This window comes from Chanodichthys erythropterus, chromosome 21, assembly GCF_024489055.1.
Source record: "Chanodichthys erythropterus isolate Z2021 chromosome 21, ASM2448905v1, whole genome shotgun sequence".
In the NCBI taxonomy this organism is placed as follows: domain Eukaryota; kingdom Metazoa; phylum Chordata; class Actinopteri; order Cypriniformes; family Xenocyprididae; genus Chanodichthys; species Chanodichthys erythropterus.
The window spans coordinates 23,964,971-24,037,059 of record NC_090241.1 but is presented as its reverse complement, the minus strand read 5'-3'; the positions used below and the strand labels follow the sequence as shown (position 1 = coordinate 24,037,059).

General features: G+C 40.0%; 1 long non-coding RNA gene across 1 annotated transcript; it reads right to left on the bottom strand.

The window, feature by feature from the left end:
- Window positions 1–14,054: 14,054 nt before the first annotated feature.
- Window positions 14,055–29,707, bottom strand: LOC137011649 (uncharacterized). The gene is made up of 3 exons (XR_010893507.1): window positions 29,672–29,707; window positions 29,289–29,378; window positions 14,055–14,088 (listed from the first exon to the last, which is right to left on the bottom strand). It is a non-coding gene; the product is annotated as an uncharacterized lncRNA (long non-coding RNA).
- Window positions 29,708–72,089: the final 42,382 nt, after the last annotated feature.

Sequence of the window (72,089 nt, the reverse complement as noted above, 5' to 3'; positions counted from 1 at the left end):
TTGCCCAAAAGAGAACAAAAAGGCACGGGGGGAAGCAGCAGCGGGCAAGACGGCGAAGTCAGTCAGGAACTGCATTCAGAGCCCACGCAGGTAGTCTGACTAAAGGGCCCAATTTGTTATAAATGACACAGACTCATTGAGCAAGGACAGGATGTCGTCTGCTGGAGGCTCCGTCCCTTTCTCTCTCTGCTGTCAGCAGAGGCGAGGTCCCGTCTGCCTTTTGTTGACACAGTGATGGTTAGAGGAGGGGGAGCTTTGGATATGTCGAAAGCAATTTTCTGTGTGTCCAGGAAAGCCAGAAAACATTTACAACCAAATCCAGTTAGCGAGAATCCAGCAATAAAGCACATGCCAATGGGAACAAAAGACTTCTATTTTAACATGTAAATTACCCCTGATTAATTCCTTAATCTAGACATCTAGACGTATCCTGTCTTCAGTTCATCACATGTCATACCAAGCTTGCTTTCTCAGTCTGACTAAATCAGTAAAAACTCAGAACAAATTTTATTTATTTAAATTCAATTTAATTCAATTTAATTTTATATTTTATTTCAACAACAACACAAAAAAATCACACTTTTTACTTTTTACTATTATGTATTTATGTATTATTTACTGATAATATTTCTCTTCTTCACACCAAGAGCAAATTTCAAAATAAACATGGCGCCTATGCCACAGGTTTGACATCATAAGAGTTGATTATGAGACACACAGAACTAATGATATCAGATAATATGGCCTAATGGTTAGAGAGTCAGACTAGTAACCTGAAGGTTGTGGGTTCGATTTTCAATACCGACTGGAAATGACTGAGGTGCTCCTGGGCGCCAAGGCAAAAAAGGCTGCCTACTGCTCCGAGTGTGTGTGTGTGTGTGTTCACTACTCACTACTCCGGATAGGTTAAATGCATAGGACAAAATCCGAGTATGTGTTACCATACTTGGCCTTCGCATGTCACTTTCACTTTCACATAGAGATCATATTTTAGAAGACTGTGAATATTATATTTCAGTTCATGCATTCCCTGGATATCAAACCCATGACCTTGGCTTTGCTAACACTATGATCTACTGTTTGAGCTACATGAATGGAGTTATTAAGAAGATAAAAAAATGCAAACAATATTATGTGACAGCATCATTATTAATGATCAAAAGCACTGTGATGAATCTGTATCATATGACTGTAAGCGTGTATTACAGAATAGTATTATTTGACAATGTTATTGCTCTTGAGGAGTCTCTGTATTCAGTTCAATTGTATGTCTTGCCTTGTTCCGGCGAAACCTTTTATAATATAAAAAACACAATGGCATCATGTCCCATTCCCCATCTGTGCCTGTGTAACTCCTGCTGAGACGCTTGATGAACAGTTCTTATGCTTTATGATGTGACTACTGAGTTATACTTTAGACCTTCCCCTCTTCAGGCCATGAAACATAAAGCATTTCACCCCAGTCCAACCCCTCCCCATTAAAGAAACATACTGTTCCAAGTTCATATTTCAAAGCGCAGGTGGTGAAAGAAGCAACTTTAGTAGATATTCAGTCATGTCCGATATAAAGGCCAGAAGAATGAATTTATGTCATCTAAAATGTGTACGAAAAAAAAAAAAGCAAGAGCAGGAATCAGAATTACCATGACAACAAGGATGAAAACATGCACTTCCCTAAGCATAAGCACTATGTAAGGGTGCATTCAAGTATGGAGAAGTTCACAAAACCTTTAATGTCATACACTGGCGGCTTTCTTTTGTGTTAGCGACTGCGAACTGTGACTTCTACAAAAACTCAAAGAGCAAATGGATTAGAATACCATTAAAAAGATGACTGAATCAAACCCAGTGGATTGTGGAGATTATCAAGGCAAAGGAGATCAAAACGGAAGCCATGCGGTGATTCAAGGAGTCTGAAAGTGGACTTTAATCTATACAACTTTTCTAATTTAAGGCTTTCCCAGAGGGAAATATCTTTTTTTTCACCGCTCACGATTCACATGCATCAGTTCTCATCTACAATCATATTTAATGTTTTGTGTAATGAAAAGTTTTGAATTTTAATAACAAATATTAATTATTATACCACAATCTTTTTAGTATTATATACAGTATATTACAAGTTAAACTGCACATTTTAAGATATATGGGTAAGCAAAACATGCTGTAAAGTTTCCAAGTCTTATCTAGTTTGGAGCTTAGATATAATCAGTTGACAAACATCAGCTGTTCATTTCTAAGCCGTTCGTCCAAACATCTAATTAGTATTAAGCACAGGATGTCCACACAAGAATTTCTAAAATAACAAGGAAAAAAGGGGTTTTGTGAAGAATGCTCCTTCTAATATCCCCAGAGCAAAACTTTGAGGAGTTTTTTTGTCTGTCACATCTTGGATGGTCACTGTGGAGATCCCCGCTATTTCTCATCACATGCCTCTCTCCCCGCCCTCTCCCGCCCACCATTCATGCTTTCCCTTCTTCCCCGCATAAAACAAAAGCGGGCAGCTGAAAGCGCTCTGAGGTAGGTAAATGTATTCAGTGACATCGGCCGGATGATTCTATTCTGCGTCGGCCCTGTAACATTTGTTTCCAGCCTTGTCTGAGGGCTGGGACACCGTGTTGGGCCTTTTGTCCCACGTGCTCTCCACACAGGGCCGCAGTTAATGGTGGCCTTGTCCAAGGCCACTGGAGCAGAAACTTTAGCCAGCCAGAGCAGGGAGGTTGAGCTATGAGGGGGGTTTTACGTAAGACTGAAAAAAAAGTCTGCCGGGCCACCTCAGAGGTTGCCATGGGAAGACAGCAAGACAGCTCTCGGAAAACCCTCTCAAAGGAAGTGGTGCAGGGAAAGAAAGAACTCTGGGCAGCCCTCCCTTCTCTTTTCCTTTTTCTCCTCCATCCTCTGTTTTGCCTGTCGTCACATCTGGTCTATCTGGCATATGAGGCTTTTAGCAAGAGATCTAGATGAATTCTTTCTTTGGGATTCTAATGGAGATGGAGGCTATCTCTATCTGATTCACACTGTCTTTTCCTGTGAAACTCTTCTGCATTATTCGGGACAGGGGGCCCACAGGGTGCAGGGAGTTGGCAGGCTCAGAACCAGGTGCGGTTGGAGAGGAAGAACGTGAAGGAAAGGATGACTGTGTTGGGCCTGCACAGCACCATTCTCCGTAGTTGAGTGGGATCTTCAGAGGAGAGGCTCTCTTCTTTGTTGGCCTCTCATCTGGGCTTGGGTGGCTTGGCCATGCTGATCTTTCTCATGACCAGGGCTGAGCTCTTTTACTTGCTTTGAATAATCATAAAACTTTGGTATGGGGAACACATTTTCACTATTAACTACGACTTTTGCCTCAATAAAATCTTAATTTACAGCATATTAATAGTAAGGTATTGTCGTAGCATTTAAGTTTAGGTATGGGGAAGGGATGTAGAATCTGGTCATGCAGAATAAGGCATATAAGTAGGGATGTAACGATTCACTCAACTCACGATTCGATACGATTCACGATACTGGTTTCACGATTCGATTTTCTCACGATTTTTTTTAACAAAATGAGATTTAAATGAGAAAGTGTCTTTTTATTATTTCTCAGACAAAATGCTGTATATTTCTTTGTGAAATTGAAATATCTTTATAACAACTAAATTGAAATTTTAAAACAAATCCTAAATCAAATAAATAAATAAATAATACAAATGAAAGAAATCTCTTCAAATGAGTACATGAACAAGACGTTTATTTGCTCTATTACAGGCTGAACTATCTGTAGCCATTTAAAATTAGAGGCAACCACTGCATTTTAATCACAATCCCAACAAAGATGCTGTTTGAGCAGCATCTTTGTTGGGATTTAAATTAGAATTAAATTAATTTAAATTAGATTGTATAATTTTTAACATCTGAAGCAAAAACAGAATGTTCAGACTTTAGCTTTGTGAAATTATGCTACATAAAACTTCATAAGAGCAGAAGGGCTGCATGAGAATGCAAATTCACTGTCTGACAGCAGGTGGCGCTTATGGAACAGCGGCAATACAGCGCTTCCATGGTTACCGCTCTAAACAAACAGTGCTGTGCGCTAAAACTATTTTAAAAGCCATTGTATGGAAGTAAGATGAAAAGAAAATACCATCTAAACTTTTCTGAACACAGTCAGTTCTCCTCAGCTATACATTCATATAACCCCCCGCCCCCAAATGTATCGCGATTCATTTAGCATCTCAACCGACTTGAATCGTCACATATTTTAATCGATTTTTAACCGGTTCCAGATGCATCGTCACATCCCTACATATAAGTAATTAATAGGGCACTCGAGGCTGTGCTGTATCATGAATAAGTCACGGCTGAAGGGCATGTTAGGCACAATGCGAAACAGTTACCACACAATACAAATATTAAAGCCAAAAATATGTATCAATGTAACTTTCATGAAGTAAACTTTCACTAAAAACCTTCCTTCCGCCGGATAAAATAGTCCCTGACCGTGAACAGCAACAGAAGTTACATTATAACGCCACTAGATGGCGGCAAAGACTGTCTTTATGAGTGTGTTAGTCAGTAGCGAAGACTTTTAAACTGAAAAGACTGAATTGTTGTGAAAACAGAACAAGACGCAACAAGGACGCAACTGACAAATGTTTTGATTAGCGCTGTCAGTCACGGAAAACCCCTCAACTGTTAAAAGGACAATTTAAACAGATTTTTTTATTATGAACATAGGACTGACCAGAAGGAAAATGCTAAATCTGAATGCTGGTAATAAACTCGCTCACACGATCTTTTTCTCATGATACTCTTCAACATAATACAGTAAGCTTCAATGAACAATATCAATTGAGAACAAACAGTTTATGTTGCTAAGAGTGGTTGCTAAGGGTGTTGTGTAGTGATACACAGAACCGTTCCGTGAAGCAGTCATAGCCACGTTTTATCATGAATAAAACCAAAGTCCCTTTAAGACAAGTCATTTCACTCGGCGGCCATCTTTGAATGGCCTCTCGGGCATCCTGGGCATCATGCCCTATCTCTTTGAATGGGGAAACATCAAATTCTCCAAAACTGTTCGCCAACCTTACGATTAAATTTCATATTTGAAATCACCTATGAAATCTAACAACAACCGGCTCATAAATTTAGTTTCTAAACGCTCGAATCATGACAAAAAAACTACATTATACCACCAAACTAGCCCGACTTTCATAGGAATATGAAATATGAATGTGTATATGTTTACTCAAATATGTTCTGCATTCTCTGAATAGCCATTCTCTGAATACATTTTACTAATATGATGCTATTCACACATAAAGACAGCAGTTGGTAAAAGCAAAAAACAAAGCAAAAAACCACCCATTGTTATACCCATGCACAATACCTGCATTTATCAAGGTTGTAACTCTTGACGCTTATTAACATACTGTGAAAGCTAAATAAGCTCAATTTAAGCATGTGGGTTTTTATCTTTTGTTATGGATCATACATGTTTCTGCAGTAGTACTCTAGGCCAACATGTGACACTGAATCCATAATGAAGTTATAATGAAAGAGGCTGGCCTTTGGAAAATCCAAACCTATTTAACTCAAAGGGGTTTTGCTTACAATTATTCACTCGTGAAAATCTGCCAAAGAAATGCTCTTCATCTATCATGCTGTGTTTCCCGGGATCAAATTCTCACAAGACTTTAGTGAAGCTGGAATGGCAGTCTAGTGTGCCGTCAATGAAGAATAGAGGAGCCCCAGTTAACATCACGGCTTTCCCTTTTATTTTGCAGGATCGAAGACTGTGAGGGGGTTGCCGTGGAATCAAAAATGAACCCCTCTCTCTTTTTTTTTGTCTTTCTGTGTATTTGTCTCTCTCAAGCACACACACACACACGAACACAAAATGCCATGAGAAGCTTTGGTATGGGGCACCTTTATTGGATAGGTATTGAGGGATTAGAGATTCTCAGTGGCCTACAGAATAGCACACACAGCATGGCCACTATGATTATGACACTTAGATACTCCAGAAATACAGAGCGAAAGAAGGGAGAGGGATGTGGGGTCCACTGAGGAACCAACCACATGTTCTTCAAGGATGAAATGAGTCTGTAACCTAAAGCAAAGGGGTAGCCATTAGGGGGAATTTTGGAGCACATGCTGAGGGCAGCATTTTGGCCGACTATTTCAAAAACACAGCTTTAGATTCAGAGTGGCAATAATGATTAATAAAGAAGGAGACAATGCTGAATGGAAATAGATGTTGAAGCACAGCTTGAGTTAATCTCCTGGAGTACAGCGACGCGTTTGGGAAATGGCTTATATAGCAAAGGAGTCTGGGAGAACACTTCAGCTCCATGGTATACCTCTCTTTCCGTATTACAGTTTTCTTTTCTTCTTTTCAGTCTTTGGTACCCTCCCAGGCATGTCAGAAAAAAACAGAAATGTGTTCCATTTTACTCATATTATTTAGCATTTATTAGATTATTACATCAATTCTATTTTATACGTTTAATAATCAAAAAAAATGGGACAATTCTGGAAAATCACCCTTAATTCAACTTTACTGACTGAGAATTACAATAACAAAAATCACTGCCCTATTAGTTTGGTTTTAATCAGTTTAAGAATTGCAAGGATGAGAGGATAAGGAGTTGAAAATATCCAGTAAGTATGTTTTATGGTCAGAGCAGAGTAAAACATAGCATAAATCAATTTCATTACCAGCTCAGCGTCTGTCTGCAGGCTGGCACTGTGTCAAAATGTACACAGTCACTGGAAGTGACTTACAATGTAGTATTTCATCTGAGAAAGGGAGAAGGTCAGAGATGACCAGGTTTTTTTATGTATTCATGTCACTAAAAGAAGCCATTGTGACATGAATATATGTGTTGACATGTGAAGAGAATAAAAAGTATAAAAAAATACATTATGTATTGTGTTGTGTTCACCTTCTGCCACATTTGTATAAATAACAACAGTATGTATTATTGGGAGGCAGTGCTGGTTAGTAACTGATTAAATGTAACCTGGATTACATAATCAGATTCCGAAAATTAAGTACTTGTAACAAAGACTATAGAATAACACAAGACATGTCACTCGTATTGTTTTGAATGGGAGAAAGTGTAACGCGCAATATGGCGGAATAAGTCCCGCCTACTAAAAAATAAGATCCAATCACCGACTGGTAAAGTCATCGCGTCACTGCAGCGGCCGTTAGAAGCACCGGTTTCTATAGAAACAGTCAGACGCGCGCCTCTGAAATGAGGCATAGGAGACGCGCATTTACGTATGCGCATGCGCATCAGCTTAATCCAGCCTGAAAAATACCGGGGTTTTTTGTCATGATTCGAGCATTTGGAAAACAAATTATGAGACAGTTGTTTGATTTGATTGGTGATTTCAAATATGAAATTTAATCGTAAGGTTGTTGAACAGTTTTGGAGAATTTGATGTTTCCCCATTCAAAGAGATAGGAGCTGCATGATGCCCAGGATGCCCGAGAGGCGTTTCAAAGATGGCCGCCGAGTGAAATGACTTGTCTTAAAGGGACTTTGCTTGTAATTAGATTACATTGCATTTTAAAATACTGATATCAGACTACAGTTACTTTTTAATGATTACATGATTACATGTTATTCTCACAATGGCAGTAAAATATTCATAATTCATTGATTCTCCCTACTACTTTTAAATTTTCCTTTCTAAAAAAGCCTACTGCTTGCTTACTGTAGGCTATATGTTCAGAAGTTCTTCCAGGTTTTTGGAATTGCACATATAGATCAGCCACTAACTGTGCCTATCACTGAAACTGAGACCCACAGCATTTGATCACTGGATTTACAGAAATCAGTTCACTTTTAAGGAGTGTTTTCTAAACATTGCAACATATCGAATCAACTCCCGATGAACACATCAATTATTATTTGAATTATCATTCAGTTAGTAAGTATTACTGTCTTTGGAAGGCTTTTGTCTTTCAAAGTTTCCCCAACTTTTTGTCAGCTGAACCTCTTTGATCTAACATATTTGCTTGAAGTACCTCCTGAGATTTTAAGTTAATAAGTTAAGTCAAAAATAAAATTAAGTCAATAGTAATAATAATAATAAAAAAAAAACATAAAAATTAAGTTCATGGTTCTCTGATGTTGGTTAATGGTCACATGACATGCAGGTAAAAAAAAAATTAATCTATTTTTAGTAAATGTAAGATTGTCTGCATTTTAAAATGATTTATTTTACTTTAAAATGTTTATGATTTAATTAATTAATAGCTTTTCATTACACTCACAAAACCCCTGAGGGTCCATCACAAACCCCAGTTTGGTAAAGTCATATTTAATGCACTTCATGTTGTTGATAAAAAGAATGGATTTTTTTTTTTTTTTTTTTATATCAACATGGTACAAGATTATCCGGTTCAAATCAATGTGATAAATGAATTAGGTCAAATCTAAAAGTAGTCAGATTAAATTATGATTATGAAAATGATTATGTTACTAACTACAATTTATGTCATGTCATTTGGAATCAGTAACAATTCGTAAGTAATGTACTCAGCACTGTAGGGAGGTTTGGTTTTTGTTTATTGTTTCATTCACTTTGTGGTTAGGAATGTAAGATGATCTGTGAAGGTCCCACTTGATTTCACTGGTGAGAGTCACTTTGGGTGGTGAACTGCTTGTTGCTGTTGTTGTGTCAAGTCTTTAAGACACAGTGTAATTTAAATGCTTTTTGATATTTTTATGTCTATTTATGGTAATCATTATTATTATTAACATATTATTATTTTATCTCAACCTTTATTTCTCATAGAATTCTAAAACACTGTTTAATAGCTGCATCCAGTGTAAGGTTACGACTCTTCAGGCCAGTGCGTATGGCGGACCGTAAAGGGTGGGTTTTGAAATCGCAGCTGGAACCAGGTTATGAGGCACGTGAACATTAGCAGCCGTATAAGGTCTCTACCCCCAGGGCTATGTATTTTGGTGTGAGTACCTGTCTCTGTTTAAGGAGCCAAATAATTTATACAGTATTTCTGCCATTTTTTACAAGTATTTTTACATGCACTGAATAGGCCACACAGAAAAAAGGACCCATAGGGCATTTCAAATTAAATCTGACCTCCTGATGGTTTAGTTGCATGTTGATATTACATAAATGTTGCCTCAGAAAGTAATACAAATTAGAAAACATGCTAAAATCAATATGTAAAGTAAGGTCCAAATGTCTTAGGGAACGAGTGGATTTTTCTAACTGGATACCTTTGTATTGGATGCAATTACTATATTATTATTATTTATTTATTTTAGTATTTTGTGGTTCTTCTTTTAATTTAATGATAGCAGTACTCAAATTTCATGAACTCCACAAGTTTTTTGTAAACCCTCATGATCATTCAGCATAACTTGAGTGTATAAATATAAGCAAGAACATCTGAGCATTTATACAAACTTCACATAATCTAATTTCTCAAAATTCTAATAGTCATGGTATGATAATGCTAAAATTATCTGAAGTTATTCACACCCTAGTGAATTACACAGTTAAACGGTTTTACAGATTTTGACCACTAGAGGGTGGTATTGGCTCTTGAAGTTTGCATCTTCTCCACGTCCGTAGAAGTGAGTGTCACCAACTGCTGTTTGGGATTTAGTGAGAAGAGGGGGTGAGGGGTCATTTTAATTGGCCACTGGTTTTGATGATCCCAGCCTGCAACACTATCTTGGTGTAATCTAAAATAATGCTTTCAGCTTTCACGTTTCCATTGAAGGACTTGCAGGACTTGTTAGTCACTAATAAATGTGGACCTCTCTGTATTAAAGCATTGACAACTGAAGCAAAGACTGCAGTTTTCATTGCATCAATGTACACTACAACAAGCACCAGCGTGCTATAACTATTTATGCTTTCAGTCAGCACCTCTTATGCAACCACTCGCTTTGAATGACTCTAAAGTTATCAACCATCTCTACAAGTGTCTTTGAACTCTTTCAATAACTCATAGTTTCCCACCACAACAGTCATACAGTATTTGCCATGTGGATTACTATGTTGGAAGTCTGTGGGACAGCCGAGCAAACCTGTTAATGTCAAAGGCACACCCAGCCGAGATCTAATGAGATGAGAGCTACAGGTCCCGGTGCTGTTGTTGACTCAGATGTGCTGGGTAAACAGGACTCCGGGAGCTCCACTAGAATGGGCCACAGACCCAGTGGATTAGGCTAATGCTAACCCGTGAGGAGGCGGAGACTCAAGGTTGCCTTTGACAGAGCATGATGGATTAGAATGTTTGGGGGGTGGGTGGAGCAGGGATGGTAGATGCAGGGGTTCCCTTAGAAAAGGGCAGGAGCAGGGAGCTTGGCCAGGCCAGGATCAGAGTCTTGTTGACAGGGGATAATCCCGTTTGTCACGTCACTCCAGGGCACAGGTCTGGGCCACGCTGTAGGGATCAGGGCAGTGATGTAGTGATGCGCTCCAGGGCACATCTTCAACCTGAGACTTGAAGGGTGGGACAGGATGTTCAGTCCTGTGTTTTTCCTGTTTTTAAGCTTCACAAAGTACAATAACTTCTACTGCATCAACACGGAATTTGCAAACCTTTAAAACTGGATAGTTGATCATCACCATGCCCAGAGTATTTATGATACTTTTATGGTACATTTGCATCCAAAAAAGAAAAAAAAGAAAAAAGAAAGTAATACAGGTGCAGCACAATGAGAGTAGATAATGACAGGGGAACCCAAAAATCAAAATTTTCTCATGATTTACTCAACCTCAAGTCATCCTATAGGTGTGTATGACTGTGAAAGGGGGCCTTTTTTTGAAGCCCAAAATAAATAGATCTATCCATCATAAATAAAATCCATATGGCCTTACTAACGGCCTTCTGAAGCAAGGCGATGGGTTTTTGTAAGAAAATATCCATATTTAAAACTTTATAATCTAAAATAAAACTAGCTTCCGGCAGACGACCGTACGTATACTGTGCAAGTCGACTTGCACCAAATGAGTAACCCCTGACACGATGTATGAGGCAGGATGTAGGAGTATCGTAAACCATTAGTGGTTTAAACAAATAGGGCTGTGCAACAAACTTAAGTTCCTCTTGTCTTATATCGAAATCCTCCGCCATTTTTCTTTTCAAATTTCATTGCACGTGTGTCAGGTCAGAGTTCACTCTTCTGCCGCAAATCGATGCATACGGTCGTTTGCTGGAAGCTAGGTATTTTACTTTAGAATGTTTTAAATATGGATATTTTTCTAACAAAAACCCATCGCTTCATTTAAGAAGGTCTTTATTAACCCCCTGGAGCTGTATGGATTATTTTTATGATGGATGGATGCATTTATTTTGGGCTTCAAAACACGCCCCCCATTCACTACCATTATAAATCTTTGGAGAGCCAGGATATTTTTTAATATATCTTTGATAGTGTTCGTCTGAAAGAAGATAGTCATATACACCTAGGATGACTTGAGGGTGGGTAAATCATGGGATAATTTTCATTTTTGGGTGAACTAACCCTTTGACCTCATGTTATCTTACAAACTGTAACAGTTACTGGGTGGGAACATTAATAAATTAATGCAATGATCTCCCAAACTACTGCCAAATCAACTTTTCATACAAAACCAAAAAGTCTTCCCTAGCGCAGCCATTACGATCAATTACTGCTACAGGCAAATTCAAATAAAGTGGCAGTCGCTCCGGTCTCCAAGAGGAATCTTGAGGTTTGAGGTGGAAAATTCATCAGAGAGGAGGAGGTGACATCGTTAGGCCCTTTGCCCAGCATGCTCTACTCAATACTCTTGCGTGTGACATGTGGCACGGAGGTTTCGGAATTGGCGGTGGTGCCGGCCGTCACTTCACCTCCTCCCATTTTTCCACAAGACTCGTGTGTCACGCGTGGGCGCCCCCCGTCACATCTCTCACTCCGTCTGGCCTGACACTGGCTACCGAGCCTCGTTTTTTGGGAAGCGCCTACATAACACCACTGTCTGCCGCGCCAAGACGAACTGCCTTCGTGGCCAGACGGAGCCTCTGGCAAAAAATATAATACATTTCAAATTGTCCCTCGTCCTGCTTTTCCTATTGGAAAACTCTCAGAATCTTTTACTGTCGAAATCTGTATATCAGCACAATCATTACGTTTAATGTAATTATACAGGAGTGGGATTTGAGGATAGACCAATGCTTAGGAAAATGCAGTGGCAGAAATTACGCGAAGCCTCTTAGCAAGCTCTAAGCACTAGTCACATATACCACACACCATGGTGCACATCGCCTTGCTAGCAGCTCGGTAATTGATTGCTTGTGGGGCAGCTGTAATTTGGACCTGCATTCAAAAGCTCTGTAGTGTTGACAGGCCATTTGAAGCAAGATTTAAAGCCCGCTTATTTTTTTTCACCTAATCATACATGCTTATGAAACTCATTTCATGAGCACAAACAAAAGAGGACTTTTAAAGAGGATAGATAGCCCATAAATGACAATTCTGTCACCATTTATTCTTTCTTCTGTTGAACTAAAAAGAAGATATTTTGAAGAAAGTTGGTAACCAGATAGTTGACGGTAGCCATTGACTTCCATAGTAGGAAAAAAATACTCTAAAAGTCAAGTCAGTGGTTACCATCAACAATATTTTTTTTTTTTTTTTTTTTTTTTCAACAAAAGAAACCAATACAGATTTGGAACAACATAAGGGTGAGTAAATGATGACAGAATTTTCATTTTTGGGCGAACTATCCCTTTAAGGGTAGTCGTACCTTTGATTTTTTTATGGGCAAGAAGATTTTTTCAAGGGCAAGAAATTCAACTTTTCAAGTTGAAGTTTGATAAGTTGATGCTTAGTGAATGGAAATTCACTGGACAACTTGTGAGCCAACTATTTTAAACATTGGGTTCTGGTATCTCACAGAGATAGAGATATGAGTCGTGTGTTATCCATAAGTGTCAGATCTAGTTGCTGTTTTCTTTGGTGGCCTGGGTGCAAGTTTTATTTATGCTTTTGGCATTTACACATTGCCCAAAGCAACTTAAAGTGTTTTCAGCTAAAGAGCACACTATAAGTACATTTAGATTTCATTTTCAGGATTTTTTTCCCCCCAAAATTGGCATCATTTCAATCAAAGGGCATCATTTTGTAGCACTGTTTCACCCGGTTTGAATCCCATCTAACTGAGGCTTTTCTGTGTTTTCCCTGTGTTGACTTGGGTTTCCTTCTGGTGCTCCGGTTTCCCCCACAATCCAAAGGCATACATGTGAGTAGCATTATGTATGTGTGATGGACTGGCCATTCTTCTAGGTTGTTTCCCTGCCTACGGCTTAACATGCTGGGATAGGCTCCAGCATAGGACTCTACATACAGTAGGATAAGGGGTTTGGAAAACAGATTGATGAAGTTATGGCCAAAATTAGTCTCTTACTCAACTTCTTTTCTAGGTGGCAGCTTCCATTACCAGTTAAAACCATATGTAGGTATTATTCATGTTGCTTTTATGATACTGAATTTATGTAGCAATCACTTTGAGTTAGCAAACTAAAAGGATACAGTACATCATAACTCAGACAGATGGGTCCTAAGCTGCATGGTAAACAAACAGTTTAGTTAGTGAATGGACAAAATCATGAGATTGTGTTGTCAGTTATGATAATGTTTCAACATTTTTCTTTTTAACAGTCAGTGTCTTTGGCTGAAAAGGTCTTTGACGCTTATTTGCAATAGCAGATTGAACATCTGTCTTGGAGTTTTTGTTATGCTCAGGGTATTGTAGTACCTTTGGGGATTCAACCCCAAAAACAATGATGGGAATTTTTGCATTGAACATTTGTGTGTCCCACTCAATATGCAGGTGTGTGTAGGCGTTAGACCCCCAGGATTCGCCCACTCAGCAGAGTGGGTTGGGTCCTAGAAAAGAGGGGAGGGGACCCTGAAAGTGTGGGGACAATGACCCCATCCAGTCTTTCTCCGTGGGTGTGGGTGGGAGGCAGTTATGCGTCATTCAGCCCCCACTGAGAGCTCCCAAGCCGCCCCCGCATTCTGGAGATGCCTACCTGCCCAGGATCCCTCCTCTCTCCATCTGTCCAGATTGGGGAAGCAACTGCAAGGGGAGAAAGAGATAAAATGATAAAACAGGCAAATGGCAAAACACAAGCATTTTTAAAAAACACATTTAAGAATAGAAAACAACCGATAAGACAACTTTAAACTTTAACAAGAACTGCTTTATCATTGTGAATCATCTTAACTTACATTCCGGGTGTTAACACAAAATACCGCAGCAAAATTTGGCTATATTGCTTATCAGAAATGACCCAGTACTGCACATTGCCTAAGATAACATATACTCCTCTATAAAGCTGTTAAACTGCTCTACACCCAGAGTGGGAGAGATGGGAGGAGGTAACGGTTCATTTCAACACCCTAGACTGTGTCAGTTGATTCAGAGCTTAGACATGGGAAAGGCCCCAGTCTGACAATATGCAGCCGTGCTCCGGCAAGCTTTGCGGTACCCATCCCATAATCTCAAGGGTTTGAAAGGAGGGAGATGGCTGCGGTTTTGGGGGAGCTCTTGACAGCTGCCATACTACCATTTATTTTGTTAATGCAAACCCAAATAATTCCTGTCAGGATCTGCTCCAGAGTGTCTTGACTCAGCCCTTTTTAAATTCACACCGGGAAGTATGAATTGCAAAAGTGGGAGTAACTATTGAAACAGCTGCATTTCTAGTAAAAATTAGTGCAAAAATCAAGAGGGGATTGCTCATTGTTATTTATTTATTTAAAAAAAAAAAAAAAAATATATATATATATATATATATATATATTTATTTTTTTTTTATTTTGCCCCATTGCAGATCAAGACAAATCCTGGTCTTCTTGTTTTAACATACTGGTGTTGATAAATGGTTTATAAATGGTTTTATAAAGCAATGTTAATGTTCTCAGATTTTGCCAAACACCTTTCCCCAAATGTAATGTATCATGCTTTCATATACTTTTACTTATCTTCTGGGTTCCATGGGGATCAAACCCGTGACTTTGGCAGTGTTAGCCTCATGTGCTACTGTTTGAGCTACAGGATTGCTGTGCTGTATTGCTTTTGAAATATGGCAACTTGAATGAATGTCTTTATTTAAAGACTATAATCAGGAATGCTAATGGTGGACCGAATTAGCTGTCTTTGCAGGTGTTTAGGTAAGCTGTAAAGATGTAACCAGCCCAGCCACTGGTTGTTTAATCACAATCTCTTGATCTCGTATTATGGAGTAATTGCATGCATATTACACCCATGCAAATTCTGAGGCCTTTGAAGAGGCTATATTGACAGTAGTACGGTCATTCTTCTACTCCACCTGGCAATTACTCACTACTCTTAGTAAACTCCCATCCTTGGAGCTACACTCATCTGTTGAGGGTTATAAAGCAGGCTGGTAACTTTTAACTTTGCTGATGTTCCCCGCTGGGTTCCCTTGTTTCTTTTACCTCCGATCTTACACTGATTATACTTATGATTGTGTATGGTATGGTATGGATGTGCCTAAAACCGAATACTTGATTCATAAAGTCACCGGTAATAGCTTCAAAACGAATAGCGAATTCTACCGAATAATAGGAAAAATATTCAGCAGACACTTTGCTCCTTGTGTTTGCTGGATAAAAAGTAAGCCGGGGATAGCATGATATTATAGCTACATAAACCTCTATAATTACTACAATACTGAGTGTGAATGAGTGTAAACTGCACGTCTCTCAAAAATCAGATCCTGCCAAGATTACTGTAACGAAGGCGGGACTCAGTAAGATCCAAATGCAGCTTTATTAAAAGGTGAGCGTGGTCGTACAGGCAGGGGTCAGATAACAGCAAACAGGTACAGCAAGGAACAGGCAGAATCGTAGTCAGGAACAAGCAGAGGGTCAGGGCTGGCAGATATCAATCACAGGTCAGGACAGGCGGCACAGGATCGTAGACGGGAAACAGACAGGCAGACAAGATATAAACGCTTGGAAATGTATCACAGGGAAAACAAGACCTCGCGGTGAGGTGGTGTGTGTATGAGTCTTTTATAGTCCAGGTAATGTGTGGCAGCTGGGTGTGGTGATTAGTGTGGAGTGATTGTGAAGTGAGTGCAGGTGATAAGCAATGAAGGATCATGGGAAATGTAGTCCGGGATGTGACAGGAACAGACGTGATCGTGACATAACGCCCCCCTCCCGGAAGGCGCGTCCTCACGGCGTAAAAGGAACAGCTAGGGAGGGGGGGGGTGGGTGCATTGGAGACTGGCATGTCGACAGGAACGAGGTCCCCAATGCAGATCCAGGAACCCGGGCAGCCATGGAGGGTCAGGAGCCTCGGCGGCCACGGTGGGTCAGGTGGTTCAGGCGGCCACGGCGGGTCAGGTGCCACAGGCGGCCACGGCGGGTCAGGGGGTTTGGCCAGCCACGGCAGGTCAGGTGGCTTGGGCAACCACGGCAGGTTAGAGTCCATAGATGACCACGGCGGGTCAGAGTCCATTAATGGCCATAATAAGTTGCAGTCCATAGTTTGCCATAATAGTTCTGAGGCTGTTATAGGCAGTGACCGGAGAGGAACCCCACCCACAAACTCCCCACCCCTAGGTCTACTGCCCCCCCCAAAAAAAGTTCTTGGGGAAATCAACGGAGGACGTAACGGGTTGATGGGCAAGGAGCTCAGGTGGCGAGCGCAGGGTGGAGCGAAGGGACTTCGTGTCCATATCCGAGGAAGCGGACAGCTCGGTGACGGCCTCCGTGGCCGTATCAGGGAAAGCGAGCAGCCCTGGGATGGCCACAAGCTGTTCTGGAACGGCAGCGAGCCGCTCAGTGACGGCAGCAGGCTCGGGCTGGTAGACAGGTCCAGAGTCAATACAACTTGAGTGCATCCTCCAAGCACGCAAGAACGCCAAGTAGTAGAAGGCAAAGACCGTCCTCCAGGCCTTGACTGAACTGCCATGGAGCTCAGGCTGCTCTGGGACGACAGCGGCCTGCTCTGGGACGACAGCGGCCTGCTCTGGGACGACAGCGGCCTGCTCTGGGACGACAGCGGCCTGCTCTGGGACGACAGCGGCCTGCTCTGGGACGACAGCGGCCTGCTCTGGGACGACAGCGGCCTGCTCTGGGACGACAGCGGATGCGTGACTTGTGGTTGCGGCCATGTTGGGTCCATGCTGAGACTGGGAACACTCACCGAAGCTGCTGGATCTGAGTGTGGCGAGGTCTTCTGTAACGAAGGCGGGACTCAGAGTAAGATCCAAATGCAGCTTTATTAAAAGGTGAGCGTGGTCGTACAGGCAGGGGTCAGATAACAGCAAACAGGTACAGCAAGGAACAGGCAGAATCGTAGTCAGGAACAAGCAGAGGGTCAGGGCTGGCAGATATCAATCACAGGTCAGTATACAAAGCAAAGGTCAGGACAGGACAGGCGGCACAGGATCGTAGACGGGAAACAGACAGGCAGACAAGATATAAACGCTTGGAAATGTATCACAGGGAAAACAAGACCTCACGGTGAGGTGGTGTGTGTATGAGTCTTTTATAGTCCAAGTAATATGTGGCAGCTGGGTGTGGTGATTAGTGTGGAGTGATTGTGAAGTGAGTGCAGGTGATAAGCAATGGAGGATCATGGGAAATGTAGTCCGGGATGTGACAGGAACAGACGTGATCGTGACAATTACTAAGATGAATCATACACATTTTCTTCTATTTCATATGTCTTAAATGTTTTAAACCTTGTACGATATAATAATATTTTTTGTTCTTTTTATATAACATTTAATAATAGTTTTAATTAGAGGATATTTAAAAAACGTTAATTAATAAAAATAATTTCATGAGTTATTAGCCATATTTGTTAAATAAAAATTATGAAGGGAACCTTTATTGGTTAAATGTTCTTAATGAGAGAGAAAAAACAAAACAAACATTTTTTCTTGCATTTTCAGATTTTTTAAGTAAGCTGATTGTATGTCTCAAAGTCTTTTAAAGTCCCCCTGCAGTCAATAATTGCAGCTCTAGTTAAAACTCGTCTTTGATCACCAAAATTACATATTTAAAAGTTTTTTCCTGTGAAAAAAATTCTTAATAAATTAAAATCGCTTGAATGTAACTCTACACCTTTGCCTTATTTGATATACACGGATCTATGAATATGATAATTAACCCCGCCTCCACTCGCTCGTGCTAGCTCAGACGAGATCCACTCTGTGAATTTACTGAGGTAAAAGCTGCACAATGGTATCGCTCTTTACAACGTCGGCCACATAGGCCTAACGGTAATTAATATGATTAGTATTTTCCTTGACTATGTTATAGAACGGCTAATAATGTGTTGTTAATGTTACACAAACCATGTTCACATTCAGGAGTCAGACAGCTGCCTTCTAACAATCCTTAGAAACGCTTTGAACAGCTCACGCCAGTGGAGAAAGGAATATAGTTCATCATAACATCGTAATATATGCATCATACTGATAAATCTACACGATTTAACATATCGACAGAAAAATATACCGGGATAACCTTGTCAGTTAATGATATGCTAAAGCACGTTGACGTGATTGGTTACAAGGTAGTTTGTGATGTCAGAAACACCAGCGATTTCAAACGGCGGGTTTGAGACTGTCTTTGATTTACTGCAGTTTTAAAGAGAAAATACTCAGCAATGGTGTTTACTTATGAATTTGCACATGGTTTGTCTTAAAGCATGTTAAAAACACCAGATAGACATATGAACAACATTAAAAAACTTGATTTTCACCACAGGGGGACTTTAAAAAATCATTAAACAATGCATAAAATAATAGGTAACAAGTACTTTTAAAATTATACCTTAACACTAAATCATACAGATCATACGGTATTGTACATTTGTATAATTATGTAAATAAAAAAAGCTACTTTTTCGTAGTTTTTCATGACCCCAGTTTGTGTTAATGACAGCAGCACTAAGGGCTGCACTCCACAAGTTTAATTGTGTAAAACACCGCATTATCCAGCATGATTAGTGACATCTTAAAGTATTTCCTTATTTAATGTCTTTTCTTTACTTAGTTTTAAAATGCTCATACTTTTCATCTGACCAGACACATTTATCCATCCTCTGTCCCTCTTCACAGATCAGCAGCACTGAGCAGAAGCGTCACTCACTCCGCCTGCTGATCTCATCAGAAGAGCACACTCATGGATAAACTTTCCTGGGTAGGAGCACAAAAGGGTACACATGTCACGAACCTCTTGCCACAAAGCAGGTGCCGCTATCAGAGGTCTTCTGGGAGGGACAGCTGTCCATCACAGAGTGATAAACACTTAAACAATGGCCATGTCAGCGACATTTCATTCACGGGTATCTACAGATTCAGCACTGGGACAGTTGGTACACCACATCTATTTAAATAATAATCTATGGAGTAAGTCGTCAATGGATTTTGTGAATCAATGAATTACTTTAAGCCTATGCATCAGACGTTCACTTGAAAAAACATTGCAACTGGCGTGAAATTGACATTGACATCTTTTTATTTCATTCTGGAAGGGGGCAGGCAAGCCAGATGCCCACATTAGTATTTATCACGCCCTCTCTTTGGTTTTGTTTGGCGATCTGCCTTCAGCTACCTGTAGAGTGCCTCTGCACCTCATGCTGGGGAACTGTATACTCTCACCTCCACCCTAAATGCATATCCAGCCCCTCGGAAAGTCCCCTAATTTTACCCAGCCCTGTCTTGTTTGACCTCCCCGTCATTTGGGTTTCGACAGCATGAGGGCTATCCTGACTGTTTGTGTTTAGCTCAGCTGCTTAGAGGGGGTCTTCTTGGATATTAGAGGACATGTGTCCACATCCAGGCAAGTCCTTACATGTCTAAACTCTCATCTGGAGGTATCCTGCAAGGGAAATGTGGTGCGGAATAATTATAAAGCAAGAACTTATGCCCAGTGTTTATTCACTGAGATTTTCCATGACCATACTCATATTTCTTGCATGCATAGAACTTATTTGATCATGCAACCATTTGACTGAAGATTTGGGTGGCATTTCACATCATGCTGTTTCCCATTTTCACATCAACACATATTTTGCTTGGTGCTTGAAAGGATTTTCACAGGATTTTCATATCTATGTGCTTTTAAATTAGTAAATCCACCCTGACATTGCCTATCAAGATGTAGCAAACGTGGTGCTAGCAATAAATGTCTTATCAAAGTTCAATCTGTACTGAAAACTTTTAGTAGTTTTTAAAACGTTTTAAGCCCCCGTAGGGCTACTTGAACAAGAAATCTGTCAGTGGCTGTCTTTTATTTGCTTGCTTGGCAGCATTCTCATGACTTCCATGTGAACATTAGATTTCACCATACCCACTTCTAAAAACGCTTTGATAAATGATATGGACAGCTAAATATATTACAGATTTGCTATAAAATGTCTCAACATGGCTTTATTAATTTGCCCCATTGGGGGGAATACCATTCATTTGAAACTGGACCACTGTGTTCAAGTCAATTTACCCTTTGAGTCTGTGTAATTGTTTAAATATATCTAATTCAATAGACTTAATATGTGTTGCCTTTTCGTGACCATATAAGAAGTATTACAGGTCAGCACTCTCTCTTTTTCTTCTCCTAGAGCATATAGCTGTTATGGTATGCTGGTGTAGAGAAGAGGCAGATACGGATTTCCACAATTGCACGTAGTATTTAATACATAGAAGGCAAGGAGAACCAAACATACACGTTATACAACATTCAAGACGGACGAGGAGTGAAGGGAGTGAGTGCAATATAAAGGGAGTGCTAACAATAGAGTCCAGGTGCAGGTGATGAGTGATGATGAGGAACTGACGAGGGAAGTGAGTGCAGGTGTGGAGAACAGGAGGATTCTGGGAAATGGAGTCCAGGGAAACAAGGGATCTGTAACAGTACCTCCCCCTCCCGGTAGGCGCGTCCTCGCGCCGTAGATGTAACAACCGGGAGGGGGCGGGCGCCCCTGGAGACCTCAAGCCGGAGCAGGGGAAGGAGTAAACTGGAGTGGAGGTCTCCAGGGCAGGTCCAAAAACCATGGCGGGTCAGGAGCCGTGGGCAGCCATGGGGGGTCAGGAGCCGAGGGCAGCCATGGCGGGTCAGGAGCCGTGGGCAGCCATGGCGGGTCAGGGGAAGAAGGCAGCCATGGCGGGTCAGGAGCCGAGGGCAGCCATGGCGGGTCAGGAGCCGAAGGCAACCATGGCGGGTCAGGTGCAGCGGGCAGCCATGGCGGGTCAGGTGCAGCGGGCAGACATGCAGCGGGCATACATGGCGGGTCAGGTGCAGCGGGCAGCCATGGCGGGTCAGGTGCAGCGGGCAGCCATGGCGGGTCAGGTGCAGCGGGCAGCCATGGCGGGTCAGGTGCAGCGGGCAGCCATGGCGGGTCAGGTGCAGCGGGCAGCCATGGCGGGTCAGGAGCCGAAGCCTTCGAGGCGTTGAGCCCAGGCGTCGCTGAAGGACTGGCGGGTGATGGCGGAACCGAAGGCTCCGCCGACCGAAAACGCAGCCGGGGCTCCAGAAGGCCGCAGTGAAAGCAGAAGGACAGCCAACAAAACGAACACCGGGGGGGAGTGAGGAGTCCAACTGAATCCGAGGGACGGAGTGACGGAGCGGAGACGGAGGAGTGAAGTCCAGAGGGGAGGGCAGGCTGATGAATGACCAAGGTGTGAGTGGAGGCAGGATGGAGACTGGTGAAGCTGGAGGACTGATGGGCAACGGTGGAGCAGAGGGAGGTTGGAGCCGGGGTGAAGGTAATCGCCCAGAGGTCCGAGGTGGAGATCTGGGCGAGGGGGCTTGAGGTGGAGGTGCAGTATAGACATGACTTGGAGGAGGCGGGAGAGGGAGGCAGGGAGGAAAACAGTCTTTGGGCTGGAGAGTTCAATCACAGAGACCATACTAGGAGCGGCTGGCTCGGCGGCGGCGGCTGGAGCGGCAGGCTCGGCGGCGGCGGCTGGAGCGGCAGGCTCGGCGGCGGCGGCTGGGCGGCAGGCTCGGCGGCGGCGGCTGGAGCGGCAGGCGCGGCGGCGGCGGCTGGAGCGGCAGGCTCGGCGGCGGCGGCTGGAGCTGAGGGCTCGTAGGCGGCGGCTGGAGCTGAGGGCTTGTAGGCCTCGGAGACTGGAGAACTTTGCTCGGCGGCGGAGACTGGAGAACTTTGCTCGGCGGCGGAGACTGGAGAACTTGGCTCGGAGGCGGAGACTGGAGAACTTGGCTCGGAGGCGGAGACTGGAGAACTTGGCTCGGAGGCGGAGACTGGAGAACTTGGCTCGGAGGCGGAGACTGGAGAACTTGGCTCGGAGGCGGAGACTGGAGAACTTGGCTCGGAGGAGACTGGGGTTGAGGGCCATTTCATCCCCTCAAATACAATTAAAATCCCCACAGGCACTGGAGCTGGCTCTGTGGGGACTGGAGCTGGCTCTGGAGATACTGGAGCTGGCTCTGGAGATACTGGAGCGGGCTCTGGAGATACTGGAGCGGGCTCTGGAGATACTGGAGCGGGCTCTGGAGATACTGGAGCGGGCTCTGGAGATACTGGAGCGGGCTCTGGAGACACTGGAGCGGGCTCTGGAGACACTGGAGCGGGCTCTGGAGACACTGGAGCGGGCTCTGGAGATATTGGAGCGGGCTCTGGAGACACTGGAGCGGGCTGCTTCCTCCTCCGCTGCTTTCTGGACCCAATTGAGGAATGTGGGTCAAGCATGGGGCAGGCAGGGAGTTTGCTGGAGGGGTATGCGGAGGAAGACGGAGGTTGACTGACTGGCCCGGCCAACCGTGTTTCTGGATGGACTGGACGACAACACTCATCCTGAACCTCATCTACAAAGAATTTGGAGCCATTTAACCACAAAATTAAATTGATAGTTTCACTTAAGGAGAAACAAAAAACAGGTTCATCAAAACGGATAGTGTCATCATCCAATCCATCCAAAAACAGGGAGATCAAAACTGCTTCAGGCCAGTCAGACAAATAAGCGATCTCAACGAACTCCTCCACATACCTCTCCAGCGAACGACCTACCTGCAGGAGCCCGATAAGGCGATCGCTGGCTGTCAGGGTGAGAGGTGTTGGAGGAGCTGGATCCAGGGAGCTGGGGAAAGTCTCCATTTTTTTTTTTTTTTTTTTGTGAAAATCCAACTTCTTGGGTCCGTCTTTCTGTTATGGTATGCTGGTGTAGAGAAGAGGCAGATACGGATTTCCACAATTGCACGTAGTATTTAATACATAGAAGGCAAGGAGAACCAAACATACACGTTATACAACATTCAAGACGGACGAGGAGTGAAGGGAGTGAGTGCAATATAAAGGGAGTGCTAACAATAGAGTCCAGGTGCAGGTGATGAGTGATGATGAGGAACTGACGAGGGAAGTGAGTGCAGGTGTGGAGAACAGGAGGATTCTGGGAAATGGAGTCCAGGGAAACAAGGGATCTGTAACAATAGCCTTTTCAGTGTTTGCTTTAAATTAGTTTCTTTGATGATTAATGTGCAATGTTGCTGTGTGAGCATAAACAACATCTGCAAAGTTAGGACGCTCAAAGTTCAAAGCAAAGGGAGATATAAAGAAATCGCTTTTTAAGGACTACAACAAAAGGCTGGCAGGGACTACAACAAGCTTCTTCCCGGGTTAGTGACATCACTAACCCCAAAATTTACATAAACCCTGCCCCTGAGAACATGGTACAGTACGTAACAAAAATGCAATAGCATGTCATAAAAGCAAGATGACAACATAAGTTATAACCGTAATTAAACTAAACTACTTGTTCTATCTTCATGCAACATAATCTCTGGCTCTGTAGGCATCTTACAACAGTTCCCACATGAGCGATTTATAGATTATGATGACAGAATATGCTAATCAATGACTTTAAGATAGTTAAGCTACACATCAGCTACATAAATTCATCCACTAACCATTCAGAAACATCCTGTTGCATTCTACATGTAACTTCTTCTTGAGTCTCTCCATTATTGTCCGACTCCGTTTTGAACATAAAAGGCTAAACAGTTTCTGACATTTTAAGTGTGTCTGAGGAAACATTAATCAGAGCCGCTAACACGAGCTCTTGAATCTCCACCCTCTTCCTGAGAGAAGCAGCTCATTTGCATTTAAAGGGACACACACAAAAATGGAGCGTTTTTGCTCACCCTCAAAAAGTGACAAATTAAATAAACAATGCTATAAAAAATGATCTGTGGGGTATTTAGAGTTAAAACTTCACATACACACTCTGGGGACATTGGAGACTTATTTTACATCTTGTAAAACTGGCATTATATGACCCCTTTAAAATCATTTTTAAAGTCCTAAGTTAATAGTGCCACAAATATATTTTTTTTTTTGGAGGAGTGCTACTCTCAAAAAAAAAATAGTTTGTTCATTCAGCGTAATTGAATTAAGGTAAACCTTTCCACACAATTAAGTTAGGTTCAAACAACAGAACTACAACAAGTCAATTCAAACAAATAATAGTTTGTTGAACAAACTTAATCAGTTTAGGTTCTTGTGTCAGAAATATAATATTTTGAGTGAACTTAATAAACTAAGGAAAACTTTTTCCATGAAATTGAATTATATTTTTCCAACAAAAAATAATTAATTTGGACAGATTTATTGTAGTCTTGTTGTATGAACTTAAATTCATCAAGTTGTTGTGGTTACCATTGTGGTGAAGAGTGAAGCTTGTGCTTAGGTTGTGGGTAGCTGTTGTGCACATGAGAGTTCCATGATTGTCTGATGGGGTGCGGGGCCACAGACCATACACAGATGGCTTAATCTTTAATCTGGTATGAAGAAGAGCAGCACTGCAATCAACTAATCTTACTTCAAGTTACAATAACTAGTCTAAAACATGTTCATACATAACTTTTTATAGCTATAGCATGTGAAAATAATGAACAAGCCTTTCCCTTTACTAAAAAAACATATTAAACAGCACTTAATTTCGACATTTACTCTCCTGATCTATATGCAAAGCATGCTGGGAACTAGAAATCCACTGCCCAGTTTCATTCAGTGCAACAGAAATGATTCATGTTGTCCCAACACAAATGGTTTAAGTTAACATTTTACAAATTTAATTTCAATTAACGTAATTAAATTGAATGCAACTGACAATTAAGTAAAAAAACTGGAGATTTGTGTATGAAAAATCTTTGGGAAAGCCATAACATGGACACTCAGCTTGGCTAGCCCAGCAAAGGAGTGCATTGTACATTCAATTGCTACAGTAAAAGCAATCGAGATAATACATTTAAAATTGAAAGACCATTCTGCTGTTGTGCTGCATTAAATCAGTCACCTGAAAATCTAGCATCTCTAACAGAGCTGAAAAGGTTCCTGCTGTTAAACTGTGCTCCTTGCGTGATCTGACTTGCACATATCTTTAAGCCTTTAAACAGGATACCTCAACCAGCCCGCTGCTTTCCCCTGAACCAGGGAGACCGTACAACACTTGGCTCATTGAATACCTCCCCCTGTTCAACTCACTTTGGGAAAAACAACAGTGTCTTTTAGTCTCCTTCGGTTCAGGCATTCCCACCTGCAGCCCGCGTGGCACACAAGTGTAAAATATCAGTATGCAGAAGCTGGGTCTGTTGTACAGGGCAGCTGTTTATCTACTACCACCCATAGGTCATGGGAAAAGGTGGGTGTAATATGATGGACATGTGCTACATCCTGTCTGGAGCTGCTGAGTTTTGGCATATGTTCGAGTCAGGACAGTGAGAGGCCGTAGGGTCGGGTTAGCATGTGTGTGTGTTGTGACAGCTGGAACATGGCCTCATGCCCTGTGTGTGCTGGAAGATACATGACAGACATTACGGATAGTCTGGATGAAAGTGCAGGTCAGAGAAAAGTTCTGAAGGAATGACACTGCACTTTGGATCTTAAAGTGGAATACAAACCTGAGAATGAAATAACTATAGGTATGTAAATGCTGCTTCAAGTTATGGTGCAGTGGTTGATTTCTTCACCCACAGTGGCATGACAGTTTTCAAAGTTTCACTCTCCTCGTCTTCCATTGGTCATACGAATAAACTGGCTCAAACAAAGAGATTGCAATTTCGTTTCATAACACTAGTGATATGGAAGTCACACACTCAAAGATATTATTAAATTATTCAATGTAAAAAGTATTAATATTAACTTATTTTCATATTAGTAATCACTTCAAATGTATGTATGCATACATATTTTAATTTCTCAAGTTCATTCATTTATATAATATTTTATATCGTAACACTTTATTTTGATAGACATTCTACTAACCATAACTTTGCAACTACATGTCAACTAACAGTTATTAAAGTATTAGACTGTCTGCTTAATATCTGCTAAAACTTTATTTTGTTGATCCCACAGCAGACATTCTACTGATTATAAGTATATAACTCAGCTTATGTCAACTTCTTGTACTTACCCGAACTCTAACACCTAACCCTTACCTATGGTAACAGTCTACTACAGTCTACTAATACTCTAATGAGAGTTAGTTGACATGTAGTTGCAAAGTTACTTATAGTTAGTAGAATGTCTAAAGTGGACCATCGAAATAGCGTAACCTATTGTATTATATATAAGGTTTTTGATTAGAGTAGTTGTAATTTTTTTAACATTATTTGGTACAACATTGTTGCAATGAATAATGAAATTGAAGCAAGGCCCTTTATGATTCACAAATCACAAATACTGTATATTATTGACAAAACCTATACTTCGCCAGTTATTGCTAGAATTCTTCGGAAGGACCACATTTGATATCTTATTGTCATCCAAATTCTTTGATTCTTTCAACTATTTTGATGAAGACCCCTAAAACATTTTTTTTTCTTCCAAAAAAGAGTAATAGTTGTTTTCACAAACTGCAGTTCAGTCAATGTGAGATTGATGACTAGCTCATTTATGATGGTTTGATTGCATGGGAAAGTGAAAGACATGTTAAAAGCTTTCCTGCTCTGTAATTAATGCCCAAGTGAATTGCGATTGACCCTGCAATAACCGTCTAAATGCACTGGTGCATTTCAAGTAGGATCTAGTCTTTTGATATAAATCCATCCTGAGACTCTACTTTAATGAGTAGAATAAGAGTGGAGAATGCAACTCACTCCTACCACTAGAAAAAACGGATTACGATAGAGAACTGAACTCGCTAAACTATTCATGGTGAATTAGTAAATAATACCTCTTCCGCTACCTGGGATCAGGACTACTCTAAACTAATATGAAACTGCCTTTGAAGGATCCAAATTAATTAAGCCATTTTGCGCTACCTTTAATTAGGCCCTTAGACTCTAAAAGCAGGCCATCGGTATAAAGAGTTTCATTAAGCTCATTACCAAGTCTAGGTGTTGTGGAAGTTAATTGTCAAACTTTCCGTGAAACTTTTACAAACCCTCTCCGCTCATAATACTACATGCCTTTAAGCAACTTAAAATAAGGCTTTTAAGTTTACCCTTAACTTAGATATAAAATGGGTTCATGCAATGTCAAAAATCAATCATAAACCAGCCTCAACTTTGTTAATTTTGTTATAACAAATCTTATTTGAGCACTTTCAGGTTGATGACTACCAGTCATAAATCTAAATCCAAGGTATGGCGAGTCTAGGGGTCAAAGGTCACATTTAAATTCATGGTTCAGAAAGGGGGTTTAAATGATAGATGTAGAGTGGAAATGGAGAGTCACCACCATGTGCTCTCCAGCTACCGTACCCTAAAATAAGCCGGTCTAATCAAGTTATCAAATCAACAAATCTCTCATCAGGGGCCCACGCCTGACACCAGCAGAAAGAGAGGCCTGTTGACGACTAATTTCCAGCAGCGGGATATGGCCAAGGAGGATAACACCGTCCCACAGTGCGGGTCAGTCACCTCAGGACCCATGCTGCCTTTCTATGTCCTTTGACCAGAACAGGCTCCATATCTGGTGAGGGGGGCTATTATTTCCTGCAACACACAATAGGAAAAGGATACAATGCCGGCAGTTTATCACGCAAATGCCAATAAATTTCAGGGCCAGCCCACGGCCAATTAGTTGAAAGGGTGAGGAGCTTTCCAGACCCGTCTCCCTGGTCCGATGCAGACAAACAGTCCACCCACACACGCTGGCAGCTGCTGGGGCTTTTCAGCAAGCTAAGAAACATCGCTGCGCCTTTGATTCAGCCTTGAATAGGTTGCACAATTCAAAACTGTGACTCACTAAATTCCTATCTATTTAATGTATTAATATTCATGTGGAATAATATAAAACAACTGTCTTGGTTGCTAAGATTGCTCACAAAGACGCCATCGATCTTATTTTCAGCGACGCACGCAGCTAAAATGACTCATTAGAGTCTCATGAATGGTGTGAGCAATGGCGAAGAATTTTAAAATGAGTTTTTCATGTGAGATAATTTAAAAAAGGTGTAGTTTGCATGTAGTTTTGACATCTACATCCAACATAAAAAATGTAAGAAGAAGCCCATCTGTTCATAATCGCTTAACAAGAACAAAAGGGCAATGAAAGTATGCCTGTTGCCTTATTCCGTTGAGCAAAAATGAAATGGATTCACTTAACTGGTTTGGCATTTGATAAACTACTGTCAGAGGGATGAGTGACAATGCCATTTCTTGATTTCGCCTTTGGAGAGATGGTCACCGCAATTAATGAAAATGAAAATGTGATTTTCAAACATCGAACATCATATGAAAGCCTCAAGCTTTTAGCACGCAAATACGAGAACAATCCACAAAGGCCATCTGAAAATGTCTGCCGTATTTCATTCACCAAAGCAGCAACTTCAGGCATGCAAACTTCAAGAAGAACGTCACAATGCAGGTTGTGCAACAGGGAGAATGGCATCTGACAAAGGCCTTGCTGTTTGAGCTTGATGCCCAGCGGGTGTGTTGTAGTGTGGTACGGCCTGTAATCTGAACAGCCATTAATCACTTTGCTAGCCACCCCAAACCACATTTGTCATGAGCATCGCTTGTGTCCGGCCAGGCCAGTGACCCATGAACTGGTCAGAGAGCCTTGGCCAATGGGAGGAGATGGTAAGAGCAGTGGCTGTAGCATGTGGGCTACCTGCTGCTCTGGATGAATGCGATTGGACACAGCTTTCAGGATGATGGAGAGCTGTGGATTTGCTACGCTGACCGTTCCTCTGGTCGACCCACTGACCAAAGCATGGCAAAAAGAGATGGTTTTGTATCAGACTATTGATGCTCTTTTGTTTTTTGTCATGGTCCACATTGCTGTTTCATTTTTGGTGACTGTGTAGAGGGATTTCTAACCTTAAAGGCCACAAGGATCACATCTTTTGTGTCTGAGCACACATGTCCTTTTTTGATAGCTTCTGTTGCACCAAATCTGAAGCATCTAATCTGCAATGACAATGAAATAGTAAAGAAAGAAGAGATTACTCTGGATTTTACATCAACATTAAATATAGCTAGGTGTGAAAACAAGCTGGAGATGTTTTCCTAAAGATTCCAAATCCACAATCATCAGATTTTAACAAATTTTCTCACACAGTAGGATAGCTAACGACAATCCATCTGTGCTTTATTTGTCCATTCTACTTAATGGTCAATTCTGTTGTGCTCCTCGCTCATGAGTTGCAGTGTTGAGTGTTGTTAAAAGCTTTTAGAGGTTGGCAGCATAATTACTAACTTACTCTATTTGTGAATAGCCCAACAGGAACCTGGCACCATACAGTTCGCCCCCTACCTCTTAGCCCTGAGGTGTGTGTATGTCGTCATTGCAGGTGTTTCCCTCCAAACCAACCTGAAGAACCCCTGCCATGGCATCACAATCACCCACTATGTGGTCAACACAGGAAATGCAAATGAAAACACCTGAGTGAATACCTCGGGGAACAAATAATCCAAGGTTTAGCATTCATGCAGTAATGTTCTGCTTGCTTGATTAAGATCAACATATAACCAGCATCTTGATTGTGTATGTTTTATTTCTTATAGTTTGAATTACTCCTACTTTTCTACATCATTCAAGAATCGTATTGGTTATTTTAACATCTTAATGTTCTTTGTACTGAGCATTTGTACTTGTGGCTGTAAAAATCAGATGCTATGTTCAAAGATAATATGAAGATATGAATAGTGGCCTAAACTGAACTGCCTCAAGCAGAACGCTGATAACAGCATCTGTTGTCTTTGTTTGTTGAGGAGCGTTTGATAGAGGAATCAACCAGTGAGTGCCTTGTGAGAGAGTCAGTGGACAAAGATTGATGGAAGCAGGGTTATGTGCGTTGGCCGGCACAAACTATTACTACCTTATCTCTGGACCCCAGTGGCCAATTGATTTGCTGTGGAATATAACTCATAACCCACTGAAATGCCAGTCGCTACCTTAAAGACAAGAGGCCAAGCAATTGTTCAAGAATACATGTTTGTGTTTAGTTATTCCCTGATAACCTCAAATTTGAATTTTGGGAAATATGGGTTTGAAACATGAGGGTGAGGAAATAATGACAGAATTTTCATTACTTGGTGAACTGTCGCTTTATTATTTAAGAGTTAAGCTATATTTCACCAAACACTCAGTCCTAATGATCAACTTATGAGAAAGAATTTGGTTTTAAGTACCCATGAGAAATGCTGAAAAGTGAGGTATAATGGGGGAGGGACAGATCTTTTTAAGTTTTAAGCGAAGCTGTAGGGTTGTGGATATAGGACATGATATCCTGTGGGGTGGCTTTTAAAAGAAGGAAGCCTGGAGGATGTCTGCGCTGCAGGCGCCTAATCTAGACCCCTGAGTTGTCCACCGGAAGAGAGGAGTTCCTGAACTGGCAGGTGCTTTAATAGGCCCAAGAATATTGGCTGACTCTCTCAGAGGCTGGATACTTTTGTTACTCGCTAAGCCTGTTGAGGCATTAGCTTCTTGCTACATTGACTGTCATGTAAAAGTCAGCAGGGGCATCTTTTTCAGCATGGGTAACTATATTGTCCCTTTTTTGTGAGAAAGAATTTCCCCTACTCCCCAATACCTGGATTTAGACCCAGGAAATCCAAATCATGTCAACAAAACATTTTCAACAAAAGTGACATCATTACGCTACATGCATATATTGTATAGGTTGGTTAACAACTTTGGGAACACCACTGATAAATCTCTACTATCCAGCTCATTAGGGTGTGCTGATAGTAAGCTTAAACTGCTAACACAAATATTGCAATATTAACCACAAAAAGTACAAAAGAAACTAACATTTGCAATATGGAGCTCTGCTCATGACATGCAAGAAAAAAACATGAATTGTGCGCACGATTTACTAATTCGTTCCCTCAATTTATAAATCATATATATATATATATATATATATATATATATATATATATATATATATATATATATATATATATATAAAAGTTGAATATATATATATATATATATATATAAAAGTTGAATATATATACTGTAAGTTGAAGGTGCAAAATTAAATAACCATAATGTGGCACAAAATTAAGTTTAAAAGGAAAATGTATATATAATGTATACACTGTAAAAAATCAAAAGTTCAGAAAACTTAAAAGTTTAAAGCAACAAACTTCAGCAGATGTTTGAGTTTTCTCAACTTCAGTTTATTTAACAAAAAGTTGAGAAAACTCAAAAATCTCCTACAAACACAAGTTGAGAAAATTTAAAAAATCTGCTGAAGTTTGTTGCCTTAAACTTTTAAGTTTTCTCAACTTTGATTTTTTACAGTGTTATAATTATATAATTTTTTTGGTCTTCTGACATCTGTTCAGCACTTATTTTCACTGTTTGATCACTTAAGATGGAGTTGAAAGTCTCTGGACTCATTTGGACCGAGGCTACATTGGCAGAAAGAGAAATTAATTGTGTGCTAAGCAGAGTGGAATTAGTGGCTCGTGCTCAAATCTCAGAACAGGACCGCAGCTTATCTCCCACCGATCCCCCCTTACCCTCGCTTGTTCTTAGAAACTTGTCATTGTCGACAGGAGATGATCTGGGCGATCTTTCGGGCCTTGTGTCTGTCTCCTTTGTCTTTGTAACCAAGGGGATTCCATCTTTTGTTCTCTCCTCGTTCCTTTTCACGGATCACCACAGATGCCCTCTTCTTTCAATGGATGACCCCTCACCCAAGAGTCTACTGTAAAGGGAAGGGGGGTTAGAAAACAGAAACATTGACAGATAACAAGGCAATTTCATCAGACCATGAACAATGATGGTGTCCAAGCTTGTACGTGTTGATGTGACCCTGGGTACTGGTTGTGATATCCATTGGGAAATGCGGATGTTAGTGGGACTGTTGCAGATTTTTCTGTACAGCTTCATGCTTCATTCATACCTAAACCTGTTTTGTTTTGAAATCTGATCTGTTTGTTCAGACAGTGTAGCTGTTATTTGTGAAGAGGGGACAAGAAATTTGAAAGTTTGTTTCTCCTCATATCCATCATGACATTTTGCTGCTGTGGTGAACTAATGAGGTGCCATTGACAAAATGCATATTGGAAGCATTACTGTACTATTTACTCTGCATATTCATGCGTATGCTATATGTCCAAATCTGCTTAAAAAACAGATTTTAATTGGATTTCAAACCAGATTTGTTATAATTTTAGGTTTCATGTTGTTTTATGCTGTTCAATCAAATAAACTGATGAGTCAAATACACCAAAAATCAAATTTTGACCAAAGATTTATACACGTTTAAATCTGATGTACTATTTCCCAAGTGGTAAAACTTACCTTAGCATCTCAGATACATTTTTAATACTATATATTTTTGTAGAAATTATTTCAAAATTGAAGGATTTTTTAATTAGGATGTCAAATCACAAGCATGTGCCATCTAATCTTTAGGACATTTATGTGATATTTTAGATTTTACTTTGATTTCAGTTTCATCTTCAGCATATTAGTCAGTGTGGGGCTAAAGTCGGGTACTAAAGTTAGCTCGTGTTGTCTGGCCATCTGTCTCTGCAAATGTTACAGACTCATTGAAGTCTGCAGAAACAAAATTAAAATGGCTAAACAATTACCCCTCAACAGCTTGTTAATGATTTTATTGCTCAGGGAATGACACCCTAAGAAATAAAACTACAGGATCCCCACAAAAACCTTACATGGCTGTAAATATGTATTAACCACAAAATGGGCCTTGTTTAGGATCATTTAAAGGAAACAAAAGCTGACATTATCACAAAAGACAGAGATGCAATAAGAAAAGAGGAGTTTCTACTTAGCTAATGAGTTGCCCCATAGAGATGTAAAGAGGTGGGTCTTTAGGGAAAGCGACTGCTACTCTGGTTTGGCCTGATAGACTGTAAAGTGTGTGAAGCTTGAGCTGGACATGGACTGGCTATTGTCTGAATGCTAATTTAGCCAGGATAGTCATGTTTCTATGTGAGTTTATTGTAGTAGTAGGGGAAACTTTTCGATCTGGCAATTGAGAGAATAAGCCTTTGTTACTTTTTCCCTCCATTTTGGTTTCAAAGAGGTGCCCCTTTACTCAAGAAACCTTCAGAGGCAAGCAATGGGGAAAGTGGGGAAACTTTGCCCTCACAGACCCTCTATGGGCTAAAGGACCTCTCAAGCACTTTACTCATTTCAGGATAGCACTTTTACCTCATTTTACATAGAAGTGGCCAACTATATTGTGAAAGTGCACTTCAGTACACATAAATGAGCATATATACTCATTTAAAAAAAGATGCAAGACAAATCCTAGTAAAAGGATGGGTTGAAAGGTTTGCACATTCAAATATATTTATTGGTTTTGTAAACATACTTTATTTTTGTACACTTAAGTCTCTTTAAATATTGCTATTTTTAAAATATTTGTAATTGCATAATTGATACCTGTAATGTTTGAAGAAAATTGTGAACTGGTAATTGGTTGCAGTGATGCATATATTTTTAAATCTTGTTTATTTTCTTGTGATATTTCTTATTAACTTTATAAAAGATATTAACAATAATTCTCCATGAGGATTCTTTCTGAGGATAAGGATGTAAGGATATGTGAATGCCTTCCTCTAAGAATGATCATAATATATTATTTTATTCAAGTGCAAAACAGTGGCTGGAATTATGCATAACCTTACCACAAACCTCGTCTCAGACAACAGAGTTGTATTAAAAGACAATTTTACAATTTTAAGAAGTTCTGCAGAGTAAGAAAATAAAACAAAGATCCTAAAATACAGAAACAGAGTACAGAGTACAGAGACTAGATTACATTAAAAAGTTTGTCTTGTCACTGGTGTAATAAATTGTTAGCCCTATGTCCAAACACAGTCTTCATAGCTCCACAATAAATATATTTGCATATCATGTTTTCTTATAACAATGTATCCCTTATTACGATGCCATTTGAAATGGGGGTTTCGAGATTTTAGACTATTATGGTTTATAAATCTCAAAAAGGCTGTTCAGACCCCTCATTGATCATGAGCAGCATGGCAGGTGTTTCTTAACTCAGTGCTTCTTAGTACGAAATGCTGCTGATATTAGCATTTTAATGCTGTGAAACTATAAGGATCAGAGTGGGAGGTCAAACAGCATTTACTTTACAGACCCACCCACCCATCACTATTCTGGGGTATCTGTGTGTTTGTCTCTGTATTTCAGATTAGTTCAGAGATTTCAGCTATAGTCTGAAGGGACAAAGACACACAGACCTGTTATACCCCAAATGGCCAATGTTTCACTGTGTTAAGCTCAGGTTTTTATGTTTGCTGTACTACTAATTACAACCTTTTATCACATTGTGTTGGCTGGAGATAAAGGCTGGCTTCAGCCCTCTTGAGAGAGGACAATCCCTCAAATCTTGCAGCCCAATAGACAGTGCACGCGAGACAGATGTGGGACAGGGTCCAAGCTGCTCTGTCTGTTTGCTGTCCCGATCCCCTCGGTCAACAAACCTCTCTATTTCTCTCTATCGTGCCAACAATGATACTGGAACATGTCTTTGTTGCTGATGAAGACTGTGTAGCGTGTCTCACAAGAGTTGACTTTAGGTTTGTGTTTGCTCATCAGTTGTATGTGTACTTTGCTTTGGTCTTTTACACGGGCTCCACTTCAAGACTGTTGCAATGTTTGGACTGGCTGATTAGCATCAACAAAAAAACAGTGAAATTCCTTCTTTTCTGCAACAAATCAAAGAAACCTGATACTACAAGCTGAAAGGTGCCAATAAAGTTTATTTCATTAAAAAATACTGGATAATCAGCCATTGTTATATAGTCTCAACTAGGGTTGAGAACTGATCTATTATAAAAAATACTTGAAGCAAATGACCTTCGGTTACATTAATGGTTGATGCGAATGAAATACTAAAATACTCAGATATAAGTAACTACATGTCAATTTATTCTACTTACTCGAACCATAACACCTAACCCTAACCTATCAGTCTACTAACAGTCTACTAATACTCTAATGAGAGTTAGTTGACATGTAGTTGCACAGTTACTTTATAGTTAATAGAATGTCTAAAGTGAATCATGGAAAAAAGTGTAACCATAATGCTATTTAAAATATAGTTAAGGCCGATTTCATTATGCAGCCTTGAAAAAAGTATGCGGAAACACACCTTTGCAAGAATAGTTTTAATTAGAATTGAAATCATAATTTTTCAATGGAGTAGGATTTTTCTTTGTTCAAATGTTTATTATTAAAAGTACCATTAATGGTACCATTAGCGTATCTGAATTGTTATGGAACAAGAAATTCTTTACAATTCCCATGCACATAACACTATACCTAACAGCAAAAGATAATATAGTTTTGTTCTCATAAGCCAATGTTTTATTATTTTAACCTAAAATACTGTTTGATAAACAATACTGTTGGGATCTGTAAGATTTTTTAAAAGTTTTCCCTTGAAATAAGTCTGTTGTGCTTATGACTTGATCAAAAATACAGTAAAGAAAACGAAAAAAAGTGAAATTTAATTATTATAAAAAAGAGTGTTTCCTATTTTAATATATTTTAGATATAATTTATTTCTGTGATGGCAAAGCTGAATTTTCAGCAGCCATTATTCCAGTCGTCAGTGTCACATGATCCTCAGAAATCATTTTTTAAACCGATTTTGGTGCCTAAGAAACATTTCTTATTATTATCATTTTTTACTTAATTTTTTTTGTGGAAATGGTGATACATTTTTCCCCATGGTTCTTTAATTCAGAATAACATTTTCAAAAATATTTTAATTAGTCCTTGCTGAATAAATGTATTAAAGATATGCCAAATATAATATACAAAATATACAAATACATAAATAAGAATCCAGATCAAGAAACAACAGTAATTATTTCATACATACCCATAAAGAGCAATTCAAAGCTACTAGATACTGATTTTTACGAGTGTCCTTTGAGGCCAATAAGAATCTGATTTACTTTCAACCAAAGTCAGGCATTTCCAGCCCAGGTTTGAAACTGGCCATAGATAACTACATCTTGGATACATTTACTGAGAGAGAAAAAAAAAGCCTACTGATTTGCAGATTTAAAACACAAATTGGGTCTCAGGTTTTTACCATGTATATAGCCAGAAATCAACACTGAAGAACCAACCAACCAACCAACCACCTTCTTGTTGGGAAATAAGAAAGCCAAGGGTCTTTAAAAAAAACCCTTGAGTAACACTCACCAGGGGAGATGGGTGTGAGTGTTTGCAAAAGGAAGCTGTTTCATCACAGGCTCTTGGCCTCAAGGTGTGAAACATTAACACCCTCTAAAGTGGATGTTGTCAGTTAGAATGTAGATTTACAGCACACTTGCGTAGGCCCAGGCCTCATTATTTCTGGTTTACTCAGCATTTACAAAGTCGGGTGACAGTTTTTATGCTTTTTCCTGGTCACACAAGAGGAACATAATAGCCTTTGACCAGTCAAATTACATACACATTTCCACCGCCTACCATTTTAAAATGAATTTTCAAGGCAGAACATTGTTACTTTCTTAGCATGCTGCCTATGATTGCAGCTGACAGGCAAGAACAGCGCAGGCCTTGTTGAGCGGAATGGTCTGCAGTTTGCGGTCAGGGTGTGTCCACCTCAGGCCTGTGCCTCTCCCTATCATACATTCTGATGTAGCCCCAGGAGGTGAGCTCTCCTGACAAGGCAGCCCATGACAGATCAGTCCTGCCATTGTCATGCAGCTTTGTCACTGGTTGAGCTGGTGGGAGGTCTCCATACTCTGCCTTAAGCAACAGCACTTGGCATATGCTGATCCAACAGCTTATTTTGTAATATTTACATGTCTTCTGCTTCCTCACAGAGAATTTCAAAATGCAACAACTGACGTCCTGTATGGGGTAACAAAACGAACACACATTTCGGTTAGGGGTTCAAGTATGGATGGCTAAAATGTGATGATAATGGAGTAGACCAATGTTTCTGAAGATTTTTTGCTGTACAGCACTGCAGTGTAATCGAGTTGGCGACACTTACAACAGTGTTATTTTAGTATCCTTGATAAACTATAGTTTTTGTTAATATTTTGAATTAGATTTTTCATATTAATTTTAGTTAAGTTTTAGTAAAGTTTAGTTTTTGTCATTTTTATTAGTTTTAATAAATTTTATTAAGTTTTAGTTATTTTATTCATCTAAACTAAATGAAAATTACAAATATTGCCTTGGCAAGTAGCTGAAATCAAACTAAGTTTTTATTTATTTCAGTTAATGTTTATTATATTTCAAGTAATGAAAATATATATTTTTATTTAGTTTTAGTTAATGATAATAAATTGATTTTTTGATACATATCGATACTGAAATATCTGATCCGCTTCAAATACCAATTTTTGGCAGAATAGATACACAATATCAGCTGCGCTTTCTTGCTCTCTCCGACAGTGAGTTGATCATTGTTAGTATTACAGGGCTTGAATTTCGGCGTGGATTGCACGCACATAAAACCACCTCTCAGTACTAAATAGAGTTCTTTTTCCCTGCTTATTGCACTTAAACAGTCAAATGCAAGCAAAATAATGTCAAAATGCCTGTCTTGGCGAGTATTCAAGTATACACAGTCAGTTATGTTTTAAGTGAACATAAACAGTTGAGAAAGAAAAATGCATGTGTAACAGTACAATGGATCCATGCGTCAGGTCTTAAAGTGACAGCAGCCTAATATATCTACTGCCAAATTATGAAATAATATTAAAAATATATATGTGATCCTCGACCACAAAACAAGTCATAAGGGTATTTTTTTTTTAATCGAGATTTATACATAATCTGAAATAGCTGAATAAATAAACTTTCCATTGATCTATGGTTTGTTAGGACTATATTTGGCCGAGATACAACTATTTGAATATCTGGATGGGGTGCAATAAAATCAAAATACTGAGAAAATCGCCTTTAAAGATGTCCAAATGAAGCCCTTAGCAATGCATATCCACTCACAAAAAATAAATTCCTAACCCTAGGAAATTTACAAAATATCTTCATGGAACATGATCTTTACTTAATATCCTAATGATTTTTAGCATAAAAGAAAAATCGATAATTTTGACCCATACAATGTATTTTTGGCTATTGCGACAAATATACCCGTGTGACTTATAAACTTATGGTTTTGCGGTCCAGAGTCAAATATATGGCAGTTTTTCCCATAGTATCAACGTCAAAATTGTGGCCAGTGAAAATGCTGAGTAGCGAGTAACTTTGGAAAACCACTAGCCACAGTGGCTGGTGGTCAAAAAAGTTTGTGTCAAGCCCTGCTAATGTCCCTGCTTTACATTTACTGTAGGTTCTTTAGGGCAACATTAGTTAATGCACTAGCTGACATCAACTAACACTGACTATACTTTTTTACAGCATTTATTAATCTTGATTAACGGTAAAGAGACATTAACCCAAAAATGAAAATTCTGTCATCCTTTACTCACCCTCATATCATTTCAAACCTCTATAACTTTCTTTCTTCTGTGGAAAACAAAAGAAGATATTTCATTTTAGTCATATTTCAGAGTTTTAATTTTACTCAGGATGAATAAAAAAACAGGTCATGTTACAAAATGCATTAACTAAAGTTAACAAATGGAATCTAACCAATAAATTATTACATCACATTTGTTCAGACAGGAAGATGTTTTAGTATTTACACTTGAAAAGGTAATAATCTTCTCTTTCATAAATCCATGTGAGCCAAATTTATGCTCTCACTCCATCTGAGGTTAACTTTTGCTCCGGGAACATAAGATCTATAAAAGTCTTGGTCTTCCATTGCTGTTGGACATGACAAATTTTATTTTCTGATCGTTCCTCTCATCGCAGCTCACACATCATTGTAAATTCTTTTCATCCGTCCAGCGTGGGTCCCTTGAGCATCATTTAAAAGTCTGAATACAGCAAGAACAACTGTATGAACATAGGTGTCAACCCCCATAACACATCACAATAGAGCCTTCAACAACCCAGGCTGTCTACGACTCCAGACCTGCTACTCCATGCAGGTTAAAGTTCAGCTCACTTATACTTGGTCTCCCGAGCCCTGACGGTTTTGTGGCCCTATCCTTTTATTTTCAAATACAGGTGACATCACTGGTGCCAGTGCAGCCTTATTCATTTATTGCATGTCTAACCTGGTTGGCTGGGTGACTCATTAGGTCTTTAATTGAGTGTGTGGGGTACTGAGGTCATCTGAGTGAGGGGTAATTTACCCTCACTCTCTGACAGCACCTGCATGAACTCATTTATGACTCAGCTAGCAGCCCAACCTTCTACAGATTGCCAGATGACCTCACGGTCACAGACGGCTCATGTTTATGGTTTGGGAGGAGAATGGTCAGCCTCCCTGTCTGGGCACATTGGCTTTCAACTCCTAAAAAGCAAAGCAAAATCAAAAATCAAAAATCGCTTTGGTACTAATGATCCCACTTTCATTTCCCACAGGCCACTCAGAATTTTGAGATGGACAATACGAAGAGGTCAAAGGTCGAGTACTGGATCCAAAACAGTGTCAATATTTATTTAAAAAAATATGAAAGGTTATTTTTCAGCCGCACAGAGATGAAAAAAAAAGAAAGGCTAAAATGGAGAAAATGCTGTTAAAGGAAAACTTCTCATCATGCTGGGAATTTTAAATCTGCTGCTACTCAGTCATATTAAGTTCAGCTTACTAAAATCAAATTTTTTGCTTTTAAGTACAATGAACTTTCATTATTATTTGAGTGAAACTAACTCATTTAATTAAATTTATTTCACAGTTTGGTTTTACATCCAAGATGTATATGACTTTTTTTCAAAGACTTTTAGAAAAAAAATCCATCTCTGTGAGTCCAACTGTACGGGTCCTCCTAAGTTAACGCTTCAAAAACATGAAAAAGTGAATGCAACGGTAATCCATATGACCCCAGTTGATCAATCAATGTCTTCTGAAGCAAAGCGATAGGTGTGTGTTAGAAAAATACTTATGTTTTAAACTTTTTTAACTATAAAGCATCACTTCCAGACAAATGTCATACGCAGGTTCACGAGTTCACACTTGACGTAAAATGAGCACATCGTGAAGCATGATGTGAGCCCCTAGTGAAACTCGCGCAAAAAGTGAGGCATAAGCACAGAGGAAGTTTTTGTTAAACGTGAACTCATGAACCTGTTTCATTATTTATCAAACTGTGATTTATTAAAGAGTTTGAAATATTTGTATTTTTCATACACACACCTATTGTTTTGCTTCATAAGTCTCTGATTCATCAACTGGGTCATATGGATTACCGTTGAGTTCACTTTGTTGTTTTTTTTAACCATTAACTTTGGAGGTCCCGCACACAGATATGGATTATTTTTTAAAATCTTCATTTGCGTTCACCTCAGTTTCACTTTAAAATATATTTAGTAAACAAATAAATGATTTTATTATTGCAAGTTATTAACATAGTTTTATTCATGTGACAATGCAAATTTATTTGCACTTGATATCATATGATGTTCACAATACAGATGACAAGATAAACGTAGTTTCGTTTGCCTCTGTCATATATTGCCTATAATGGGTCGTTATACCTCATGACTTCATTGATGTCTGTGTTGTTAGTGTGACTGGTGAACCGAGAGGTCAAAGTTCACTCTTATCATTCGCCTGCGTCCCTACAGCTGGCTGGGAGCTTCTTTACGAGCAATATCAGCAGCGGCAGGCCCTGAGATAGTTGTCGGAGAGTCAAAGGCAGAGGTTGTTCAGTTGATCACACATAAACACACACACACACACCCTCCCTGGACCTTCTTTCTGTCTTTCCCACAGTGATAGTGATCTAGAGCATGCCATAAAGGCCGGTTGTAGATCAGAGAAAACAACAAAGGGACTCCTCGCTCCCTCCCCGACCGTCTCTCGGGAGTGGTGACTGGGCCGTAGGGGCTGATAAGGGCAGCCTGGCGCCTTGCCACTCCCACTGGTCCCACACATACTGGCCCATGGTACCTGATATACAGTATGCTGTTTCCTCATATTTGTACAGGTGATCTGTTAGACAATGCTATGACATTCAGATTCATCAGAAACAATAACAACACAGCTGAAGTGAACTTAAAAATGTCATGCTTCTTCTATAATAGCGCATTTTCGTATAAACTCTCTGCACTGAACATGTAGGTGTGTGTGTGTTGATGTGTGTAGGAGTATATGTTCATTTAAGGCAGGATGTTTTGAGGAACTGGTAATTACAGACAATAATCTCTGTGATTGTCTTGATTGACAAACTTGATTGTCTAATTGGTTGTAAACTACCCATGACAATCATACCAGGATAAACATCCCTCTCTCTCATGGTTTTGCGTCAGTATGAGTATTAAGCATTTTGAGCATTTTGCTGTAACACGTTTTGCAAGTTATTATTGTAAACAAACTATTTTGACTAGCAGTAAAAACAAGAATTTGCAAAAGTAAAACTATAGAGAAATTAATGTAAATCTATAAATACTAATGCATTAGTTTCAGCAAGATGGCAGTTGATCCAACATGACATTAAAGACTTTTCATTATTACAGAAAAAAAAAACTATTTTAAATAAATGCTGTTCTTTTGAACTTTTTATTCAATAAAGAATCCTGAAAAATATATCATGTTTTCCACAAAAATATTAAGCAGCACAACCAGTGTTCACAACAAAACCCACCCACTCAAAACTAGCCCAATCACGTTTCTTATCCCCCGGTAAATATCATGTTCCAGGGGGTAAAATCAGCATTTTTGGTGGGGTTTTCTTTGTGAAATTCACATTTCAGGGGCTAAATATCATGTTATTTGGGGTTGCTTCAACCCGCGGCAACAGTGTTAAAGTAGTTAAAGTGTTAAAGTTTTAAAAAAACAAAACAAAACAAAAACAAAACAAAACCCAAAATCACGGACTTGGCAACACTGTCTTGATAATAGTTGAAATGTTTCTTTAGCACCAAATTATGTGCACCGAGTTATGATACTGAAAATTCAGCTTTGCCATCACAAAAAAATGAATTACATTTTATAATAATTATATTTATAAAAAAAATTGTCATAATATGTTACAATATTTCTGTTTTACTGTATTTCTGACCAAATACATACTCAGTGAGCATAAGAGGCTTCTTCATTAACATCAAAAATATTCTTTTCGACCCCAAACTTTTGAACAGGAGTGTACAAATGAAAATAACAACAAATTACAAATGAAAAATAAATAATTACAAATAAAATATATTTACAGATTGAATTACTTTAGTTTTCATATATTTTCAATCAAGGCTAGATTAACTGATTGAATCTCCTTAGCCAAAAAAACAGGTCAATTTGACAGGAAGGGGGCATTTATGCAAATGGAAGACAAAAAAGTGAAACTGTCAAAACTATAATTACTTAAAAATAAATAACATTTAAAAAATATAATTGTTTATTAAATTACTATTCCTTTAAAGGACTATATATGGTTTAAATAGGATATGATGTAATCAAGATTATATCTAGATTATCTAGATGAAACATAAGATTCATTAAAGCTGCAAGCAGTGATGAAAGGGCCCTCACACCCAGGGTCAGCGCCACCTCGTGGCCTGAGGAAAACAGTGAACAGTGGGCAACATGCATGTAAGCGAGTAAATACAGGATAATTATTGCAAAGTCATTTGAAAGTGCCAGACTTCCTGCTGCCAACAGGTGGCGCTTTGACTATAACTGAATATTGCCATGTAGATGTCTTCAGGCCAGGGCTATTATCAAACACGTGAAGTTTGGAGCAAATCAGACATGACTAAATACATTTTCACCACTTTGGAGGCGTGTGCAAAGCTTCATGCGTTTTCGAGCATGTTTAGGCCCTCAAAAATGCAATTCATTTCGGAGAAGAAGAAGAATTGACTGATCATTTACAATAGGGTCCTCACACCATCGGTGCTCGGGCCCTAAAAATTCAATTTGCTCATCAATTATACTGGTGTTACTGTGCAGTTAAAGGTGGCACTTTTAACTACCATCCTGAGGGAAGATGTGTGCTAAAGAGGGGGCAAGCTCGTGCTCCGCCAGCGTGTCTCCTCACGGATGACACACCGCTTCAGAAAAGCTGTCAGCATGCTGACACACACATACACACACTCACTCTCACATTGTATCCCCAGCAGGTCTCACCAGCTGAAGGCTGACGGCGACAGACAAGCGTTTCATTCCTTTTTTTTTTTCAGCCATTGTATGGCGGGCGCAAGCGTTTGGGCCACAGAGGGTTCAATACACAGGCGCCCGGTCCCATGTCTCCGGCCCAGCCCGGTCTTTTTTGTGAGCCAGTCATTGGGATTGAATTGAGCCTGGTCGTGGGTGCCAAGGAGGATTACGCCAGGAGGATGGGGGTGAGGAGGTGGCTAGTGGCAGACCAGGCAGGCGACCTATGGGAAAGCCCAATGCCCTTTCTCCTGGGGTAGAGTGTGGGAAAAGTGGCTGAAAGCTGGCAAAACGCTTAGAGGCCAGAGTTGATGGGAGAATGCCAGGCCAATGTGGGGCATATGGTGGTTATTCAACTTCCCGGGTGCAAGAAGAGGGTTCATGCTGTGCCTCAGCGTGCCCCAAAGTTACCCCTTCACCGTCCCTCCATTTGCTTGCTCTCTCACTGGCACTGGCTCAGCACAGCAGATGGCAGTTTAGAGTGGAGGTTAGCTACAGGTAACCAAGAACAAGAATAGGTTATGGTTAGAACAATGGCACTTTAGTTGGCACTGGATAAGCTATTGCATAATTATTTTAATTAACTGAATGAATAATTTATTATATTCATTCTCTTCAGAGTATGAGCAGGAATAGTTATAGATAAAGTTAGAATGCACAGCTAGCCGTGGATTATCCATAAAAACAAAACAAATAATTACTTTATTTAACAATTTGAACTATCAAAATAAAAAAATAAAAAGTTGCAGAATATCAAAAGTAGAAGTCAGTATCTGTTTTGTCCACCAGCTGCTTTAAAGGGTTAGTTAACCTGTAAGATCTTCGTTCATCTTCGGAACACAAATTAAGATATTTTTGATGAAATCCGAGGGTATCTAAAGCATACATAGGCAGCAACGTTATTGCACCTTTTGAGGTCCAGAAAGGTAGTAAAGGCATCGTTAAAAAAGTCCATGTGACTACAGTGGTTCAACCTTAATGTTATGAAGCGATGAATAAACTTTTTGTGCGCAAAAACAAAACAAAAATAACAACTTTATTTAACAATTTGAACTGTTGTCATACGCAGTTGATGTAGTGAACCCAGTTCAGCACTTCCGTGTTCTATGTCAGAACGCCGACTCATTATTGGTCGGCTCCTGCGTCAGCATCACACGCATGCGTCGTGCTGCTCACGTGTTCAGCATCAGCCAATACTGAGCCAGCGTTCTGACGTTTTGCACACAAAAAGTATTGACTTTGACTTTGTTCATGGACTCATTATTCCATTTCTGTTCGTCAAATGTCTGTGAAATTTCGTCAGTTTATGTATTATATATTTTCTATTGTGACCATAACTTAATAGCAAAAATCCAAAAAAACAAAAACAAACAAAGCGATCCAAAAAGACATCTTTACAGATTATTCAAAATATCATGTGTGCCATCACACAAGTACTGTTGGTTGTTTGTATAGAACATACTCAGTTTCCACATGGCACACCAGGCCTGCATTTAGCCGCATTGCTGCAAAAAGACGTAAACTATTAGGGACATTTGTATTGCATGTTCTTGAGGTCAGGACAGCTGTTCCCAGTTGAATCACAAATTCCCCTCTAAATACTACCACCCTGCAGAAAGACCTCCAACATTCAAATCCTCTTCAGTTGGACTCTGTGCCCATCCAAGTGTGGTCATCTAATCTTTAACATGATTTTCTAAAGCATAACCCTGATATATTAGGCTTAGTGTGAAGTTCTGAGTGGAGTTGATGGTGGATGAGAAAGGGGAGAAATCTGCTTTTATATAAGCTGGTTTGGGATCAGATATTTAGAAAAACAAAGGGAATGTCAATTTAACATGTTAATTTAAAAATATTATAACTACATCATATTATTTGTCATTATATTACAAACAACAGTGAAGAAAATTTTCACTCAGAAATTGCTATGTTATGAATGTCATTTTTCATATTGTAAGTTCTGTTTCAATGCCTTGTGAACTATGCCTACTCAGATTGTCCATCATTTATATTTCAGCTTGCCTATCAGAATCGGATCAAATGAATAAAGTGCACAGATTGAATGTCTAACTTTTAAAAAGCCTGTGAAAAAACTGTGGCAGGTGGCAATGGCCCATAAAATAAACAGAGGTAGATATAGTCTTTGAGTTTTTCCCACGGTTAGGAGTGGTGTTGGAGTTACCAGTGAGAACTCTAGGTCCAGTGACTGACGTTAGACTGCTGTGACTGTGTTCAAACATTACACAGAGAACTGATTCTTATTGTGCCAATTCAGCAGCCTTTGAAATGCCACACTGCCAAACAGGAAGGTGGATGCTATCCAAAACACTTCACTGTCACGGCTGTCCCCCTAAAATTGACAAGACTCATGCACCTCTGTTCATTCAGAACTGAGCCTATAGGCTTTTAAAACCATAAGTGCCTTGAAATGCCATGAGTGAGCTGTCCAAGATAGTAGTTAACAGCGTTTTTGAGTGAGTGCTGCCACTTGCACTTGTTATTGTTTGTCACCGAGTGAGCAGGATCCGTTGGCCCCTTTTGACCTCTGCCCTGCCACACACTTACTGGGAGAATCATTAGAAGTCCCTCTACATGAACAACGGCTGTTGATATCATTAGCTTTGCGAGTATTCATAAGGCATAGTTTATGGGGGGGGTGTGGCTGGTCTGTGGCAGGTGTACAGTGGTATTTTTAGAAAGATTTCTAGAAGGGAAAGGCAAACACTCTTCTTGTTCATTTGTTGCATTTGTCAGCAGTTCTGTGGACAAGTGACCTGGTAACAATAACAGACTCTCACATGTGTGTTGTCCAAGTCAGGTTTCTGTGACAAGACCTCATCATCCTGTCTATCTATAAAAGCGAGCATACTATTAATGAATGATCAAACAAATATATAAATAAATCTATAAACCTTAAAGGGATAGTTCACCCAAAAATGAAAATTCTGTCATCAATTACTCACCCTTATGTTGTTCCAAACCTGGGGTGCGTATCCCGAACAACGATGTAACTCGCTGCTGAACTAGCTAGTCACGACTGTTTCCCGAAACCGTATTGTCGCAAACCTGTCGTTCAACCACGTTGGTGAATGATGTCACGCACGTTGGTGAATGAATCCGTTTGAGATCGAATTAATGCTAGAATTTCTGCTATAAATTACAGACAAGGCATTAGAGGACTAATTCTCATTTTCATCAGTTATTTTGCTTTATTTCCAGATTAAATCAAATGCTTGTTCTTACGTACTAAAGCACGTACGCACATGCGCGCTCTTCAAAAACGGTGCTTTAAATCTCTTGACAAACTGAAATATATAAATGACATTTGTATATATTCGAAATAAAAGATATACATTGTACTTATATAAGGGTGAGTAAATGATGACAGAATTTTCATTTTTGGGTGAACTATCACTTTAAAGATCAAGATACTGGTGATAAAAAACATTTTACTTTTATTTTAAATGATCAATCAATCAATCAATCAATCAATCAATCAATCAATCAATCAATCAATCAATCAATCCACGAACCTGGAGTTAAAAGACTGTAAAAAAATAAATAAATAAATAAATAAATAAATAAATAAATAAATAAATAAAGTCCTGGTTCTAAAAAAAGACTTCCCTTTTTTAAGAGCATACAATACATGAATACACTTCATTGTGTGCAACAGAAAGCAATAAAGAAACACAGCTCTACTCCTTAGGCCCGGTTCATGTCCCCACCAAGAAGACTGAGTAGGAGGGTGGGAGAGAAGAGAGGAGGAGGGGGGGAGGGGGGTTATTGGCGTGAAAACGTTCTTCGGAAGTCATAGTTCCAGGCGACGCGCTTTTGGCAGCCCCCTCCATTTCCTGTGTGCGGCCGACGTGGGGCAGGGCGGTCGCCGGGAGAGTGCCAGAGGAGAAAGCGATGGAGAGAGAGAGCGAGGGAGGGAGGAGAGGGGGAGAGTTCAGCAGAGAGCAGCACTTTCCCACAGTCTGGGGATTTGACACATGGCTCTCACACATTCCACAGCCTGTGGCCGGTGGGGCCTGAGCCAGTACTGAGCGTCAGAAGCACAGCCTGGCGGAGGAGAGGAGAAGAGAGAGGGAAGGGGGGTGGCAAGGGTACATGTGTGTATGTGTGTGTGTGTTTGAAGGGGTGGTGTTCCGCCCTTGGCACTCGCACCGGTGTGGAGATATGGAGGGAGGGGTGTGTGTGTAACCCACGTTGCGCTCTTAACCCTCTCTCGTCCAGGGTGAGTGTACAAGTGTGTGCGGGCGTGTCTGAGCGTATTTTTAGTCCTGCTGAAGTGGATTGAGTCTGTCTGGTGTGTAGGAGTGAAACTATAGCTGTCTTGTTTATTTGTACTGAGAGGAAGTGTGTTTAAATGTAGTAAATTACTTTCTAATGACACTTAACAAAATGTCATGTATTCAACTTTTGTAATGAGTAAATGAACATGTGATGGCCCAAAAATGAAGACTGTGGCTAATAGTTAGTAAGTTTATTTACGAAGTTATAATCAAACAGGATGTTTGCGTACAATCTTTTTCTGTCTATTCAAGTATATGACAGAAAGTGAATTGATATTGTTCAAACATGTCACACGCTGCCTCTGACCTTTGGAGCGATGGCACAATGCCAAGGCCAATTGCCGTACTAATGTGTATATAGTATGCAAGAAGATGAGATATACAATCAAATTAAAGATCTGTTAGTCCAACTTCGCAAAAACCATACAGGTACAATTTCAGTCAACTAGAGTATCAGAAAAGGTTTATTATTGCTTTAGTTCGATTGAAATTGTACTTGCGTGTAAATACACCTAAGGGCTTTTCACACTGTGCTTAACCCTGGGTTATCTTTGTTCTAAACACCACTTTTAAACCAGGTAAAGGAGCGTTTCACTTGTAATTTAGATGCGGGGTTAGCGCCGCTTTTTACCTGGGGTTATGAAACCCTGTTCCGGAGCAGGGTTAGCACCTCTTTTGCAGAGTTAAACTCATTGCAGTGCCAAACTTGTACAGTGTGAAACAATGTGGTGTTAGAATGTTAAAGGTGCCCTAGATTCAACAATTTAATTTACCTCAGCATAGATGTATAACAAGAGTTCAGTACATGGAAATTACATTGTCATGAGCACCAGTTGGAGTGCCCTAGTTAGCCACTAGAGGGCACTCCAACCCAGACTGTTCCTCACCACACCCTTGAACTTCATTTCCCATAACACACTTCCCGGACTCATTATCCTGTCATTGCACCCAGCTGTTTTGTGTTTGATCATTAGTTCTGTCTATTTATACCCTGTTTGTTTCTGCTTTTGTTATTGAGGTTTCGTTTATGGTCACTGGTTTTTGTTTCTGTTTTCTTTGTTTATTGTGGACTGTTCTGTGGCTTCTGACCCTTGCTGCCTGGATTATGTTCTTGGATTGCCCAATTAAAGCTGCACATGGATCTTACATTCTTGTCTCTGTGCTTTTGTGACAGAAACCTCAATCATGCAAAGGTCCAGCAGTGTGGGTTTTTGGATCCTTCCTCCAGCTACTATGAGGGAGCGAACGGCTCGATTTCGGGCACTGATGGCTCTACGCCAAGAGGGATGGGAGGTAGGGTGTTTCGCCCAGACCTTTTGGATGATGGCGGCTCTCAAGGAAATTTTTTATGAATGCCTTGATGACCCTGTGCCTCAATGGGAGATGGAGAGGCTTCAGATTGTGGATTTTGGGGGTTTTACCAACTATCTCCACCATCGGAGTCGATGGACAACACCGGGTCAACCAGAGTCCGCTCCAGCCCGTGACTCCGCTCCAGAGCCCGCGACTCCGCTCCAGAGCCCGCTCCAGCCTGTGAGTCCGCTCCGGAGCCTACAGAGGAAGTGGGCACAGAGTCACCGCCGCAACCACGTACAAGGAGGAAGAGGAGGAAGAAGGCTTCCTCCATCTCTCAAGGCCCAGAGGCCTTCCCAGAGGCCACTGTAGGTCCAGAGGCCTCCCAGAGCCTATGGTAGGCCCGGAGACCACCCCAGTGGTCATTTCTGCGCTTCCCAAGCGCCTTGCCCTGCCGGCGCCACCCAAGTGTCCAGCCCTGTCGCCGCCGCCCAGGCCGTCTGCCCTGCCGCCGCCACCAAGGCCGTCTGCCCTGCCACTGCCGCCCAGGCCGTCAGTCCTTTTGAAGCCCACCTGGTCAGTTCCTCCAGCACCGCCCTGGCGTTCAGCCGGGACTCGAGATCTGCTGGAACCCGCCTAGGCAGTTCCTCCAGCACCGCCCTGGCATTCAGCCTGGACCCCGACTTTCTTGGAGCCCACGTGGTCTGTTCCTCTGGCTCCCCCATGGCTTTCGGTCGGGGACTCTGGACCTGGCCCACCATCCCTCCCCCTGGTCCTCCTCCAGTCCACCTCCCTCCTGAGTTTTTTGTTTTATGTTGTGTAAAATGGAGCGTCTGGTAGCCGCTCCATAGAGAGGGGGCACTGTCATGAGCACCAGTTGGAGTGCCCTAGTTAGCCACTAGAGGGCACTCCAACCCGGACTGTTCCTCACCACACCCTTGAACTTCATTTCCCATAACACACTTCCCGGACTCATTATCCTGTCATTGCACCCAGCTGTTTTGTGTTTGATCATTAGTTCTGTCCATTTATACCCTGTTTGTTTCTGCTTTTGTTATTGAGGTTTCGTTTATGGTCACTGGTTTTTGTCTGTTTTCCTTGTTTATTGTGGACTGTTCTGTGGACTCTGACCCTTGCCTGCTTGGATTATGTTCTTGGATTGCCCAATTAAAGCTGCACATGGATCTTACTTTTGTGTCTTTGTGCTTTTTTGACAGACATACAGTGAGTCTCATACTCCATTGTTTCCTCCTTCTTATATAAATCTCATTGGTTTAAAAGACCTCCAAAGAACAGGCGAATCTCAACATAACACTGACTGTTACGTAACAGTCGGGGTGTACGCCCCCAGCATTTGCATATGCCAGCTCATGTTCAAAGCATTACACCAGGGCAGGCAGTATTAATGTCTAGATGTGCACAGCTGAATCATCAGACTAGGTAAGCAAGCAAGAACAATAGCGAAAAATGGCAGATAGAGCAATAATAACTGACATGATCCATGATATCATGATATTTTTAGTGGTGTTTGTAAATTGTCTTTCTAAATGTTTCGTTAGCATGTTGCTAATGTACTGTTAAATGTGTTTAAAGTTACCATCGTTTCTTACTGTATTCATGGAAACAAGACTGTTGTTATTTTCATTTTTTAAACACTTGCAGTCTGTATAATTCATAAACACAACTTCATTCTTTATAAATCTCTCCAACAGTGTGCAATGTTAGCTTTAGCCACGGAGCACTATCAAACTCATTCAGAATTAAATGTAAACATCCAAATAAATACTATACTTACGCGATTAGACATGTTGCATGACGAACACTTTGTAAAGATACATTTTGAGGGTTATATTAGCTGTGTGAACTTTTTTTATGTTGTTTAAGGCAAGCGCATGCTCTTGGGGCGTGGAGCACGAGAATTAAAGGGGCCGCACACGCTGAATCGGCGCATATTTAATGATGCTTCAAAATTAGTTAATTAAAAAACACATTATGGGATATTTTGAGCTGAATCTTCACAGACACATTCAGGGGACACCTTAGACTTATATTACATCTTTTAAAAACATGTTCTTCGGCACCTTTAAAACTAGATGCTTAGCAACCAACAACCAATTGCGTGCCTTATATTCACATGCTTTGGGCAGACACACAAACACTGCACAATGTATATGTCATTTCTTCATATGATAAGAGCAGTCATTTCTGCGTATGATAAGAAAAATGTCAAACAGCGATGGAAAACGCAACGATTGGAGTGAAGAAGAGACTGTTTCATTCTTACCTTCATAGTTCGAAAAGTGAGGACACGCAATGCTAGAGCCTTATGTAAACAGGTCACGTGCTGCGTTTGTCCAGTCAGTGACACTGACACCGAGAATATTCAAACAAGGACTTTAACCCGGGGTTTAGGAATGTGCAATGTGAAACGGCATCTTACGAAAACCCAGGATTAACCCCGGATATATTATAAGCAGTGTGAAACGTGAAGCAAGATAACCCAGGATTCCGTTTACCCGGTGTTTAGTATGACCAAGGGTTAACTATTTCATGTGTGAAAAGCCCTTTAGAAATAGTCTAATTAAGTTGACAGTTTTCTGTAAAGGACTAATCTAATCTGTATGTAAAAAACAAAAAATAATAATAATAAAAAGTTCAGCTCAGTAAATACTTTTATTCAGTAGGAATGCACTAAAATGATCAAAAGTGCACAGTTATAATGTTACAAAAGACTTCTATTTCAAATAAATGCTGTTCTTGCAAACTTTCTATTCATCAAAGAATCCTGAAAAAAATATGTATCATGGTTTCCAGAAAAAAAATTTAAATCTCAATATCTTGAAGCAAGTTTTCAACATTGATAATAATAAAAAAAAAAAAAATTGAGCACCAAATCAGCTTATTAGAAAGATTTCTGAATGATGATGTGATACTGTTGACGGGGGTGACGACATTAAAAAAATCTTACCAACCCCCAACTTTTGAACGGTAGTGTACTTATTACATGACCTGGCTTTAAGATATTGAGATTGTACCATTTCATTTCTATCCAGACAAAAATATTCATATCCGACAAAAATGAGTCACGCAACGCCCACTTTTGACAATTGATCAGTGAGTACAACATCCTGTGCCGTTTCCCCCTCTCCATCTGTTCGACTCATCTGGGATAAACATCAAGGAGTCTTCACTCCACTGTGACTGTGAAAGTCCATGAAACAGGTGGCTGTCTGGCACTATCATTAAGAACACTTGCTCATTTTTTGACAGATTTTTTTTTAATAAATCTAAACAAATGATGTGCTTTTGGCATTTATGTGCAGTGGAGCGGGATTGCTGATCTTGTCATGCCACTGTTGTGCTTTTTTGGTTTCTCCCAAGCAATCATTGTACATTGCCTCTTCCCTCCTCCTCTCTGCAACCAGGCTTTGAAGTGGCGGCCAAGGCCACGTGGCCCTGCCTCTTCCTCTCCCCTGTGCCTCCTAAATAAACGTTCTGCATGGTGTGATTTTAAAGGAACGAGGAGGTCACCCTCTTGGCAATTAGAATCTCAGCACGGAAAAGCAGGGCTTGGGAAAACCAAAACTGCCTTCGCAGACGACAGACCACCCATTAGCTTTGATTTAAAACACGGGTTAGGAGACGACAAGAGGAGGAAAAAGAGAAACTGGGAAGAGACACCCGAGGAGGAAGGGAGGAAAAAGTTGGACGGGTGGCAGGGTGGGGCGGCTGATGAAAAGGGGCCGAATCATTTCTTACTTGAGTGCCCATCTGCAATGGGACTCAACTGAATCACAAATTGGCAATTAAGCGAGGCTCCTGAACCTTTCTCTTCCCCCCTGGTCAGGGTCAAGATGAAAACATCTCCAGATGACCGGGCAAGCCTGGTCCTGGGAGAAAAACGTAAAAGAAGGCTGGAAATCAGCTTGGTGCTAATTCCGTGTGCCCCAAAACAGCAACAAAGGCAGGAAACGGAGGAAGGGGCTGTAGCCCTCTCTTACCTCTGACATAGTAACTTCTGGGATAATTAGGAGCCATTTTTGGAGTCAGACCTCCTGTCATCACACTCCTCTCTTCTCCATTGCAACTTTGCTTTCTGCCTCCTTTAGGATCAAAGAGCATGAGCGAGGAAACAAACCTTCTGCATTATAGTACTATTACAGTAGAATGAGTAGGAATTTACTAGCCTTAAGTCCACGGCTCGTCTATAAGCACGAGGTGGATTACCTTGTGCCAGTCACAAGAAGTACTAGTTCTCCCTGCTTTTCTTCTACTTTTTTTTCTCCCAGGATGGCTCAGAGATATTGAGGGTCTTTGATCTATGGGTGAGATGTTTTGCTCGCCGAGCCGGGCGCCAGGCAGTGCACCCCCTTTGCACACTTACACCCTCATCAACCCCATCCGTTCTGTTCTCCCGGTGTGTGTGAACATGTTGGATTAGTGGCCCCTTGAGTTCTGCTAATGAAGGTTCCCGTTTGATCTGCAGGGCCCCAATTACCCTGCACAGGATCACCCATTAGAGCAGACCTTCTACTGACCCCACGTTTCTCAAACCAAGCCTCACTGTGACAGTCGGTGAGGAGTCCACAATTTTTGGTCTAATTTATTGTTGTTTTTTTGTTAGTTAATTCAATTATTTTACTATTTGTACCTTACATGCTGTTTTGTCTTAAAGGGGTAGTTCACCCAAAAATGAAATTTCTGTCATTTACTCACCTTCATGTTGTTCCATACTCATATGCTGTTTTTGCTTCTGTGGAACACAAAAGAAGATATTTTAATGAATGTTTCAGCTGTTTTTATACATACTATGAAAGTCAGTGTTACCCAAAACTCAAAACAAGGACTTAAAAGTAGCATAAAAAACCCATACAACTCAATATTTAAAGGGAAAGTTCACCCAAAAATTTAAATCCTGGTATAATTTACTCAATCGCATGCCATTCTAAACCATTATGACTTTCTTATGATATTTTTGTCCATTCAGTGAAAGTCAGTGGAGTTCAATATTGCTAAAAAACAAAAACCATATGAATTTGGAACAACATGAGGGTAAGTAATAGTAAATAATGTCAGAATTGTCCTTTTTAAATGAGCTATAACTTTAATGTCTATACAAACATAAAGATGCCTTAAAGATCTTACTATGTGGGCAGCTGTCTTCCAAGGGGAAAAAAAATGTCTATTTTGTTTTCACCAATCTGACCCCTGTCCAAACCTATGTAAATATTTAGTTAAAGGGAAGGAAATCTATTCTGACATGCCGGCAAGAATCAAGCGTGTGAATGCTCAAATTGTGTGTGCCCTGAATAAGCTTTCACATTCGATAATACGTAACTCCTTGTATATGCGCCTGTCAGTCTGTGTGTTGGTCTTTATTTTGGCCTGTGTGTATCTTTGCAAGTAGGCGTGTGTGTGGGAGTGCAGTGTTTGCCATAAGGAGAAAGTACCTGGGAGAATAGCTTCTCAAACTCCCTTTGTATGAGTGAGCTCCTTGTCTGTGTGAAAAAGAGAGGGAGAAAGATAGTGCGTAGCTCTGGGATAAGAGTATCTCTCTTGACCTCTGCCTCCTAATTCTGTTTCGGAGGAGTATTTAGACATTCACAAAGAGACACCAGGGAAATGTTCACCAACACGCACATTTTATGGCTGCTTCTCAAACAGATGCCTAAAAACATACTCCGTAGCATTTACAAACTGCATAAATATGAATTACATAAATCAGACAAAATGGCTTTGTAAAATGTAGCAGTAACTGTGTGTTTTGAGGAGGATGGTGAGGCAGCGTAACACAACACATAGCTTGATAGAAAGGGTGAAAATATATGAGTTGTGAGACTGTGGATGAGAAGAGATGGAAGAATATGACAGGCAGATGGATTGATTTCTTCCCCTGTCAAGTTTACACATCATACTATAACGCATACTATAACAGTGAATCCTTTAATATAGTTCTCTTTCAAAACCCACTGAGCAGCTTCACTGCTGACTCTCTACAAAGGAATCTTAACCATCATAGAACCTCATTACTGTCCAAATCGAAACACTCTACATTGGCAGCAACATCACATTTTTCACAGAAGATTCCACTCCACATTTCAATACAATCTGACATTAGCATGTTGCTAAGCTAACACATAAAATACATAACACATAAATATTTGTTAAAATTGCATTACTTTAAAGTATTGAATGGAATACATGTTAACATTTATTTATAAGTTTTTCTAACCCTCCACACCTCAATGTATTTATTTTAATAGATTTATCATAAGTGCTCTAAAATCCAAACAAACCAAACCAAAACAAAGGCACTTAGCATCTTTTTAATGAGTGAATGAACCACAGTCCTATGAAACGTTGTGAATTACGTAAAAACAATAGAAAAATATAAAACTATAAATTGAAAGTTGTTTATTATAAAAACAGAAGCAATAGATTTTAAGTTTATTGCAAAATAATCAGATAGAAATTTATAAGCAGTTGTTGAATGAAGGGAGACTGACTCGAAAATGGCAATTGCAGTGTTTCATGGGAAATTTGTTTGCCGCATTTCTCTAATTGGATGGATATTTCTCTGCAGGATCATGGGTAGTGTAGTTCTTCACAACGAATTGTGGCACTAAATATGGTTTTCATAAAATCAACAGGAAATAATAAATATTGAAAGATTCATCATAAGCATGTACTATCAATTAACAATGTTGGAGCTCCAGATGGTTTTTAAAGGTTAAAATCACCACGCCTATAGAAAAAATGAACAGTTTTTGAAAAACGAACAATCTTCAGGCATTAGGTTTTTTTTTTTTTTTTAGCAAAGCCATTCTTGAAGTCTTGGGAAAAAAACAGATGAAGAGCACAAGAAGAAAAGGAAACCAATTTGAATAGATCAGGACAGGAAGTCAGATGAGAGGTCCACGGATGGCAACAAACAGAACAACACAGTCAAAAGAACCATTCAAAGATAAACAGTGAATGAAAAATGCTTGGACTTGCTAACCAAAATGACTCACACTGAGAAGGGGGGAAATGGAGGGTGAGTGGACGGGAAATGAGAGATGACATACTCGTCCCTCTTCTCAAGGGCCCCTACAACAGCGAGTCAGTGTATGTGCGTGTGTGTCCAGGCCCTGGGGGGCCCTCTCTACGTGCCAGCGGGAGCCTGTTTGCCTCTGAAAGCATGCGCGGCACTCCCTGGAGAGGCCCCGGCAGTTTGTTGTGTGATCTTATCTGGCGCGTGCCTGGGCCGCCCTTTCCCACACTCTGCACGCTGCGCTGTCAAGCATGGGGTGGGGGGAGGAGGAGGGGGGGGGGAGAGGTAAAAAGGCCCCGGCCTGTCAACATTACATGGACTTGACAGCCGTGACATAAGCCCCACACCCAAACCTTTTCAATCATCAGTACACTTTATATAACAGAATCTCGGTTGCGAGGCTCTTCTCCACAATCTGGCATCCCCTGCTCTCCACGGGAGAAGCTCCCCTCCAATCAGTCTGTCCATTACCCATTCCTTTCCCTCTTTACAGAAAGCAGCTTTTCACCTCCTTTTGCTTTTCAATTTAATTCCATATCTTATAGGATTAGGTCCACCCTGGTGCTGCTGCCATCACAGGAGAGTATGGAAACATTTCTGACATATTTGAGAGATCAAACGGTCTAACTGAGGAGGGTTGAGGGGTTTATAGTATTGTGATGTACTGATGTGCCGCTGCAGAAAAACCAAATTGCTATATTGAATAGAACAGAGATCCCAGAGACCTCAAACTTCTCCAAAATGACAATTTTATCCATATTTTACTCTATAAATAGGTGCATATTTAATTTGTCCACATTGTACCTAGCCTTACATGGTAGAATTAAGAATTGAGTAATTGTACTCTCTATTCAACTGTACACTGTAATGAGTCTGGAGTGAGGGTGGAGGAAGATGAGTGTGGGAACATGACAGGTTGTCTTGATAGTGCCGAGGGCTGCGGCAGAGTGAAGGTGAATACATGGAGAGCTGAGGAGACTCTGGGTCAAGCTCTCTCTGCCCTTCAGTCTCCTTCAGGGGCTACGGTTGCTTCTGCTGCTAGGGCGGATCGATACTCTCCTCGTTCTCCTTTCACTGTCAAACCCACTTACAAAATGAGAAAGAAATGAGGGATAGAAAGAGTGATGAGAAAGAATGATGAGAAAGAAAGAAAGAAGCAAGTAAGGAAGGACAATCAGACAAAAGAAAGAAAGAAAGAAAGAAAGAAAGAAAGAAAGAAAGAAAGAAAAAGAAAGAACACATAATAAACAAACAAAGAAAAGTGAAGAGAGAAAAAGCAAGGAAGGAATGAATGAAGAACAAAAACAGAAGGAAGGAATGAAAGAATGAACAAATACATAAATAAAGGATTCAAAGAAAAGGTGAACAATCTAATGAACACATGGCCAAATGAATGAATGAATGAAGGAGGAGGGAAGGAAAAGTAAAGAAGGCAGACAGCAGTGAGAGAGAAAGAAAGCACAAATAATAAACAAACAAAGAAACAGATGTAAAGAAATAAAAAGAAGAGAAAACAGAAGTAAGGAATGAAGGAACAAATAAACAAAAAGGAATCAAAGAAAATGAACAAACTAATGAACACATGACCAAATGAATGAATGAATGACATAAAGGAAGGATGGATGGATAGATGGATGGATGGAAAAGTAAAGAAGCAAGCATTGGACAGGTAGACAGCAAAGCGAGAGAGGGAAAGAAAGAAAAAGAAAGAAAGAAAGAAAGAAAGAAAGAAAGAAAGAAAGAAAGAAATGAATGAATGAAAGAAAGAAATGTAGGAAGGAGGTAGGAATAAATGAATGAATGAATGAATGAATGAATGAATGAATGAATGGTAAACAAAAAACAAACAAAAAACAATTAACAGACAGAAGGAAGGTAAATGAATGAACAAACAAAAGAACACAAAGAAAGAATGAATCAATGAATGAATGAATGAAATGAATGAATGAAAAAAGAAATGAAGGAAGGCAGGAATGAATGAAAGAAATGTAGGAAGAATTAATGAATAAATGAACAAACGAATGAATGAATGAATGAATGAATGAACAAACAAAAGAACACAAAGAAAAAAAGAAGGAAATACATACATAAATAAATAAAGAAAGAAAGAATAAACAGAACTAATTAGCAAAGGAAGGAACAAATAATTAAAGGAACAAATGAACAAACAAGCAAAGAAAAAGGAAGAAGATGTCTGTATACACATCACAGATGTTACAGTCCCTTACATTGGCAACTTGAAGTCAATTTAACCACATCACACACACACACGCTTATAGTACTACCCACACACATTGTTGCATGCTGCTTGGCTGTGCACCTAATTTCTTCCTTTCTCTCTCCATCCTTCTCTTACACACACACACACACACACACACACACACACACACACACACACACACACACACACACACACACACACACACAAAACTGTGCTCCTGCTTGTCTGCGTGGGGGGCCCTGCAGGCTGTCTGGAGCCCAGTGCAGAACAGGATGCAGAGAGCACGATGGAATGGAGCTTTTGCTCATGGCTGATCTCTGCTCTGATCCAACTAGCTGCTGAAGAACACTTTTCTCCTTCTTCACACCATTTCATCTGCTCTCTCACTGTCTTACTTTTCATTTCTTTCTAGTCTCCACTTTCTTCCAGACATGAACGCAGGCCACATCTGATCTCTCCAGTAACCCTCGAAGGCATTGAACACTCACACACCTGCACACAAACACTGTAAATACATAGACAGAGAACACAGATAGCTGACATGTTTTGAAGGAGCTGAGAAACACTCTGTAAAAGACTTTTAAGCACATCTGATCAGGATCAGTTATCCTCCTCAATTATCTAAAAGCGAATGTAAAAGTTACAGTGAAGTGTATGAAGTGAATGTTTATACAATAAGTCTCCTATGATCACCAAGACTGCATTGATCAAAAATAAAAACAGTAATATCGTGAAATATTATTACAATTTAAAAGAAATCCAAATATATAATGAATATTTAAATAAGTAATTTATTCCTGTGATGGCAAAGATGAATTTTAGCAGCATTACTCCAGTCTTCAGTGTCACATGATTTGATGTTCAAGAAACATTTCTTATTATTATCAATGCTGAAAACTGCTTAATGTGTTTTTGTGGAAACCGTGATACTTATTTTTAGGATTTTTTGATGAATAAAAAGTTTATTTGAAATTTATTTGAAAAAGAAATCTGTAACATTATAAATGTCTTTACTGTTGCTTTTGATCAATTTAATTTGTCCTTGCTAAGATATTGCTATCAATGCAAAGGTTGTGTATTTGATTCCCAAAAAAGAAACCTTAATGGATATAATCTATAAATCTGAATGAAAGCATCAACCAAACATAAAAATGAAAATCATTGATCTCAATGTTTTCATATTTCTACCCTTTCACTCAAATCAGAACAGCGAATCATGCCCTTTCTGTCACAACGTCTTACATCACGGGTGCCAATGGCTGCTCATAATCCCCTCGCTGGAACATTCATTAGAAACCATGCATAGCTTTGTGCCCTGGGGGCCAACCATGACTTTCCCAGGACAATTAAAGTTACTTAGGAGGAAGGAAAAAAACAGGGTTTGCTGGGGAGTAAAATGAAGGAAGAATAGAAAAAGAGTGCAATGGATGCAGGGAAGGAAGGATGAAGAGATCCTTCACAATCTAGCCAGAGACAGTCAGACTGGATCGGACCAGGATTACCCATTTTCTTAAAGGGTATAATTGGCCAATCTGTGGGAAAAATCAACCCCAGTTGCGCATTTACTTCTCTCTATAATTTATGCAAAGCTCTTGCGCTGGCTTCTTTTTAATAAGCGACTGAGTGATTAAATGTCCAGTTGGCTCCTTGCTTCCTGCAAAGCATGAAATAGACTCAGGAGGCTCAACATCATGTGGAGCACAACTTCTTGTTTCCAAAAAATAACTTGTTCACCAAGTCTAAGGAAGAGGGGAATCTGGCCAAGAGCAACCTGTAGGAAAAGGGGGTGCATTCTCTGTATGACTGGAAGGGGGATTTGTGATGGTCTTTGAGATAGGGAACACTTCCTTATCTACAGAAGAACCCAATTTGACAGATGTTGTTATCCAGACTGATCTGTCAGAGATGCACTTTAATCTAGTTCTATCTTGCTTCAGGACGTGGGATGAGCAAGCAGAGGTTACTACTAGCAGTATACTGAACCTTTGACCTCATGCTGACCTCACAAGCCTTAGCTGGATTTTAAGAGCAATGCACTATACTAATAATCATGGAAGATAATATATGAATATGCCTACTTCCTTAATATATGCAAAAAGCAGTATGTCAGAATACACAGAACTTTTTTTTATCGGTGGAGAAGTTTGGTAACACTTTATTTTACAGTGTGCCTGTTACACATCTTACATGTACGTTGAAAAAGAAATGGTTGGTTTAACTTAAAGAAGTAAGTTACCTTGTTTCCTTAAAATTTTGAGTTCATTGAAATTAAAACTTTGAGTTAAAGGGTTAGTTCACCCAAAAATTAAATTTCTGTCATTAATTACTCACCCTCATGTTGTTCCACACCTTTAAGACCTTTGTTCATCTTCAGAACACAAATTAATAGATTTTTGATGAAATCTGAGGGTTTCTAAACCAGACAGGCAGCAACGTCATTGCACCTTTTGAGGTCCAGAAAGGTAGTGAAAACATGGTTAAAATAGTTAAAGTGACTACAGTGGTTCAATCTTAATGTTATGAAGCGACGAGAATACTTTATGTGCGCAAAAGCAAAACACAAATAAAGACTTTATTCAACAATTTGAACTGTTGTCATACGTAGTGAACTCAGTGCAGGCATCATGATTACGTCGGAACGGCGACTCATAACATAAACTTTGATCCACTGTAGTCACTTTGACTATTTTAACCATGTTTTTACTATCTTTCTGGACCTCAAAAGGGGCAATGACGTTGCTGCCTATGTCTGGTTCTTGGATTTCATCAAAAATATCTTAAAAATTGTGTTGGAACGACATGAGAGTGAGTAATTAATGACAGAAATTTCATTTTTGGGTGAACTACCCTTTAATACAATGAAGGCAATTGGTTTAAATCAGCAGAAACTCAAAGTATTATGTTATCTAAACCACATTAATTATCTAAGTTGATTTGACAAAAGAAAAAATAAATCATGTATACATATACATAAATTATGTATAATTACAAGTCCAAACCCTAATTATATAGTAAGTACATGTTGTTAATTAATATTACCCAGTACTTATTTGTATAATTACGCTGTAACAAGGGCATCTTAAAATAAAGGGTTGCTTCTTTATATATTTTTTTTTTTACAGTACGTGCACTTACATGTACTTACAGTGTACTTACTTAAGAAAGTACTGGGTGATATAAAGTAACTACATTGGTTACGGTTAGGTTTAGGGGTAGGTTCAAGGCTAGTACCTAGTTATTACCCAGTTATTGCAATTACTATAATAACAGCACTGTAAAATAAAGTGTAAATGAAAGTGCTACCAAATAAAGTGTAAGCGTAAATGTCACATTAAATGTGATACACACTTTGACATACTTCAGAAAAAACATAAACCGGAAAAGCAAAAAAAAAAAATTCATACCAGGGTGCTTGGGGCGAAATCAGTACAACAAATGATTATATTTTTACAAAGAAGAAGGGAGAGATGGGGAATGTGATGCATGTAACACCGGTAGTGTGCTTGTTTTAACAAAAAACACAACAAAAAGGTTTAGAGTAACAGGTATCTCACCTTGAGGGATGAATTCCATTCATGACATAAATTATGCAATGTAGACTAAAAAACAGGCCAGTGATGGAAGAACTTCTAATGCCTTGTGTATTAGCAAACATGCCTTCTACTTTATATAAAACTTGCCAATAGTTTGTTTGTCGACCTAAATTGTACATTTCGGGTGAGAATGAATACAGCACAGTAGCTTCTGATAATCTGTATTCTTTCAAGTCAGATCATTTTAGGCTTAAACCCACTTATGTGTGAAACTACAATTGAAACCAATTATAAGCTCCCAGGCATCAGTCTAGCACCAGCAATGGCACTGTAAGTTCTGAGGGTGAAAGTTGATGCTTCAGCAGGGCTAAGCTAGCCACTTTGTCCAGGGGGAGACAATGGACCCTGAATGGGTGGAGTGAGACTAAGAGGCCAGATTCAGTGTTAATACGGCCAGAGGGAAAAGGGAATGTGATTGGGAGGTGCAAGGTGAAACCTGGGGAGAATGTGCCAGCGATGAGGTCATGTGTGTGTGAGTGTTTCTGTGTGAGACGCAATGAATAGCCCGGGCTACAATGAGCAACAGGCCAGGAACTCAAAGGCGGCATATGATGTCATGGGAACTTGTGAGTGGCTACTGGATAGAGAGAGAGCATTGAGATGTTTTGAAAGACTTTGTGTCCATGGCAGTGTATCAACATGGATCAAAGATGAATCATTTACAGCACCTGCTTTAAAAAAAATAATTCATTTCAATGACTTTTATGGAATAAGGAAGTGAACACTGTTTTGAATGACTAATTTAGAACATTTTGTGAACAAATCGAAACTGACTCACAAGAACAATCACAAATCAACACTGTAAATAATCATAAAATACATATTTCCAGAGAGACTTTTTTCAGTTGTTTTGAACTGAGATTAACTTTTAGACATTTTGAAATTTCTGAATGATACAAACAAACCTCTTATATTCTCATTTCAAAAATGACTCAGCCTTCAGCTAACTTTGAAGTACTTTTAATAAAAATGCTTTAGAATCTTAAAAAGAAATGGAAAAACTTAAAAGAAATGAAAATATGTAAACCTGCGGTGACAAGAACGGGGCGGAGAAGGAGACGCTGAGTCGATTCCAGTTCCTCAGATCTTTCAGACAGTGGCACTTGACCTTCTCCAGTACTAAAGAATATGACAGCCGTGAAGCTGGGGGAAAAAAGCAGAGAGAGACAAAAGCCACACAAAGTGCAGCCTGGCACCAAATAGTTAGTTTGCAATCAACGTCAGTCATCCCTCCTGTAGAGACAGTTTGATTTCTACTTTTCAAATGAGGCGTTTATTTCAAGGCCTGATAATAGGGCGGCGAAATTGAAATTGGCAGCTCGACAATCTACAGATAATAGTGCACTGCACAGGAGATCATGTGAATGGTGCTTTTTTACCCCCTTTTTTGTCCGAGACTTGATAGAGAGAGAAAGAGAGAGAGAGCATTTTGTGTGAGAGTCTGTGTTTGTGTGTATGAGAGGGGAAAAAAGAGAGATGTTTCACAGTCAGGTTTCAAAAAAGAAAAGTCTAAAAAAAATGAGTCTAAGAAAAGGTAAAACTAGACAAAAAGCATAGAAATGTTAGAAATGGGGTAGAAATGCACTGGGTGGGCATGCTTGGAGGGGGTTAGAGCTCTTTAATGTTCCTGGCAGAGACCCAGCGGAGGTCTCAAGGTTATCCTGGCTTTGCAAACTCCCACGGGAAAGGTGGTGGAGTGAGGGGAGGTGGCTGGGTTGGATGGAGGTGGAGGAAAGGAAGGGGGGGGGGGGGGGGGGCAAAACAAAAAAATTACGCAGGAGCAAAGCTCATGAACCAGGGGGCTGTTATCTAGGGGCCTGGCCTTGTTTGAGGTGGAGGTGCAACTGTGACCCTTTTAACATTTTCAGCATCTGCTTCGATACAAGAAGGCCAAGTAAGAGTTTGAAAAAAATTGGATTTCATAAACAGTTATTATTTGAGCAATGTGTGCATTTTGGGATCTTTTAAAGCTTATACACATAAAAAAGTGTGCACATCAAAATCCCAGTAGTAGGCTTATGTGCAAAAAAAAAAAAAAGGGCCAATAACTTAAGGAGCACTCGGGTACACTGTAATAAATAAAACGGAAAAGGTACTGGCAGCTCATTTCCAGGACATTATCCAGTAATTTTACGGACATTTCTATTAACCCTAAAACACAACTCAAAGTGCAAAATTCTAAATACAGGTAAAACACCTGTAAAAAAATAAATATGGAAAATTCTGTTAAATTACAGCTGCAGTCCGTAAGCTTTGCCTCTGTCGCCAGCTCTGTTTGAAACCTGCAACTGCAGTTATTTGTGGAATTATCATCTTTACATGGGTTGTGCATCGGCACGGCTCCTCAGCGCAGATGAATCTAATGTTTCTTTCAGTCACCACATCGGTGTTGATATTGTACTTCGGAATCACAGATTTTACGTGACCAAAATCAGAATTTTCACCGGAAAATGTCATCTGAACAAGTAAGTAACAAATCTGCCAGTTTTGTTCTGACCAACTGAGAAAAAAAGCTTTACAATGAATCACACTGTCAATGGTGATTAAATCTAATGATGAATGGTGATTAAATCTAATGATCACTTAGCTCGGATCACGTCAAACTGTGCAAATTATTATTATACTTTGTTCTCAAATTGTTAATGTTAACAACATCAGCATTGTGTGACTACGTGTATTTAATGTGTATTAGCGTTACCTGTAGATTTCAGTTTCTGTAGCCCTGCAGTCCGAAGTCTTTTGCTTTTGGCACTGATGATTGTCATTTGGACCTTTCTGGATTACAATCCCTCATTAGTTTAATTATTCCAGCTGCTGTAAGAAAATGCTATAAAATGATCCGCTACCATCAGCATCCTCACATGCCATATAGCCTACTAGCTGGGACTCCTTATTATGTACAGACATGACGTAATGACGCAAAGACGAATGGCTGCATGCTCGAATTTCCCGTGGAAACCCACCAGTAATGATTTTATTATAAAACATTATTACAAGCTTACCGTTGTGAATCGGACTAAGGTAAGGATATAGTTTTGAACACTGGATGGTTATGTACTTCCTCAAAATTTGATTTTGGAACATTTTTAACCAAGCTTTAATAAAGTACATTGTGTCCTATTTTTACTTATTTTGCAGAAGAGTGCAGAAAACATAAATAGACATGTATAAGCAACATCACATTTGCTCACACAAAACTAAATAAATAAATAAAAACTACTAAAAATTGTTTGAATGAAAAACCAGACAGGCACAAGAACTACAAGAAAAGCTTTATGTCAAAATCCTCATTTAGCCCTGATGGTGGCATGTTTAGAGTCTAAATCCAAAAGCATCCCCTTGAATAATTTTCATTGTAAATTGCAGCCTCATGAAGCTTTCTGTACCTTTTTAATGCCAGCATATTGGAAAGCCTTAACATTATGTCCATTTTGCTTCAAATGTAACGCTATAGGACTTCACCGTTAAAATCGGAAAAAATATCCAGCATATGAACATATTAAAAAATAGACAAATACATTGCATGTTTTATAGAAAAGTGAATGAATCATTTAAAAAAAGGCTGAGGCTTTGATATGTAAATTGAGAGGTGAAGGTAAATGTAAGTTCAACAATTCATGCTGTTTATTTACACTCTCCCAGTGCCTGTTAAAGATAATTATGCAAGTCAAAAGTGGGCCTATGCCTTCAACAGTTTATCTACTGTAAACAACAGGACTCCCTGAAGAGGAAACAGGCCGGTTTATTCACCTTTAATTCAAATGCAGCAAGATCAAGATCCTTTTTGTAAACAAAAACCCATTGCTTAGCCATTGTGTGCAGAATACTTCATTATCTCTAAGGTTCAGATACCATCAACAGCGAGAGAAAGACAGCTATCGGTTATCAGCTATCTTAAACTTAAAGAATGCTTTCAATGTTTGTGGTCTGGGAAAGTCTCAATTGAAAGACTAAATTAAATTAAGCGGCACGTACACCGAATGTTACATGGTACGTTAATGCACAATGAAGTGCTTCATGCATTTATTTGAGCTCGGAAGTGTATTGTCTCTATTGGAAGGATTGTCATTAGCAATAACGCCCCAGGCTTGTTAATTCACTCACCACCCAAACCAGTTGAGCCTGGCAGCCAGATACTCATGCTCACGTAGTGACCCATGACCCAGTCTCTACTGCCTCCTCCACACAAGCACACAGCCCCTGGTACGCCGCTCCATGGGAGAGAAAACTTGGCTAAGCTTTACTAAAGATCCCCCCTAAGGCACACGCTTCTCCCCTGCCACAGAAGAAGCAGCAGCAGCAGCAGGAGCCGAAGCGAGCCCAGAAAGGCTTGAATCACCACTGCGCTAGGCATCTGTTTGAAAAACTCCCCAGCCCCTGCTAAATACAAAACACAGAGCGCTAATGTCTGCGAGGCTGGTGGTGACCCCGAATGATCTCTGTGTGTGTGTGCGTGCGTGAGTGAAGGTGTGTTTTGGTCTCGGGGAATTTACATGTAGGTGTGCGCATGTGTGCGTATGCATGTGCGTGAAGAGCACTGTGAATCGACGCTTTTATCACGCCCCTGCCTCTGATCCCCTCAGGCCCTGGAGGCTGTGCTGTTCAGAGCCTTGTTGCAGTGTGTGAGTATGTGGCGCCTATGTTCCAGCACTCGCTCTGGCTGCTGTGTCTGCTCCGTGGGAAGACTGCTGGAGGGTCTCCAAAGCAACACTCATTCCCCTCTCTCATCTCTCCCACCTCTTATTTCGTTTCCTTTCTCTATGTACTTGAAGGGTCTTGGTGCTGGAAGAAACTTCAGCACCCTCTCACATTTTTACTTCAGCAAGTGGTTGTCTACTTATACCTTGGTTACAGGCTATATTAATCATTCTCGATAAACAAAATACACATACACAAGTGAATATACAAATGCACTGTAAAAAGTGAGGTGCTTCAAGAACTTAAATAATAAAGGCAACTGTTTGCATGGCTTATTTTTTGTTGGCACAATATGTAAGATTTTTGGAAAATATCCAAAAACCACTAGAACAGTGTTATATATTTTGTTGACTTGTGTACTTACATTATCCCAGATGTTTACAAGAATGTTAAAATCCAGAGAAATAAGCAATTTTAATTTCCGTGAGTCGCCTCAATGACATCATACCCGCGTTACCCTTGATTTCCAGATTTATTTTGTAAAAACCACGGAAACACCAAAGATGCTTTAATATATTATATGTTTTATTAGACAAGGGAACAACTGTTTGGATACATTAATAGACTGAAAACTAATCATTGTTATATAGCTCAACAAATTTGGGGCCCTATTTTAACGATCTGAAACGCAAGTGTCAAAGCGCGAAGCGCAAGTAACTTTGTGGGCGGGTCTCGGCGCTGTTGCTATTTTCCCGGTGGGATAAATGGCTCTTGCGCCCGGCGCAAATCTAAAATGGGTTGGTCTGAAGTAGCTTCATTATTCATAGGTGTGGTTTGGGCGTAACGTGAAATAAACCAATCAGAGCGTCATCCAACATTCCCTTTAAAAGCAGGTGCGCAAGTTCCATTATGGATTGCTATTATTATGGCATATTTACCAGGCGCACGCCAGGAGCGGTTCACAGCCGAGGAGACTGATGTTCTTGTAAGAGCAGTGAAAGACAGAGAAGTTGTGTTGTATGGGGATGGGAGAAACCCACCCAAAATAGCGTCGGTTAAACAGGTTTTTTCACATCTTCGTGGCACACCACACTGATTTCCGTCATCTCATGTGTTAATATTTTTTTAGTGTAACATATGATTTGCAAAAATAACTGTTGCATCTGTGTAGATTACATGAGCAAAGTGTATGCGCGTTGTGCACGCTATACATTATGGTCAAGCATGCGCCCTTAAAATAGCATAATGAACAACGCGCAACGCGCCACTGACTTTAGACTAGGTTTTTTCTGGTCAGTGGCGCAATTGTTTAATGGAACAGCAAAATAGCACCAGGGATTGTTTGCGCCGGAACACGCCTCCTTTTTTGCGCTGAACCGCCCAGGGAGCGCAAGTTCATTCACTAGTTTAGCGACGTGCTTCTGTGGAGGGAAAAGCGCGCTTTGCGCGGGTGCAAAATAGGAATGACACATGCTTCGGTGTACAAAGTCAATTGTGCTGGGTGCAAGATAGGGCCCTTGGTCTTATTGTTTGAATCTCGTTTTCTTGTTTATATTAATATGATATTCTAATATCGATTTAGCTTACTGCAGTGTGCAACAAGTGTCTCATAGCAGCTGTCAAGCGAATGCATAAAGCACGTTACGTTGTAACATCATTTTCAACACACTCAAATGTATCTAATATGATAAAACAGCTCTGCTTTACCCCACGTATGCTTGACTGGAAGAAGCAGAAACATTGACCGTGGCATAATAAAAGCTCCACTGCTCGGCAGCCGTGTGTCACGCTCGTCTCTCTTTAGCAATTGTTCTTGGTGGCCTTGTTACGCTCCCACAGCACCCGGTTCTGCTCTGCTTCATACTACAGTAACGTTAATAATCTCATCCATGAACATGATTTCTGCCCGAGTCCCACTGAATTCTTTTCCCCTGGCTGTGAGGTGAAGACAACATCCCCCATGATTCTGCGCTCAATCTCGGCATCATCAAGCTACGCCTTTGTTTTGAATAGGTGACCTCTAGTGGCGAAAAACAACATATTGTGTCTTTAATAATTTTATAATAATACTGCACTTAAAATTTGACTTTAAATCTGCCATCACTGTAACAATAACCAACTTAAAGAGATGGTTAGTTTAAACAAAAATTAAACTTCTGTCATCAGGTCATTCCAAACCTGTATGACTTTATTTCATGACAACTCTCTGAGTGTTTGGCATGGTAATGGATATGACAATGTTGATATGTTTGGTCTTGGCGAAATAAATCTGCTATGCTGCTGCTGCTGCTGCAGAGCAAGAGCGGGACTTGCTACTGCCAATACATACACGACACGCTGCTGTGAGCATGTAAGACATGAATTACCCATAGCAGATCTATACAGGTGGAGCTGGGGAAGGTGGAGGGTTTCTGAAAGCATACTGCACCACTATAGCAAATGCTGACCAAGTATTTAAAGGTTGAGCAGTGAGCTCATTGGCTACTGATACAGCAGGAACTGATCAGATGACGTGATGCAAGCAGATTGAGTTAAAGGGTTAGTTCACCCAAAAATGAAAATTCTGTCATTAAGTACTCACCCTCATGTTGTTCCAAACCCGCAAGACTTTCGTTCATCTTCAGAACACAAATGAAGATTTTTTTTGGATAATCTGAAAACTTTGTCCCTCCATAAATAGCTACGCTACTGACGCTTTGACTCTTCAAAAAGTTTATAAAGAGATCATAAAACGAATTCATATGAATTGAGCGGTTTAGTCTTTAGTTTTGTGAAGAGACTTGATCACTTTATATAATGAACAGATTTAATTTAGGCTTTTATTCACATATAAACATTGATCAGATATGAAATAAAAAGAAGCTCAACCGAACCTGCTTGACACACTAGAACAAACCTCTTGCAGAAGCTCAAACGTGCTGCGTAACACACGAGACTGAACCTCATTGGTTCTCGCACGCGCCAAAGCAAACATGCTTGAGCTTCCGTTTAACATAACTGATGTGTGAGTTGATAAATGTTTATATGTGAATAAAAGCCTAAATTAAATCTGTTCATCATATAAAACGATCATGTCTCTTCAGAAAATTTGGACTAAACTGGATCTCTTTATGAACTTTTTGAAGAGTAAATGTGTCAGTTGCGTAGCTGTCTATGAAGGGACAGAAAGCTCTCAGATTTCATCAAAAAGATCTTCATTTGTGTTTTGAAGATGAACGAAGGTCTAATGGTTTTGGAATGACATGAGGGTGAATAATTAATGACAGAATTTTCATTTTTGGGTGAAGTAACCCTTTAAGAGCCTGCATCATCTAGAGTTTCTTGACTCAATTTTGTATTTCTTGTGTGGAACACAAAAGAAAATAACTTGAAAAACTTGTCAGCATTTTTTGTCCATACAAGGCAAAAACAGTTCTTTTGTGTTCTGCAGAAGAAAGAAAGTCATATTGATCTTAGTCAGAGTAGCGCCATATTTAATTTTTGACAGGAATAAAAACAAGGCTGTGAGGGATAAAAGTACAGTGCGTTCAATGGAATGTACTGTACTTTAACTTACCATTTACAAAGTCTTTTGATAAAAAAAACAAAACAAAAAAAAACAGTTTTGGTTGTTGTGTGCTGTAAAAATTACATGATAAAATTACATAAAGCATGGGCCATTGTAAAGACTGTAAGTCTATCCCTCACAGCCTTGTTTTCATCTGTTAAATTCAATATGGCGTCTAACCTGACTAGGTATATAGGTTTGGATCAACATGCGAGCAAGTAAATAATGACAGAATTATCAGATTTTCAGATGTAACATCCTAAAAAGAGTTCTGTGCAAACTGTTCTCTTCATTTACATTTAATTTTCCATAATTTCATCATAAATATACATGGAGAGCCAAGTGCTTGCTGGTTTAAACTATTAAAAACATCACATACTCATCACAAAACAATAAACGTGACAGTAATCAACCAACAACTATGTAAAGAAAACCTGCCAAACAGTCAAATGCAAGCAATTCATACAGTGCATGCTGGGAATAACGTAAATGGGACAGAATGTTGTAATTTCTCAAAACTATTGAACTTCAAGTAAACTTATTTTTAAGCATTATTTACCTGATCTAACAATCATTTTTTCTACAGACTAAAGACACAAGTCTAAAATTCATCTGCTTGTTCACACATATGGATATCTGCCAATGTCACATTATACATTTCAGTAAGCTGTCAACGGTGACTGACAGCTCCTTGAACAAGGCTGACACCATAACACCCTCACTGCCGGCTGCCCGACCCCTTCAAGAGATCCCTATGAGCCGTCAACAGCAACTTTCCTTTGGCAGCTGGCATTCATCACTGGCTTACACATTAACTTTACACTGGCTCTGTGATTGCAGCTCAGCATGTTTGGGAGCATGCTATCTCCCACTTTCTCACGTACTTTAGTCCTGATTACATTATTGCTGTGTGTGGACAGCCATGGTTGAGAGACCTTGATAAAGATATGATTCTGAGAGAGAGAGAAGTGTGGGGTGAAAGGGGGCTGCAGAGGGAAGTGTATGAGTGTGCTTACGTGAGTGAGTGAGCAAGATTGAGAGAGAAGCGGTGACATAAAGACTTTGCTAAAATGAGTACATGTTGCTTTAACCATAGTTATGTCAATAAAAGTGACAATAAACCAAGTGAACACACGGCCATAATGAACTTAATTGCACAGATGTATGCTATTCTTCATTGTTGCAATTAATACACACCGTAACAATGAGCCTATTTTTCCCATATAGACACAATAACGACATGATCTCACAAAAGGTAACACTGCAGGAAAACGCACACGGGACTGGCAGCGTCCAGGTGCTTGGGGGGTGGGTAAGGAGGGTAAAGGGAGGGACAACGCAACCTGCCTGTAATTCAATGCACCCTCTAGATCCCTTGTGCAACACGAGCATGAGAAAGTTACTCATGCGGAGACTAAAGGTTTCTGAATCTACCGGTCTTTGTCTACTTGACATCAATACATTTGTTTTGCGAGTCCTTTACAAGTGTGAGAAAGAGCGATGAATCTGTTTCGCAGTGTAAACAAATGGGACATTGAGTACTTTGAGTGGTAAGTTTTTCTTAAAAATGTATGGAGCTAGAATATTATTTTCCTGCAAGGGGAGAGCTGGAGTATTTCAACACATTTTGTCTGTAACTCAGTGTTTTGTGTCTCAAACTTTGATATGGTTTTCCCATATTAATCTGCTTCAAATTTAGAAATCCACTACTTAACACTAAACTGTGTAAATTAGTGTGAAGCACAAAGAGTTCTGTTTGTTACAACCTTCCCCCACTTCCGGGATGGGTTGTAACAGTAGGTGGGGTGGGCTGTAACACTAATTTACTTGTTCAAAATA